The sequence below is a fragment of the Malus domestica genome, chromosome 15 (genome assembly GCF_042453785.1).
Source record: "Malus domestica chromosome 15, GDT2T_hap1".
Taxonomy (NCBI): domain Eukaryota; kingdom Viridiplantae; phylum Streptophyta; class Magnoliopsida; order Rosales; family Rosaceae; genus Malus; species Malus domestica.
In genome coordinates this window covers 38,785,585-38,857,673 of record NC_091675.1, presented here as the reverse complement: position 1 = coordinate 38,857,673, position 72,089 = coordinate 38,785,585, and the positions used below count along the sequence as shown (strand labels likewise).

The 72,089-nt window shown below is 37.5% G+C and overlaps 1 protein-coding gene and 1 non-coding gene across 5 annotated transcripts; one reads left to right on the top strand and one right to left on the bottom strand.

Moving 5' to 3' along the window:
• Positions 1 to 10,325: 10,325 nt before the first annotated feature.
• On the top strand, positions 10,326 to 13,986 carry LOC103425229 (uncharacterized). 4 transcript variants are annotated; one of them, XM_017329536.3, is made up of 3 exons: positions 10,326 to 10,455; positions 10,909 to 12,160; positions 13,616 to 13,986. In XM_017329536.3, exons 2-3 carry the CDS (start codon positions 10,989 to 10,991, stop codon positions 13,728 to 13,730), a joined length of 1,287 nt encoding a protein of 428 aa, XP_017185025.2. In that variant the 5' UTR covers positions 10,326 to 10,455; positions 10,909 to 10,988; the 3' UTR covers positions 13,731 to 13,986. The 4 variants fall into 4 exon arrangements, with proteins under 4 accessions (XP_017185025.2, XP_008361533.2, XP_028949807.1 ...); XM_008363311.4 differs by having other exon boundaries at positions 10,876 to 12,160; XM_029093974.2 differs by having other exon boundaries at positions 10,445 to 10,691; positions 10,876 to 12,160.
• A 27,231-nt stretch (positions 13,987 to 41,217) lies between these two features.
• LOC103401815 (uncharacterized) lies at positions 41,218 to 52,263 on the bottom strand. The gene is made up of 3 exons (XR_011575933.1): positions 51,761 to 52,263; positions 47,715 to 49,308; positions 41,218 to 41,722 (listed from the first exon to the last, which is right to left on the bottom strand). It is a non-coding gene; the product is annotated as an uncharacterized protein (transcript).
• Positions 52,264 to 72,089: the final 19,826 nt, after the last annotated feature.

Sequence of the window (72,089 nt, the reverse complement as noted above, 5' to 3'; positions counted from 1 at the left end):
GATTGATATAATCCAATTATATCATGAAATATATCATTATAGATTTCCATCCCATGTATATAGACTATATCTCCCATATACATTCTATCTTCATATAATGTTTTAAAGTCATAACTTTAACGAAGAAGAATTCTTTTCATTTCCAAAATTAATATATCAAATATATATATTTAAATTTTAGGAACATGATTAACTCCCACTAATCTTTTGTAAACCTAGTAAACAAAAGATTCATTTACATCTTTATGAGAAATCAAACGTTTTGATCTTTCTCTCATAAGACGTTTACAGCTCCCACTAGCTTTCTAAGATCCATGATGGTTGGATCTCTACAACTTACATGTCTTGTGATTCATAGTTTTAGACATATATTATTAAGACCATCTTAATAATGGTTTCGGAAACCCATATTATGTCCCAACATTGAATCACCCTTTAGTTGTAGCTAGCTATCTTCGAATTAATTGAAACCAAGACTACGTCAAAGATGGTTTCTTCAAAGTCAACCATTCTTTTTTATTGTAGTTACCTTAAGCTACCAATTAGCTTATGAAGGTTTCATTATTTCGGGTCAAATGGTACTTTACCATTTCCTTGAGTATATATCATATATACACTCAATGTAGTCATAAAGATTTTCATTCTTATTTCTTTCGAATTAAGAGGTGTAACTCTATGACATAGTCATAAAGTTCAAACCATTCAACTGAGACGATTTATAAATCCTTCTCGACTACCTTGGAGTTTGTGGTATAGGAACTAGGTTGTTATATTTGTTGATCACTATCTTGTTTCTTAAAGAACCATTCTTTGAGTTCTATCCCTCGTTCATTTGCTCTATCTTGGGCAAATCATATTGTAGGATTACAATGAACTACCCAACAAAACAACATTTGTTAGTTGCTTTATAGAAGCGATATCCAAAAGTTAATTTAAGGATATCCCACAAGATTGTTATCAAACAAATATTGCTTATTAGCACACAACCCCAAATCTTAACATGATTAAGATTTGTCTTTCTTTCCAACTACATCCTATGGAGTCATGAAATTTTTTGGAAGATCTTCTAATTGACAATCATATTGTCTTAGAAGTATATATCCTATATATGGGTAATTGATAATATCCAATGAACTAAATCTTATTCAAGTTCGTTCTTCTCCTTATGGAGAAATCCATTATCATATGATGTTTCTTTCCTTGATATCTTTCAAGGAAACTGTTCTAAAGTGTTACCTTTCCTTGGATCAAATCTAAGGAGGCAAATACTTTAGATGTCTTACTCATCAACTTACATTTCTTGAATTCTTTGAAAACTTTTGCAAAGTATTCAGACTTGTGTTTATTCAAAATAAACTATAGTCCAACCGAGAGTGATCTTCGGTGAATGTCATACAACATGAGTAGTATTATGTTTGTGGACAAGTGCCACTAACATCTAAGTGAATTAACCTCAACAACTTTGTGATTCTTTCTTCTTTCCAAAAGAATAAAGATTCAAACATTTTGCCTCTATACAATTTTAACAAGAAGGTATTAGATCCGGATCTAACGATCCAGAGCATCCATCTATGACCAACTCGTAATTTATGTTTTTAGAGGTATCACAACTCAGTTGGGATTAGTCACTATCTTGCAACCTTTTGGGTTTTAAGCATCATTGTATTCTAAACAGTTAACACTACCATATCATCTCTACTATAGAGACAATCAATTAGATTACTATAATCCAATCATTGATTAATAAAGAACAATGTTTTGTCAAACAAAACATTCATCCATCTCTACTATAGTGACGGAATTAAGTTCCTTAAAATTGGAATGTAAAGACAATCTTTGGTTTTTCCAATTTCTTTGGTAGTTCATATGAGGAAGTAAGTACTATCTGCTTTCGCAGAGATCTATATTTTATTCACGTTCCGAATGTGAAGCACCTTTTCTTCTCTCATATATCTTCTACTTATTATTAGTCACACTTTTGCAACGATTGTAAAACATAGTTACTAATACGGAATCAAGCATTCAAGTAGAAGAACCAACTATTTTGAACTATTCAAGAACAATTTACAACACCTTCGAAAGGTGTGTTCTTGACACTTGCAAGACATTTCTTGCAAATACCCCTTCCAATGTCCATCCTTTCATAAAGAAAGTTTGTTCCCTTGGAGTTAATTTTATCTTCTTTATTTGACTTCTCCTTTGACTACAATAGTCATGGTCCCTAAACTCCCACTATCTCTCTTGAAACTTATTTCAATTATGTTATACACATCAAACGATTTGGAGAGCATGTGGTTATTGTTCACTATATAGTTTACAATAAACTTAGTGAACCATTTGGATAGGGATACAAAGGTGAAGTCCTTGCCTAGTTTCCGTTTCTAGAAGTGGTTTAACACTTCAACACTCAATGATTCAAAATCATCATAAGTCCATGTTGATGGACTATTTTTGTCAACCAACCATTATGCTCTAAACATAATTACAAACTTTCAAGAGTTGTCCAAGGCAACTCTCATTTCTTCATACAACAATTTGTAAGTGAAGAATCATGGCACATAAAGTGTCCATGCCATTGTGCTTTCTTCTTAAGTTCTTTGTTCATTTAACAAAGAAACAAGCACTAGTGTTTGCATTGACTAAGGGTTGTTCAAAGCAACTCTTATTTCTTCATACAACAATTTGTAATTGAAGAATTATGACATTAAAAGTGTTGTCCTCCTTATGATAGACTTATCTAACATTTTCTTCCAATGGTACATTATCAATAGGAAGATTGTGAGGATTAGACTACTTAGGTACATATATAATCCATTTAAGACAATCTTTGGGATTGTGGTACCAAGTCCGGAAACTAAAGCATTCGGCTTTTCTTTGTCAAGTTTTGGATAGCGTTTGCAAATATATTGGTAAATAAATACATAACGAATATAAATTGATTGATTTTAAGCCATTTGATCCGGGTCTTTAAATCAAATAGCACCACCCACTATTTTTTGCAAATTCCATATCCCTCATTGGAATTCGAGAGTTTTGGAGGAAACTCTTAGTAGGGTATGGGAAACTCACTACTACCAAGCCCACCTCACAATGATATGATGTTGGCTAGCATTAATAATAATGAGAGAGTACGCTTACTCATTCACAACAACCTCTTGTGATTACCCATCTTTTTGGCCTCTAGAAAATAATGCCTCACGATGATACGATGTTGGCACCATTTCTCTTAGTTAAGTTCTTTCCCACCATGCCGGTTTAGATAGGGGTTCAAGTATGACCTCACGATGATACGATGTTGGCCACACTCGTTGCCTACCTTAACCTCATCAAATGTTTTAAATAAACTCCTCCTGAGTATAAGCATGCACTTTGCACTCCCCCATGATAGGGTGAAGGCGGTGTACAAGTCATAAACGATTGGAGCCTACCACGGTGGAAGGCCACGAAAGAGTGTTCAAAGCACTCTCACGCTTATCAACTTAATAATGGTTTGGTTGAGGGTTTTAGGTCTCATCACATATAAATATTCATTTTAATCTTTATTAAAACAATTTTGGTCCTATTACAACTATTGGTCCATTTGATTGAATTTAGTTGTATATAATACTCCCACTATGCTTATAAAACGGTTTTTAAAGCAAGAGTATATGATACTACTAACATAAACTTTGCATTCATTTGATGGACTATATAGTTGCCTTAGGGCCTAAGGATGACTATGAACCTTTTAATTAGATCCAACACGAGCCTTGTGTTGAATCTCGGTCTAGGGATGGTGATTGATTTTAGTTACGCGTTTAATCATATTAAGGCGTGTTGTTCCTAGGGGCGTTGGACCCAACTACTCCAATTTCATGCATATCAAATAAAACAAGAAAAGGAGTACTTTAAAGTAAAGAAGAGTTTATGCTCTTTTACAACAATTGAATAAAACAAATTACTTTAAAGTAAAGAAGAGCTTATGCTCTTTTACAACATTTGATCAAATCAAATTACAACCAAAATCTAATATACACATTCCCATGGTTCAAACAAATTTGAAACGGCCTTTCACATAGCTCAATTATCGTAGGCTTAGGTTCATAATCACCCTTTAATTAATTAACGCTTTAACCAATTAAATTGAATGCAACATTTTTATTTGGTTTTTTGTATCCATAAAATTGATTTAAATGGAGCTAAATGAAATGAAAATCCAATTCTCATTTAAAGAGACAAAACAATTTTGTTCTCAACCTAATTTGGGCCAATATGCAATTACCACAACCTTTGGGCTATATTGCAAAAACATAAACTTTCAGGGTCACTTTGTAAAAACACAAAAATCCACTACTTCATGTAATTACAACTAGAACCCAAAATTTAAACAATGCAAAAACTTCATTAAAGGAGCAAAACAATTTGTCCTTTAGCGTTTTTGGACCTAAACATAAAAACGTAAACTTTTGGGCCAAAGTGCAAATATACAAAAGTATCAAAACTTTATGTAATTGCATAAAAGCCCCAAAAGTACTCCCATTGAGGGAGTGGCCGGTTTTGGAGAGGGAAATGAGTGATGTGTGTGTTGATTTGTGAGTTTTGACATAAAGCATGCAAGTGGTGCAAGTGGTGTAAGTGGTGGTTGTGAAAGGGAATTAATCCTTACACACCCACCAATAATTCTACCACCTTTCTAAACAAATATCTAATACATTTAAGCATTTGAAAAACATAAAACATAAACTTTATGAAATAAATCAAAACTTTGAATCAAAACACCAAACTTTTTGTTCTTGGCAAAAATGTCAAGAACAATGAAGAACACTCATGAAAAACTCAAAAAATTTCCATGAACATTTTTCACCCAAAAACATCCCAAAACCATTCAAACTTTAGGGAAATAACATATAACCAAACTAGGGTACATAGGGGTTCCAAAAGTTACTTGAAAACACTTTTAACAAGTCAAACAAGAACCCAAAAATCCACCCTTTGGATTTGGCCGAAAATTCCCAAAAACATGGCACCAAATTTTAGCTCCAATATTCATGCTCATATGAACTACATCTACAACTTTTGAGATGGCAAATTTTCTAACAAAATTTACATTCAAAGAAACAAGAATAAAGCTTGTAACATATTACAACATTTAAATCAAAACTATGAACTACAAAACCCAAAAGGATTCACCAACTACTAGACCTAGGCTCTGATACCACTTGAAGGATGATTTGTGAAAAACATGTTCATTTAAGCAACATCTATAAGCATGCAATTAACAATTAAAGGCGGAATCATGCTTGCATGCACTTAAAAACAAAACATTAACCTGAAATTCAAAGCCTAGTAGATTGGTGAACCAAGACTCAACTCAAATCAAAGTGAGTTGAGAAATTATACCTTTGTAGATTCCTCTTTGCATAAGCAAAGGATAATCACCCAAAGAGAGGGCCTTCATTCCTTGCATCTTAGATCTATGGATTTGGATGGATGAAATGGTTCTCCAAGTTCCCAAAATTGAGAACCTCTAAGTCTCCACACCAAGGTAAGATTGATGAAGAAATGAGTGACCTTGGAGGAGAAAGATTACTAGCTAATCCCTCCAAGGGGGCCGGCCTCTTTAGAGAGAAAGGGAGAGACATGTTCTCTCCAATTTTCTCCAAAAGAAACCCTAAATGAATTTTGGCTATAAAGTCATATTTATACCTTAATTCATTGGAGTGGCAAACTTGTAAAGAAGTCCAAAACCCACTCCATCTCTAAATGGCCGGCCTTAAGGGTTTCATTGGGCTTTTAAGGCCTTTGTGAATTATTAGTCATTAAGTTGTCATACAACTTAAGTCAATGGGCTTGACGTTCGAAGCCCATTGGGCCTTGAGGCCCATAACTAAACCCGTGGTCTTTAACGAACTTATTCGTTTGATTAATTAACATATTAATTAATCCTTGCCATAAATAATTAAACCATTTAATTATCCTTGCTCATCTCCTTTGTTTCTTCAATCTCCACCTTACACGGTGTACGATCCATTAGGTTCCTTTTAGCGAGGCAGTGGGCGATTAAAACCATTTCAAATCGATTGTGAATTGAAACTTACTTTCAATTCTCCCTTTAGTGATTATACACGTTTAGGGCTTCCACAAACCATGAGTGACACCTAGCAGCATATCATGGTTACCCAAGCTAATCAGAAGAGGTGGAGAACCTATTCAGTTTAGGATTACAAATGCAATACGGTCTTTCTCTAATGCAATACTCTTGACCACATTGTTTGGTTTGATAGTTTATTCATGTCTACTATCCAATGTGATTCGTGTGCTTATATGATTACCTTGAATGTGATTTGGAACGACTTCCTAAATCTCATTCATACTCTGGCCAGAGATTCTTAATCATATCATAGAGTATTCTCCCTCAAACAGTTTGAAGGTTAGAGATCCTTTGTTGCGCATTCACTTGCCTCCATGGCTAAGTGGCTTAACCCCAACTATGCCGTGGACACCCTCCTTTTGGAGTGACTTTTGACATAATCAAAGATCAAGGACTTAACCACAAGACAACTATGATGCCTCAGGTCAAATGACTACTTTGCATTATCCCAACCATGAGTTCTTATGTGACATGAATATGAGAACTCTTCGTTGATCATGTTCAGTGAACTCATTCTCTATTGAGCACCTACGTACTTGTCTTGATGTCACACACACCAATGACTCGAGACTAGTCACTCTCTCTGAGAGAAGACACAGCACGTACTGATCTTAACGGACTGTCAATGCCCAATTGGCAATCCTATGATCAGGAACGTTTAGGATATGTATACGAAAGAATGGTCTCATGAATCTAACTTCTTTAGATTGCATTCTCCCAATCACATATTCCTTGGACTTATCGTTTAAGCATATAACATTTATATGAGACGGCTTAAAACAATAATCTTTGCCCTTTATATTTAAACTACATTAGTTTAACTTGTGAAATGTCCGTAAAGCATCATCATATGATTGGTTTTAGGGCACATTTCCAACAACGTATTGATCTTAACGGACTGTCAATGCCCAATTAGCAATCCTATGATCAGGAACGTTCAGGATATGTTTACGAAAGAGAATGGTTTCATGAATCTAACTTCTTTAGATCGCATTCTCCCAATTACATATTCCTTGGACTTATTGTTTAAGCATATAACATTTATATGAGACGACTTCAAACAATAATCTTTGCCCTTTAAATTAAACTATATTAGTTTAACATGTGAAATGTCCGTAAAGTATCATCATATGATTGGTTTTAGGGCACATTTCCAACACCAATATTGAGCCTCGCCTTGTAAAGTGGTGGCAAATATCTTGCACATAAAAGTATCGGTGTTCCGATAAAGGACCATTATGCTTCAATAGTGCTTCAAGTGTCTTTTCGGGTCTCCATCTTCTGTGAAGGATGTGAAATGTGGCATGCTAAACTTGCGTGGAAGCTTTGCTGGCTTGATCTCGTCTATGAAGGGTGACCTGCTTATATTGGTCATGCCTCGGCATAGCGCTTCATCGATGACCTTGTTGTGTTGGAAATTGCGCAATCACTCGATCAAGAGTCTCTCTATTTCTTCATAAATTTGCTTTTGTTGGGGTAGCATAGCTCTCGGCTGCCCCCAATCTTGACCTGCTAGTCTACGTTGCTCTTCTATGTGTTCGGCTTATCTATGCCATAGCTGCGGTACATATGGTACATTGAGCTGAATTGAGTGACTGTTTCTCTCTGTCCATCTTGCTGCCTACTCCGATGTAAGGTTGATGATGCTTCTTGTGGGTCTAGCCACGAATGAACACTTTGCCTGGAAGGTTGCTCATGTTGATTATTGGAGTGTGGTCCCAACTGTGAGTGTATGCTCATTCGTGGGCCTAACAAACAGTGCACAATATTTTGCGTGCTTAAACGAGAGTATACGTTATCTCAAGGGCCCAGTCAGGAGTGTACACTGTCGAAACACTCGGTTTGTGGCCGGTCAAGTGGCTGCTTTCCAGAACACTGCTGGAGAGGTTCTTCGTCTGCCTTTGTCCTACTTCGGGACACCTTGTCTGGGCACATTGCATTTCGATGCGCTGCAAGAGCTGATTCACCAGGTCGTATGTTGTGCGAGGGTGCTTGTCAACTCTATGACTTGTTGAAACAAGTGTTGTTCATCATTCGGGTTGGAAGAGCTTGGATGGAATGCGTCTCCTTGAGTAATGGAAGTGTAATGGACTCTGGGCGCGAGATTTGAGTTGGAAAATGTCAAATTTAAGGAGAAATGGGGTGAAAAGGCCCTCACTTCAATCATCGGTCTAGAAATCTGAAGTCGAGACAATTTAACCATTTTTGGACCGGTTTAGGCTGCTCCACGTGCAGCGCTTGTGCATGTTGGGCCTGGGCTCAGCTAAGGAGCTCGTTGGGCTCGCGCCGGGTCGTAGCTCGGGCTGGCTCACCTTAGGCTTGGGCATGTACAGTTTGGTGCAGCACGGGAAACTGGGTTGTCCTCGGCACGACTTGGGTTCAGCTTTGGCTCGAGCTGGCCTTAAGCCCGCGAGTGCTGGGCTGCTTCAATTGCTGCAGCTGCTTGGGCCTCAACTGCTAGTCCAGCACCGTGGGCTTGAATATGGGCTGGATGCCTTATGGCACGGGCTTTGGCCTGCTACTGCGAGGTAGCCTGCTCACTGTGGGTAGTGGGCTCGCCGAAAGTTGCTGCCGTGGTTATTACCATGGTGGTTGTCACGGTGGTGCCCCGTGGAGGTGGTGCCGCTCCACTCATCATTGTGTTGAGCTTCGTAGATCGCCGTGGTCCAAATTCTTGAACGTTGGAAGTTCTGTTCGTTGTGGTTTCCGAATTTCTAGTCATTGTACTTTTCTTTTACGTTTTATCAAAGAATTTTTATAAACAAAAATTCCAAGAATAAGAATGTACAAATAAGCAAGAAAACGAAAAATCTTGAATGTGAGAGTCGTCTTTAATCATGTGAATCAAGACTCTCAATGAAAGCACCAATTTGTGAATGCAAATTTCCGCCTTCTTCTTCTTGGACGAAAATGCACCTGCAAAACAATTAACACATAAGATCAAAGCCAAGAGCACGCGTCTACGTTGAATAGGGGGCTTTGGCCGAAAAATCTCCGATGCCAAAGTTAGAATTTGAGGGAAAAACATTTAGAAAAATTTAGAGAATTTTAGAAGAGAATTGGACTTAGGTTTTTGGAGAGAATGAGGCTATATATAGGGTGTGGCCGACCCTATTTGGAGAAATGGGGATTGGCCACTTGTGGTGATTTTTTGTTCTAATTGCAAGATATTATGTCAAATAATATTTTGAGAATCAATTAGGAAATTAATCAATTAATTTTGGTAATTAATCCCAATTTGAAAAGTATAAATGGGAGTTACCTTGTGGGTGAGGATTTGATGAAGAGTGATGAGAGGGTTTAAAAGAATACCATTTTGATCACTTTTGACATTGATTGAGTCGTCATTATCTGCTGCTTGTGCATGAGATTCTCAGTGTGCTTCAAGAGAAATTTTGTTTTTTTACCGAAAAGTCCACGTGTCGCCTTCATATTTTTCTTGATTATTTTTTACTCCACAACAAGAACAGAAGATTGCAACTCATTCAACATAATTGAACTAAAAATTTAGCATAATTCTAAGTAATTCCTATCATGCTAATTAGTATTAAAAAAAAAACTAAATCGCACAATGCACGTCTTACAATTAAAAAAAAAAAACATGCTAAGAGTTGACATTCCAAATTTAAATTAAGAACAGTAAGCAATTCAAATAAAATAATTTACAACTACCTTTATGTGCCTTTGCAATTCTAATGAAATGCATTTTTAATTTACTCTCGTAGTCTATTTCTTGATAACCACAAGACTATAGTGGTTTTTGTTCTCAAAATTCGAACTAAAAATATCTCACTTAAATATGAAAGAGAATACCATTAGAGTGTAGAATTAAGTGACATTAAAACAATATATTAAGGTAAGACTAGTCACTTAGTACTACGGTTTAGTGATATTCTTCTGCACTTATAAGTTAGAGATCTTTGGTTCTATTTTCGTCAAAGACGAATTTAAACCACATTATTGCTAGTCCATTATAAGGCTTAACTTACTCCCACATCCCTTAGTGTAGATAATATAGTTGGTTAAAAAAAAAAAAAAAAAGTAAAACTAGTTATCAAAAAGCATAATATCGCTCTCAAAGGGTAAAATTGGATGTTTGCTATCAGTGTTGTTCGAATAAAACATAATTTGGCCGGGTCGAACAACAGTCTAGTTCAGGCTCAAATTTTGGAATTTTGGACTTGAGCCGTGGCCCATTTTACCGCTTCGTCCGATTTAGACGTTTTCTAAAATATAGCCCAACAAAAAAATTGGAAATATACACGAGACCGGAGCAACATCCTCTTCTTCGTCCTCCTCCTCTTCCTGCGTACTTGTTCTCCCATGTATGTCTCCTTCTCTTTGATCGTGTTCTCTTGTTTCTCTTCGTAATTTCTATGATTTTTTCATTACTCTTCTGTTTTATCTCATCAATTTGTTAGGGTTTTGTATTCCTCTCTGAATCTACGGATTAGGGTTTTAATTTTTATTATCGCCGAACTAGGGCTTTTTTTCCAGTTTAAATCGATTATCTTCAACCGAAATTATCACTGCTTAAGCGTTGCTTGCTGTCGAAATTCAGGTTTTTCTGTTTCAATTTCCATTTTTTCCTTGGAATTCATGTATTGTGCATCTATGTATTTGGGTGATGTTGCTTTACTGTATTTCCCTCTGAATTTTGCTTAATTTTCATTAGTCTCTTAATTGTTCGTAAAATTTTCAAATTTTTTGGGCTAAAATTTTGTCTTTTTTCTTTCTCTTACCAGTTTGTAATCGAGATTAAAAAATTTGCTTGGTAGGAGTTGAAAGAGCGAAGGATATAGAGTTGTTCTGCTGGTACGTTGAGTCTTTTATGCCCGGGTGTGTATAAAGTGCAAAAATGTCGGTAACAGCAGGTGTAAGCGATACAGTTATTGCAGTAAGGGATAAGCTCAGAGGTAAAATTGGGCAAACTAAGGTTAAAAGGTATTGGCCTGGAAAAGCTCCCGAGTGGGCAGATGATGCCGACGAAGATGGGGAGTTTAAGATGTCCAAGGCAGCTGCTTTTCCCACTCACGATTCTGACGTTGTTAGGAAAGATGATCCTAGACTGCGTCGTTTGGCTGAGAGCAGGATAGATAATCGTGAGGATGTTAGAGCTGACCATAGGCGTATTCGGCAAGCTGAGATTGTTTCAACAATTGAAGAGGAGGCCAGGAGGCAGGAAGGGTTGGAAGCAGAGGAAGAGGACGCAGATGCCCAGGAAGAAAGAAGAAGAAAGATTAGGGAGAGGTTGCTTCAGAGGGAGCAAGAAGAAGAAGAACTACTTCCCTCAGAAGATGAGGAAGAGGTACAGGAAGAGGAGGAAGAGGAATCTGAGTACGATACTGACTCGGACGAAGAGCTTACTGGTATGGTGATGCTAAAGCCTGTCTTTGTCCCCAAGTCGGAGAGAGATACTATTGCTGAGCGTGAGCGACTTGAGGCCGAAGAACGGGCCCTTGAGGAATCAAGGAAGAAGAAATTGGAGGAAAGGAAGAGAGAGACAAAGCAGATTGTGGTTGAGGAGATTCGGAAGGATGAAGAGATTCAGAAGGGTTTGGAATTGGAAGCAAATATTGAAGATATTGATACTGATGATGAACTAAACGAGGCAGAGGAGTATGAAGCTTGGAAGGCAAGAGAGATTGCCCGAATCAAAAGGGATAGGGAGGATAGGGAAGCAATGTTAAAGGAAAAGGAAGAGATTGAAAGGGTCAGAAACATGACAGAGGAAGAGAGGAGGGAGTGGGAGAGAAAGAATCCAAGACCTGCACCACGACCAAAGCAGAAGTGGAGGTTCATGCAGAAATATTACCACAAAGGTGCTTTCTTCCAGTCAGAAGCTGATGACTATGCGGCAACGGCTGGAACAGATGGAATTTACGCACGTGATGTCTCTTCCCCTACTGGAGAAGACAAGATGGACAAAACAATATTGCCCAAGGTCATGCAGGTCAAACATTTTGGTCGTAGTGGAAGGACGAAATGGACCCATCTTGTCAATGAGGATACCACTGACTGGAACAATCCGTAAGTTCAATTTCCTTCCTGAATTTTCCATGTTTTTTAACCACTTTCTTATATGCACTAACTTCATTGGATACGGCAAGAACTACTGTATTACTTGTTTTCTAATGGTAGCACCTTAAGCACTGTTATGTTTTTTGTTTTCTTAAGGACGTGTTATGTTTGTATCATCTCCCCTACACTTTATTTGAAATGAATTAAGGACTGAAGGGCTGAATTGTCAATAAACCCTTTAGATATCATGGGTTAGAGAGTAGAATAGTAAAATATGAATGTATACATGGGGAGCTTCATGAGCTTTAGTCTTGTATATCGGCTCAGATAGTTAGATATAATCATCAACTAATCAGTAATTTCTTCGAATAGAATAATATATGCATGTAACGCATTAGGATATCAAAAAGAATATTAGCTCTGGTAGTATTCCAGAACATATTAATTTGACTCTTCCATAGTTCTCTGAAAATAACAACTTTGTAAGATTTTAAAATTGGTCAAGATTGCAAAGAATACAAGCTTTGTATGATTGTTTCCTGCTCATATGTGAAGCTTGAGTGAACTTGGAATGAGTCTGAGAAACCCTTAGTTGACATGTTTAGGGGTGCTGTAGTACTGCAAATTTATCAAATCTTTCCCTTGGAATGATCCTCGGAATTTTAGTAGTGATCTTATGATCTAGATCTCTGTTTACTTCCTTTCCCTTCCTCTTGTGTCCTGCATAATTATATGTGCATCTCTTACAACTCCATGACTCCAAATATGCATTGAGTGAGCAAGCATCCTTAAGCTGTAAATGGAATAACGGAAAGGTAAAATAGATTGGATTATGTTGAAGTCAAATATTTAGGATATTTAAGCTAAGTTTTTTACATGGTATATAAAAACTAGGTTGATACTGTTATGGTCATATAGATACTTTAAAGTTTTGACCCAAAACATTTGATGCTTTGCCTTTAAAAAAGTTACATTTTCTGCATGTAGTCCAATGTCCTAGTGAATAAGGGTGTTGGGTTTCCACCCATGCGTCCCGGTTTCAAAACATCCCCTCTCCTAAATTATTGTAATAGTTTCGAACCCTACCCCATCCCCTTAATAATAATAATTTTAAATAAAAAAAATCGTTATGGTCATATGGTGGTTGTTACTTAAGATGGGTGCATGTTAGTAGTAGTATTCTTTTATTTTTGGTGGTTGTCACCTGGGTTTCTTTGTATTTGAAGTTTCACTGAGGGGAACTGTCAGTTGTTATGCATCAATTGAATTGGTTTTTTTCTTTTCTTTATTTTTTGAGGGAGAACAAAAGTTGAGATGTAAGCGAGCACAGTCTCATGCATTTTCTATATATTTTCTGTATTATCACAAATGCTGGTCCTGCTGCTTGTTTTATTTTACTGTCGACAAAAAATTCACTAAATTGCTTCCTTATCAAGCACCTTTGTACTGCTTTCTGTATTTCAGGTGGACATACAACGATCCTCTTCGGGCAAAGTATAATGCTAAAATGGCAGGAATGAATGCACCTATTTCAAAACCCAAAGGAAGCAAGAAATTGAAGGACTGGGAGTGTCGTTGATTTCTAACTGCTCTGAGTCATGTGCAAGAAACTAGGTTATCTGTTTCATCCCATGTTTTCATGGACGGCAAGTTTGTGGGAGAATATTACGCTCTCAAATGTATTCGTAAGTTTTTAGAAGGCCATTTTAAAGGGAATACATTTCTTTGTCTGCTGTCTGCTGTCTGCTGTCTGCTAGAGATTCTGTTTTAATAGTACGGTTATAGATTTATGCCGTCTCCTTTTGTCCTCCGCTATGAATGATCATTTCATCCAACTGCTGTCCCAGAACGACGGCGTCTTTGGGTGCCGCACATTCTTTTGTCCCAACTCAGTTGTCATAGGCATCACCTGCAATTGCAATTGTAAATTCTACTCCATTCATTTTGTTTACTGTCTACAAATTTAGTCTAGCATTACTCCTTGAGTAGACTATTTCCGACTACCTGCAAAAGAGCAAACACCTACGATTAACCTTGGGTACCAGTGGGCCACCCTGCCAAATGCTTTCTGACGGTCAAATTAGTAAGTAGCGATAGTGGGCAGGAGAATAATGTATTTGTACAAAAGGGTTACCAGAATTATGGCCTTGTTGCATACCCTTTCCGCGAACCATTAACCCTTTTATTCTTGTTTGATGCAAATTTGTAGGGTTTATAGGTGGTATGCCAAGAGTCCAACTGAACCCCAATAAACCTATGTGTGCTAAAATTACCAAGTGGGACGGGAAAAATTTTCCTTTTCCAATTTAGTTTCCTATTCTTATTTTAATTTAATTCTCCTAATCGTATTTAATTTAAATATTAAATAATATAGGAATACTTTAGTTAATTTTCTTGTGTTCATGCAAAACAAGATAACCTAGGTTAACCAAAGTCCTTGTGTTCATGCAAAACAAGATAACCTAGGTTAACCAAAGTGCTTGTGTTTATGCAAAACAATTTTAAGAACACATGGATAAATTTAAACTAAGTTTAGAGTTCCAACATTTAGATTTCATATGAGTATGTATCCGTTGTTGAGGTCCCCAAGTGTTAACCCTCTACTAGTTTCCACACGAATAAACCTCTGGTTGGTGAAGCAGGAAGACAACGAACAGCTAGGACCTTCTCCTCCAATAGGTGCGGCGATAAGGAGTATAGGATGTGGCGTTTTGCTTTTTACTTTCTCTAAATTGGAAAACCTAATTCCCTTTTCTTTAATTTTTTGATTTCACATGGTATAAAATCCACACTATATATAAAAGCCCTTTAGGCTTACATAGAGAAAATTCCATAAGCCAATAGTATTACAATTAAACCCTCCACCACACATGTGAGCCGCATGCCCTAGGAGACACTTCCTTTGGGCTTGCCGCACACCCTTTGTCGTTGGGCTATAGTCCGGTTCGTTCCTATTTTATATTTAATTAATCTGGTTTTTACCAGAATAGGCATCCTTATTTTATTTTACATCAAATGAACAGTAAATAGAAAGCCCAAACCCATTTGTCAAAAACAAAAAACATTTAATATAAACACTTTATATTAAATCTAACCTTCACCAATTTTATCCTATTGGATTGGATAAAATACAATTCTTGAATGAGGTATTCAACTCCAGGTATGAATAAAAAAAGAAATCTTTATTGGGTTGTAACTCCAATTTTTTTTTATGAAGAGAATGAATCTTTTTACCAAAAGATTAGAAAAAAATGGGTCTAGACTTCCTGCAGGAATGATTTGGAAGATTCAAAATAAAAAATAATGGTATTTGCTAGCAACAACATAATGGAGGCAGTCAATCCATATGGATTGATTCGAAACTTTAGCATGGGCTCATGAATGCAGGCAATCAACATAACAGAAAGATAAATCAGTGGCTCTTTCCATTGTGCAAGCAAGATTGGTTGGATTAGCCCACTTTTTTGTTGGGTATATATTTACTTGTACAGCTTTCTTGATTGCCTGTACATCGGGCAATTTGGAACAATTTATATTAAATCAACCTTCACCAATTTTATCCTTTGACATCATTCTGTTGTGTGTGATCTTGTAGGTTCCAACTAAAGATGGCAGTGGATAACTTGACTAATCTAATTAATCTAATTTTACACAATTAGAAATAATTATAATTCTATTTTTTAGAAATATCCACAAACCGAATAGTAACATCTAGCAATGGCTTTCAGCTACCCATATTAGTTATAATATGTTTGAATTCATATAACAAATATTTAGAACCATAGTTATGGTTTCAATGCAATTCAGTTCCTGTGTCTACAATATTGCGATCATAGATTTTAAACCATGGAACATTTGTCAAACTCTAAACATGAATATGATTGCCTTGATATAACATAGTTAGGACTTAAGATTTGTAAAGTATGCATATCAAGATTGGAACATCTTTGCAATCCCCTCCCTATAACTTAAGTTATTCTTCAGACCATTCTAATCAATAACAAACCGTCCTAATACGTTATTAGGTCACATGATGGATTGACGAATATTCTCACTTGTCATTTTGTTGTCGATGACTCGACATTGGGTTGCCACGAATAACCAATTACATGTTGCCATGTCAATTTCTTTTCGAGCATACTCCAACAATCTCCCACTTGCATGAAATGTGATTGGCACGCACGACAATCCTACTATTACGAACATTGTTCCAGCTATATGCATCAATCACTCATTGAACAATGGAATTCCACTATGCTCATTTTAATTATCACCTCTGAGGAATGCTTATGCTCATATCTCATTTAGATATGAACTAGAAGATAGTAGGAAAAACTTCATGAAACCTATAAGTTCTTATGGCTTGACCTATCGCCGCATTAAGTTTGCAGTTAAAGAAAACACTCTTGATTGGTTAAGAATTTCAAATTCAACAATTGAATTTTGAAACCTGCTTAATCACACGCCTAATTTTTAAATGGAAGAGGGAATATTGAGGCCGCTGGAGTGTTTTTGGGTGCAGTGATGTGCAGCTGGGTGGAGTGGGGGTGGGAGTCGAAGATCACGGACGTGGACACGATGGTTATGGAGGAAAGACAAAGGAGGTGGGGTATGGATTCGAGGTAGAAAGGGGGAAGGGAGGAAAAGGAGGAAAAAATGAGCAGTTGCTAAAGGGAAAAGGATACTCAGGGGAAGGGGGTTCGAAGATGAATAGTGGGAGTGGGGGCCCACTATGTTGAAAAAACAAAAGAGGATTGGGAACGGAGAAAGAGGGTGGGTTTTCAGACGACACGTGGCGACACTTGATACGACCACATTTTTGCAAAATACCAAAAACACATTAAAAATTCATAATAATTAGTTTACAAGTTTGAGAAATATTAAAAATTGCAAGCACTCATAATTGCTTCCACTACACTTTGACAATTGACATATCATCATTTGAATTTAAAAACCCTTCAAACTATCATGAATATTATTTTTTATTTAATAAAAAAACTCATAATAATTAACACAGAAATGGAAAAAAATATATATAAAAAAAATGATGCCAACATTTGGAATCACATACATTATGTTTTGACGAAAGTTAGATCGTCATTTGGATTTTTGTAACCCTCCAAACTGTCCTGGATAGCATTTTTTCCAATGACTTAAAAAAATAGTGATAATTAATTTACAAGTGTGAAAAATAGAAATGCTAATAATGACAAGTCTTACAACTTTCGTAGTGTAGTCAACTTCGAAACTCGATACCCTAATCCATAAATGTCAGTGACCAACACTAATCGTCTAGTATTTGTTTACGTCTACACTTCATTTTTCATCACCAAAAGCTGTTTTTTAGAGTTTACATTTTGAAAATGTAATCTTATAATCGATTGAAAAAAAATAACGGGAATGTGACACGTTCCGGTTTTTAAGGTTAGCGTTTTGTCCGTAAGATTGGTTTCTACAACTATTAATCTTTTATTTTAAGAACAACTCCCTGGTCTTCTCAATGATTGACTAACAAAAAAAGTGGGTGGGTCCTAGAATGAAAAAGTGATAATGTTAATCCTGGTGGGGTGACAGGCATACACTTGGATAAATTAGATATTATTAATATTACGTTGATATTATTCCTATACAGAAACCTACACTCTCAGTTACTGTTCACGGACAGTGGAGTGGCGAAAATGCCCTCCAAATATTTGTCTCAGATCGGTTTCTCTCGGCTTTTGTATAGTGGAAGGGCAGTTTTGCCCTTTCGATTCCACGCGTCCATCATCTTGCACTTGGTCTCCACGTGTCGTCGTCGTTGGTAAGGAAGACCCTTCCAGCGTCTTCCATTTGTTCCAACACTTTTCTGCTTCTCTTCGCCCCTATTTCTTTCGCTCTCTCTCTGCCTCAAATTCAATATGATCATCTAAAAACTTAGCTCCTCTGTTTTTTTTTCGCCGTTTTCCAGAAACCGTTCAAAGCATTTCAGGGGCTATTCTTCATTTACTTCTTGATCTTCTATTTGGTTAAGAAAAAAGTTTCCAAATTGTTTCAGGTATTTTGATTTGTTTTTTTGGTGTTTTGTGTGTGGTTGTTTGATCTGATTTTGTTTTTGACACGTGTTGGTAAGGGAAGGAGGTTGAATTTACGTGTGTTCGTCTAGGAAAGAAAGAAAGGTGGAAAAGTGGAGCTTTTCCATTTGCTTCCACAAATTTCTCGAGCTCTCTTTCAAGCTTGGAACCCTGGCCTCTCTGCAAGCAAATCAGGTTCATCTCTCGCTCTCTTTCTCTCACCTTTTGTTTCGATTGAATTTCAATCAACGTTGGAGCTTATGCTTCCACTCTTTTCCATTTTTCTTTTCCTTTCACTTCTCTCTCTCACTTTCTATAACGATTCTCACCTTCTATCGTTGTCCAAGCTAGCTTTCTTTCGCTCTCAAACATCATTCGTTGTTGCTATCTGACCTCCCCATAGCCATCGAAGCAATATAAGCTTCTTCAAAACTTCAGTTTAATTCGAAGAAAATGTTACCCTCAAAAGCTAGGGTTTCCTGGTGAGTCTTCTCTCGATAGTATACTTTCTCTCGATCTAATTTTAAGTGGTTGAAAATTGGATATGGTGATTCTTTGATTTTTATTTTTTATATTTATATTTGTAGCTGTTAATGGCCTTATACAACTTTTTTGTAGGTTTTTGTTGCTACTTCGAGCCATGAAGCACGCAGTGTGGAGCCATTTGTTGCTACTACGGTGCTTAGAGAAATCATTCTGGAGTAGATTCATGAGACTAGTGGGTACTTTTCTTAACCCTTCTTTTTGTTTGATAAGTTTTGTGTGACAACCCATCCCAAATTTTATGATTTTATAAATTTTAAAATGTGAATTCACGAGAATACCCTAGAGACAAGGGTATTGACTTTCGTGGACCAACGTATAGTGAGACGTACAAAATATTTCTATAGTGTATATCTAAAGTTCTCGGTAAAATTTTTGTATATATATATATATATATATATATATATTGCTATTTTATATCTTGGCATAAAAGATATTATTATTATTAGGAGGGTGTTGAGATTAGAGAGGAAAAAAGAAATGGGAGAACTAGAGGGGAAGAGGAAGGGCAGAACTGCCCAGAGAGACTAGCTGAATCAGGAGGGGAGAGAGGAAGGGCTGGCCAATTAGAAAGCAGAAAGGAAGGAAATGAGAAAGAGGGAGAAACGAGGGAAAGGGAGAAACAGGTTCCCCAACTCGCGTGACCCGTGCACCCATCTCTCCATATTTTCCGATGGTTTTCCATCAGATTTCTCACGAATTAGATCAAGGCACCACTCCCAATCATCACCTAGTCCTTTCCTCTTCCATTTCCATCCAAAATTGGAAGGGATTTGATTGTAATTTGGTGAATAACACATGTAGGTGCCGCGGGGAACCATGTGTTAAATCCATCAATTGTGAAACCATTTCCTTCAATTACCACCACTAGAACACTCCCCTAGAACCCAGGAACAAAGCCCAAGCAGTGGTGAAGACGTTGGAACACCGAGGATGTCGAATTGAAGAACACCCATTCTAGGGTTTCCGACAGGTTTTAGCAAAATTGGGGCTCTTCCAGGCCAAATTGGACTTGGCCACAAGTATAAAGTTTATTCTACTCATTGAGATATTCATTCCTATAAATTTTGATAATTTTTGGAAATAGTTGGATTTTCCGGCGAGAAGGGGCCGCCGACCGCCAACCGCGGCGGCACATGGCCAGGGGACCGTCGATGTTATTCTTAGGCTAAATTAAATGTCTTGAGTTCAGTTTTGGTGATTGTATATTGTAGGTCGGTCGTTTGGACCTAAATTCATTAAGATACGTTACTTGGTAAAGATGTGAATCGACGATCCGACTGTTGGATCATCACCAAACTTTAATACATTATAGCACATAATATTTAAGGAACATAAAACTTACGGATCGGGAATCCGACGCACGGGTTTTCCCGAATTGGATTTGTAAGTTCATAAAATAAAATGTTGTCCGTTGGATCGTAATGAAATTTTAGGATGTTGTTCTAGAAGCATAACGTGAGTCTTTGGATGTAACAGATCAGAAATCCGTAATGCGGATCTTCTGGATCAAATCTTAGGGGTCTGTTTATGTAAATTATGTATTTTTATTGGTCAGAACTCTGAGATGTGATTTGATAATTGGTCATAGGCGACAATGGTTCGTGATGTCTCGATATGCATGCTAAGGAGTCATAGCGCGGACCTCAAGTGAGTAGATCTTTTCCTTTCCATTGTATATTTTATATATATATATATGATTGATAATTCCATAAACGTTTATAAATTGATTATGGCTTACGATTACTGTGAATGCTTTGAAGTAATTATTGTGAACTACGAATAGCTTGATCCCTATTTAGGGTACGTAGGCAGTCTATTGATACGTTAGATGCAGGCATACAATAAATGAGACTAAATAATTGAGACAATAACCTTGTTTAGGGAATTGAGTAATGTGAGGCACATTGGTGGAAAATATAAGATTTAACCTTATGATTTGGTGGTTAAATATTGGTCATAAATCAATTTGTGAAGAATTAGGAATTTGAAGTAAGGAAGCGTAAGTAATGATAGTTAATTAAACTAGTATCTAGTTGGGCTTATCATCGATAATTATTTCCAAAAATAAGTAGTTTGGGAGTAGGGCGTTACGGATTATGCAATTTATGCCATATTATATATATATATTTAGGAATACTATGTTATGGTTGAATTTTGATTGCATCATGGCATATTCATATGTATATTACCTGCACATAATCATTGTAAATGCTTGGAAGCACGAAGGTGAACTCAGGACACCTAGGTAAGTTCATGTGAGTTTATGGTATTAGTTGACATGATGGGGTTATGGCATGACTATATTATGTCTTATGCAACCCCGACACTATCGTACGGGTCGCTCATGAATCATACATGTGACATGCATTGAGAGCTCATAAACCTGCACCCCGGTGTTAGAGCTCCCGCCCGTGGCCATGGCATAGTCCTTCACATGATGTTCACCTCCCGCACCTTACGCTCACCTTGGAACTAAGGTAGGTGCATAGTTCTGTCGTACATACCACTATAGGTAGTTCCGACTCGTAGGTGACCTGCGATTATTCGCACAATCTTCACGTGATCGTAGCACTTGAGTGTATTTATTTACACCCAGTCATGTCGTACAGACCACTTTAGGTGGTTCCGACTCGTGTGCAGGTATACTTATTGAGCTATGGATAAGTCGTATAGGTCATTAGCATATGTGATGAGATATGTGATAAGCTAGCATATGTGATGAATATGTGATGAACTAGCTTATATGATGAAATATGTGATAAGCTAGCATATGTGATGAATATGTGATGAGCTAGCATATGTGATGAGATATTTGAGCTAGCATATGTGATGAGATATGTGATAAGCTAGCATATGTGAGGAAATATGTGATGAACTAGTATATGTGATGAGATATGGGTAAGTCGTACAGGTCACCATAGGTGACTCCAACTTGCGTACTAGTATGAGTTATTAATCACATGATTATTTGATATTGCTCACGAGATGCTGTGTTGTGGTATATTTATGATTTTTCTAGGAATTATACAGGTGTTGTAGCGAGGGGTTATAATGTTTATGATTTCTATTAAAATTTTATTTACAGGGCCACTCACCATTGTCTTGTCTTCACCCTTCAGGTTTTATTAACTGAGCTTCCTTATCGTCGAAGATTCATGGTGATTCTTAGGATTGGAGATTATTTCGAGGGTACTAATCTTAATTCACTCTTATGTACTTACTTATACTCTAACATCACGTGTGAAGTGGGTTCATTCCCGCTCACCAGTGCACTCTGGTATTTAGGCACTCTTAGGTTTAAATTTATTCACATTTTTCCACATCATCACATTTTATGGCTTCGTCACCTTCCAGGTGTCGGCCAACACAGCTCGATTTGGAGTCCTAGTGGACATTCTGGGTCGGGGTGTGTCAGTTTTGTATCAAGCATAAGTTGGGCAGTATTGTGTTCATCACACGCGTGATGTGAGCATTCTTGGTTTTCGAGTCTAATGTTTGAATCTTGCCGCCTCATCGAATACGAAAAATATGCTAGTTATTCCTAAGTTTTGGGCAAAATTGATGACTTGTCAATATTTAGAAGATCATTTGGGCGAGTGTCTCTAGATTATAATCAATGAACTTTTCTGCCAAGGAAGGTGTGGAATTGAGACTAGTTGATGGCCCTAACATGGGGTTAATGTATCATTATTGGTATCAAAAATAGTTTTGATTCCTCGACGGTATCCGGGAGAATACCACCATTTCATTTTTCGTACTACATTAGTTTTCTTGAATCTTTTTGCTCGAATCCTATTTCAAATTGGTGGCCTATGTAACAACCTTTTTAAACTCAGAGTTTTCACATGAAGCATGTTAAATCCATAGTAGTCTTATCAATGTATGGAACCATTTGGAATGAACTATTTTATCGGTGATTTGAAGTTAACAATTATCGTCTTTGCTTGGAAATTGAATGATAATTCTTTATGGAAAACGTGTCTAAAATCTTTATCAACCCTAGAACTTCTTAAATACACTTACTCTTTGGAAAGGACTAAGTTCTAACAGTGCTCTTGAATACTTTCAGTTGTCCTATTCTATTTTAGTTGGAAAATACGAGTGTCGATATGGAGTTACTGTTAACCATCAAGAAATAATTTGAATGATTATAATCATTTTGTTATTCGAATGGAGTTGGAAAGTATCATTATACCCTCTCAGTTCGAGGTATTTTGTATGTGTAGAAAATGTGAAAATCAATAATCGTGATGCTGAACCAATGTTACACTTACGTGGTGTTCCAATTGGTAGTAGTTTTACTTAAGTACAAAGCAGTATTATTCCAGCCTCAAAACTTATATTATTGGCGATGATTTATTTTCTTAAAATGGGCGTTGAAGTTTCAACAACGAGACACTTGTGAAAACAACTGAGATAGAAGTGGGATGTTGTTAACTTACCCATGGGACGTGATCTAAAAGTCCTCGTTTGTGACATGATCAAATGTGAAAATAAAACAGAAATTAAAATTGAGACTCCACATGAGGTGATGGAGGAGAATTTTCAGTCTAGGCGTCTTGCCTTAGGTTAGAGCGGAAGGATGTTGAGGAAAGAAGGTCCAAACAAACTGAATAACCACAGTTTCTTTTTGTTTACTTTTGGAGGATGATGGAATTATGAGAAAGTTGCTTCTAGATCTTTATACAAGTTCAGGCAATCAGAAACCTAACAAGATTATCATCTTGGTGTAATTATACTGCATCGTGTTACGTGTTTCATTTCTTATCAAATAATTCTATCATTATTCTTCCGCCGTTAATATTGATCCTTTTGAGATTGGAAATTTTAGCTAGTTTTGATTTCTTGGTAGTATCTATTAGAATATCATCTATTAGAATTCCTGCGAAATTATTTTTGACAAAACTCTAGAACTATCTTGCGCAACAATGGTTCTAAAGTGGTAGCAATTGACAGAAGAACATTTTGGGGAAATTGTTTTTGATCCATGGTAGTTTTAATAATTCGTGATGTTATTTCTCAATTATCAAGAAACCTTGTTAGTTCATTCTTGAATTCGACCTTTCTACTTCTTGGTCTAAGGCAATAACGGAATTGTTTAGTATTCCAGCGTAATTCATCATATTTTTTTTTTTATATTATACTATTTTGAAATTATTCGACTCTTTGATATTTTAATCTGCGTCAGTTATGGTTGTACTCTCAGTCTTACCTTATGTTGTTAAAGGTAATTGGGTTGACTTTGAGTCACTAGTATATTCCTCATGTTATTTAGGAGTTTGGTAAGCTTTCCTCATGTTATTTAGGAGGTTGGTAAGCTATCCAGGAGGACCGTTTAAATATTGACATTGCAGAATTAATTCAGATACAGTATGCTCTAGATTTCTTAAACTTGTCTTAATGCTCAAATTCTTGGGTGTCCTGTTAGCCTTATCGACATGATTTCACGGTTGATTAGTGAGGAATTCATAAAAGATCGATTTGGTGGACGCGTACGTCAGTGATCAAAACCCCATGAGTGAGCAGCAACCTTTCCAGACAAGTGCAACAATTATTTATCTGTTTTATGAAAGAGAGATTTGGACTTACGAATCTGTTGAGCCTTGTTTGGTATGTTGGTTACTTCAGTTTCCCGAAAGTAACACCATAGGGCCCATGAAAGCAATGTCTTGTGTGTCGATTATTTTTTAGGAAAATTATTTTTACCAACTATTATATAGCATTATTATACCTATAAAGAGAAGGAAGGCTTAAGCTTGAAAGCATGAAAGGGGAATAATTATATTCCGACCGCGACGGAATCTCATTTTCTCCGTGTCACATACGTTCTAACTTGATTTCTGCTTTATGTATATATATACATTTTAGACTCCTATCTTCGAGTATAGTATAGTAATGATTTTAAATTTCGGGGACGAAATTCTTTAAGGTGGGTAGATTCTGACAACCCATCCCAAATTTTATGATTTTATAAATTTTAAAATGTGAATTCACAAGAATACCCTAGAGACGAGGGTATTGACTTTCGTGGACCAATGTATAGTGAGACGTACAAAATATTTCTATAGTGTATTCCTAAAGTTCTCGATAAAATTTTTGTGTATATATATATTGCTATTTTATATCTTGGCATAAAAGATATTATTATTATTATTAGGAGGATGTTTAGATTAGAGAGGAAAAAAGAAATGGGAGAACCGGAGGGGAGGAGAAAGGGCAGAACTGCCCAACCGGTGAGAGAGAAAGAGACTAGCTGAATCAGGAGGGGAGAGAGGAAGGACTGGCCAATCAGAAAGCAGAAATGAGGGAAAGGAGAAAGAGGGAGAAACGGGGGAAAGGGAGAAACGGGTTCCCCAACCCGCGTGACCCGTGCACCCATCTTTCCATATTTTTCGGTGGTTTTCCACCAGATTTCTCACGAATTGGATCAAGGCACCACCCCCAATCATCACCTAGTCCTTTCCTCTTCCATTTCCATCCAAATTTGGAAGGGATTTTATTGTAATTTGGTGAAAAACACCCGTGGGTGCCGCGGGGAACCCTGTGTTAAATCCATCAATTGTGAAACCATTTCCTTCAATTACCACTACTAGAACACTCTCCTAGAACCCAGGAACAAAGCCCATGTAGTGGTGAAGACGTTGGAACACCGAGGATGTCGAATTGAAGAACGCCCATTCTAAGGTTTCCGACGGGTTTTAGAAAAATTGGGGCTCTTCCAGGCTAAATTGGAATTGGCCACAGGTATAAAGTTTATTCTACTCATTGAGATCTTCATTCTTGTAAATTTTGATAATTTTTTTAAATAGTTGGATTTTTCGGCAAGTCGAGGCAGCCGACCGCCACCCGTGGCAGCGCATGGCCAGGGGACTGTCGATGTTATTCTTAGGCTAAATTAGATGTGTTGAGTTCAGTTTTGATGATTGACACACCCCGACTTGGGATGTCCACTAGTTCATCACATATCTCATCACATATGCTAGCTCATCACATATGTCATCACATATGCTAGCTCATCACATATTTCATCACATATGCTAGCTCATCACATATTCATCACATATGCTAGCTTATAAGTCGGAGTCACCTCTAGTGACCTGTATAACTTATCCATAGCTCAATAAGTATACCTGCACACGAGTCGGAACCAGGTAAAGTGGTATGTACGATATGACTGGGTGTAAATAAATAAGCTTAAGTGTTACGATCACGTGAAAACTATGCGAATAATCGCGGGTCACCTATGAGTCGGAACCATCTAAAGTCGTTTGTACGACAGGACTGTGCACCTACCTTAGATCCAAGGCGAACGTAAGGTGTGGGAGGTGAACATCACGTGAAGGACTGTGCCCTGGCCACGGGCGGGAGCACTAACACCGGGGTGCAGGTTTATGAGCTCTCAATACATCTCAACATAACATGTATTACTCATGAGAAATCCGTACGACAGTGTCAGAGTTGCTTAAAATATAATATAGTCATGCCATCACTCGATTGTTCTAAATAAAATGTAATCACAATTATGCATCCCACATTTCACAACATATACTCACCTGAACTTATCTATGCATCCCACGTTCACCTTCGTACCTTAAAGCGTTCATAATAATTATGCGTAATAATATACTTATGGACATGCCTTGATGCTATTCAAAACTTAACCATATCGTAGTGCTGCCAAATATATATATATCAATAATGTGGCATAAAATGCACAATCTATAATGCTCTATTCCCGAACTATAAATTTTTTGGAATAATTATTGGTGACAAGCTCAACTAAACACTAGTTTAACTAACTATCAATATTTACAATTCTTTACTTCGAATTCTCGATCCTTCACACAATGATTTATGACCAACATCCAATCACTAAATCATAAGGTTAAATCTCACATTTTCTACCAATGTCCCTCACCTTGCACAATTTCCCAAACAAGGCTATTGTCTCAATTATTTAATCTCATTTATGTTATGGCTGCATCTAACGTTTCCTTAGACTGCCTACGTACCCTAAATAGGGATCAAGCCATTCGTAGTTCGCACTAATTATAAGCAATAATCAATTTATAAATGTTTATGGAATTATCAATCATATACATAATATATATACAATAGAAAGGAAAAAGACCTGCTCACCTAAGGTCCGCGCTACGACTTCCTAGCATGCATATCGAGACATCATGAACCATCGTCGCCTAGAACAATTATCAAATCACATCTCAGAGTTCTTACCGATATAATATATAATTTACATGAAACACATCCCTACGTAATTCAATTCGAAAGATCTGCATCACGGATTTTTGGTCCGTTACTTCCAAAGATACACATTATAATTCTAGAACAACATCCTAAAGTTCCATTACGATCCAACGATCGTATCTCCGCCAATTGCCAAAACTAATGGCAGTTAACCTTTTATTTTATGAACTTACAAATCCAATTCGGGAAGATCCGTATATCGGATTCCCGATCCGTAAGTTCCTATGATCTTTAAATATTATGTATTATAACGTATTAAAGTTTGGTGACAATCCAACGGTTTAATCGTCGATTCATATTTTTACCAAGTAACATATCTTAATGAATTTAGGTCCAAAGGATCAACCTACTTTATACAATTACCAAAACTGAACTCAAGGCATCTAATTTAGCCTAAGAATAACATTGACGGTCCCCTGGCCACGCGCCGCCTCGGGTGGCAGTCGGCCTCCCCAACTCGCCGGAAAATTCAATATTTCCAAAAATTCTAAAAATTATAGAAATGAAGGTCTCAATGAGTAGGGCAACTTTCATACTTGTGATCAAGGCCAAATTGATCAGGAAAAGCCCCAATTTAGCTAAAATCCGTCGGAACCCTAAGTGTGGGTGTGCTTCGATTCTTCCTCCTCGATGATCTGTCGCCCCTACAACTGATTGGGCATTGTTCCATACCTCAAGGGAAGTCTAATGGTGGTAGAGATGGGTGTGATTAGTTTCAGATTTAGGTAAATTGAACCCAAACCCGCCGCTCCCCTCCGTGCGGTTTCTCCCAATTTCAAAGCCAAAACCCTTGATTTTTGAGGTGTAATAGGAAGAGGGAAGGTCATGGAGGGGTTTACAAGGGTTGGTTTGATGCGATTCATCGGAAAAATGGGCCAAAACCCGTCGGAAATGGCAAAAACTCCTACCAAGTCGAGTTACCAGTTTGCGGGTCGTGATTCCCTATTTCTCCCTTCTCTCCTTTCTCCTTCTTTCTTCTCTTCCTGATTGGTCAGACTCTCCTCCCTCTTCTCCTGGTTGGTCCACCCACCCTCCCAGCTCTCCTTCCTCCTTTCCCTTTTTCCGGATTGGGCAGCAGCCATTTTCCTCTCTCTTTTCCTTCACAGCCACTCACGTGGTTCCCAAAAAAAAAAAACAAGTCACAAAAATATTTCCCAATTATGAATTTATCTAATTGTCTTTAGTACTCAAAATCTCATAAAATTTTATCCATAGTTCTGTTTTCGATTCCGCTTACGCCTACGCGTTCGTATAATTGAGTACTTCGAGAGTATGACAAATAATAACACGTACGAGTTACTAAAAGATGGTCAACTAAAGTCAATGATCTCGCTTCTAGGGTATTTTCGTCAATTCCCTCGATTAAAATAAATAGAAAACGAAATTTTTGGGATGGGTTGTCACAGTGATTGTATATCGTAGGTTGATCATTTGGACCTATATTCATTAAGATACATTACTTGGTAAAGATGTGAATTGATGATCCGACTATTGGATCATCACCAAACTTTAATACATTATAGCACATAATATTTAAGGAACATAGAAACTTACGGATTGGGAATCTGACTTACGGATCTTCCCGAATTGAATTTGTAAGTTCATAAAATAAAATGTTGACCGCCACTTGGTTTTTTGCAATTGGCGGAGATCCGACCGTTGGATCGTAATGAAATTTTAGGATGTTGTTCTAGAAGCATAATGTGTATCTTTGGAAGTAACAGATCGGAAATCCGTAATGCAGATCTTCCGGATCAAATCTTAGGGCTGTGTTTTATGTAAATTATGTATTTTTATCGGTCAGAACTCTAAGATATAATTTCATAATTGGTCATAGGCGACAATGGTTCGTGATGTCTCGATATGCGTGCTAGGGAGTTGTAGGGCAGACCTCAAGTGAGTGGGTTTTTTCCTTTCCATCGTATATTATATATATATATATATATATATATATATATATATGATTGATAATTCCATAAACATTTATAAATTGATTATGGTTTACGATTACTGTGAATGCTTTGAAGTAATTATTGTGAACTACGAATGGCTTGATCCCTATTTAGGGTACGTAGGCAGTCTAATGAGATGTTAGATGTAGCCATGCAATAAATGAGACTAAATAATTGAGACAATAACCTTGTTTAGGGAGTTGAGTAATGTGAGGGACATTGGTGGAACATATAAGATTTAACCTTATGGTTTGGTGGTTAAATATTGGTCATAAATCAATGTGTGAAGAATCAGGAATTTGAAGTAAGGAAGCATAATTAATGATAGTTAATTAAACTAGTATCTAGTTGGGCTTATCGTCGATAATTATTTCCAAAAATAAGTAGTTCGGGAGTAGAGCGTTACGGATTATGCATTTTATGCCATATCATATATATATATATATATATATATATATTTAGGAATACTATGTTATGGTTGAATTTTGATTGCATCATGGCATATTGATATGTATATTACCTGCACATAATCATTGTAAATGCTTGGAGACGCGACGATGAACTCAGAACACCTAGGTAAGTTCAGGTGAGTTTATGGTATTAGTTGACATGATGGGGTTATGGCATGACTATATTATGTCTTAAGCAACCCTGACACTATCATACGGGTTGCTCATGAATCATACATGTTATGTTGAGATGCCTTGAGAGCTCGTAAACCTGCACCCCGGTGTTAGTGCTCCCGCCCATGGCCAAGGCACAGTCCTTCACGTGATGTTCACCTCCTGCACCTTACGCTCACCTTGGATCCAAGGTAAGTGCACAGTCCTATTGTACAGACCATTATAGATGGTTCCGACTTGTAGGTGACCTGCGATTATTCGCGCAGTCTTCACGTGATCGTAGCACTTGAGCGTATTTATTTACACTCAGTTATGTCGTACAGACCACTTTAGGTGGTTCCGACTCATGTGCAGGTATACTTATTGAGCTATGGATAAGTCGTACAGGTCACTAGAGGTGACTCTGACTTATGAGCTAGCATATGTGATGAATATGTGATGAGCTAGCATATGTGATGAGATATGTGATAAGCTAGCATATGTGATGAGATATGTGATGAGCTAGCATATGTGATGAATATGTTATGAGCTAGCATATATGATGAAATATGTGATAAGCTATCATATGTGATGAATATGTGATAAGCTAGCATGTGTGGTGAATATGTGATAAGCTAGCATGTGTGGTGAATATGTGATAAGCTAGCATATGTGATGAGATATGTGATAAGCTAGCATATGTGATGAATATGTGATGAGCTAGCATATGTGATGAGATATGTGATAAGCTAGCATATGTGATAAAATATGTGATGAGATATGTGATGAGATATGGGTAAGTCGTACAGGTCACCATAGGTGACTCCGACTTGTGTACTAGTATGAGTTATTAATCGCATGATTATTTGATATTGCTGACGAGATGTTGTGTTGTGGTATATTTATGATTTTTCTGGGAATTATACAGGTGTTGTAGCAAAGGGTTATAATGTTTTATATGGTTTCTATTAAAATTTTATTTGCAGGGCCACTCACCCTTGTCTTGTCTTCACCCTCCAGGTTTTATCAACTGAGCTTCCTTATCGTTGAAGATTCGTGGCAATTCTTAGTATTGGAGATTAGTTCTAGGGTACGAATCTTAATTCACCCTTCTGTACTTGCGTATGCTCTAACATCACGTGTGAAATGGGTTCATTCCCACTCACCGATGCACTCTCATATTTAGGCACTCTTAGATTTAAATTTATTCATATTTTTCCACATCATCACACTTTATGGCTTTGTCACCTTCCAAGCGTCGGCCAGCACAGCTCGATTCGGAGTCCTAGTGGACATTCCGAGTCGGAGTGTGTCATTTTGTGTGTTTATAAAATATGATAGAAGTGGCTGTAAGAATATTGATTTTTTGGGATTTTTTGTCAATGTCGTTTGAATTAACTGCAGGGAATTCTTTGCCATTGAGTTGTATATTTCACCAATGTAAGTTTTTAATTTAGGCGAGTTGGTGATGTTAAATTATATCTTGGGTAAATGATTTAGTTCGTTATTTTTGTTGTTTAAATTAGTTCATGTGAATATTGATTTCGATTCAACATTGAATTATATCTTAGATAAGTAGCAGGTATATATTTGTCAAGAGTACTAATTAACTGCTCACCGATTTGTTAAATACATTCAAGTGTTTTTAATTTTTTTTTATAATTAAATTACAAATAAGTATTAATGGCCCTCATTAGGTAGCAATCAATCAACTAAGAGATAAGTTGTTTGAATGTTTGATTTTACTTAAATTAGAGTCTCCAATTAGGAGAAAGAGAAGGATCAGAATGGGAGCAAACCACAACATGGAACAAACGAGCGCATGAGAATTTTATGTTCAGGGGATTTGGGGAGAGGGTGACCAATCATCTAAAAAAACTCAGGTATATGGTTGTTCCTCTTCGGATTACATGAACATGGCTGTATATTTATTTCTTTTGTGTCAATTATTAGAAAGAATGCACTGGACCTGGACATTCTTTGGATTTACAAATGGGGTTTCTATTAAATTTTGTTTTTGTTTTTAATTTATAGCCTCCGATTGTGTATGTGGGTGTTTGGTTTTGATTTTGCTTTTGGGGTCTTTTTGTTGAACCGCTCTCTACTTAGGCCCTATGATAGCATTGGTGAGCTTCCCATTCAAAAAAAAAAATTCTTTTCACTATTTAGGATTTATGAAATGCTTAATTTGGGTTTGGGGTTGCTTTTTTCTCATGATAAAAATTGGTGTGTGCCATCCGAAACAGTTATTGGGTATTGTGTTGCAGTAAAGGGTTTAAGGTTTTTTGGTGTTTGGGCTTTTGAAAGTTGGCTTATTTTGGAATTAATGATTTTTTGCGTCATTAAGTTAGTTTTTTCCATTGTTTTAGAAAGTTTTTGTTCTTGGTTTTTCTCTATTGTTATGTATTGGTTTTACATTCTGGATTGATTTAACTAATAGGATTTCTTTTCATTTCAGATTAATTTGGTTCTTACTGGATCAATCAGGGAGGTTAGAAGGGTGCAACCAATGGCTTTTGAAAAAAGTTGGTTGTTTGATTTTCCAATTTTATCTTTATGGTTGTTTGAATGGACCTTCGTATAATCTAAATACAGTTGAATTGAATGACTATTTTTGTGACGACCCATCCCTAATCTTATGTTTTTACAAAATTTAAAAGTGTGATTTTACGAAAATGCCCTCAGAGGCGAGGGTTTTGACTTCCGTTGACCAACGTATAGCGAGGTGTATGAATTAATCCATTAGCGTTTTCTTGAAGTACTCGACATTACGGAACTGGAAACCCGAGAAGTACTTTTGGTTTAGTCACTATTTATATATTTTTTTATATATTTTTCTAATATATATATATTTTATTTATGATTTAGTGATTTTGGGGGGGGGAGAATTTGAAAAATAGGAGAGAAAGAAGAAGAGGGAACGGGAGAGGGAAGAGAGATGGGCTGCTGCCCAATCGCAGGAGAGGAAGAGAGGGAACTGATCAACCAGAGAGAAAGGAAAGGAAGGAAAGGAGGGAAGAAAGAAAGAGGGGGAAGAAATCGGGTCACCACCTTAACTCGTTTTTTTGTCTCGACCCGATCAAAAATAATGGAATCCTTAGGTTTCGCTGGCCAAATTACGTTGGTTTAAGTTGAACCACCATTTGAAATGTACTCCACGACCCTCTACTTATCATTTCCACCCCAAATTCGAAGAAATTGGGCTCGAAATCACGAAGAATGGCACCGATGAGTGCGGCGGGTCACATAGGCAATCGGCCAATTCTGAAGGTAATCACATCAATCTCCACCACCATTAGGCTCCCCTAGAACCCAGGAACAAAGCCCAGGCAGTGGTGGAGGCGTTGGAGCAAGTTTGGAGGTCGAATCGAGCACACCTAAATATAGGGTTTTCGACATGTTTTAAAATGGAAGCTTTTCCCAGCCTATTTGGCCTTGGTCATAGGTATAAAAGTTACTCTACTCATTGAGATCTTCATTCCTATAATTTTTGGTAATTTTTTGAAATAGTTGGATTTTCCGGCGAGTCGGGGCGGCCGACCGCCACCCACGGTAGCACATGCGGCTGCGCGTGGCCAAGAGGCCGTCAATGTCATTCTTAGGATAAATTAGATACCTTGAGTTCAGTTTTGGTAATTTTATAACGTAGGTTGATCGTTTGAAACTAAATTCCTTACGATATGTTACTTGGTAAAAATGTGAATTGACGATCCGACCGTTGGATCGTCACCAAACTTTAATATGTTATAGTACATAATATTTAAGGACCATAGAAACTTACAAATACAGAATCTGACGTATGGATCTCCCTGAATTGAATTTGTAATTTCATAAAATAAAATGTTAACCATCACTTGGTTTTGGCAATTGGCTGAGATCTGACCGTTGGATCGTAATGGAACTTTAGGATGTTGTTCGAGAAGCATAATGTGGATCTTTAGAAGTAATGGATCAGAAATCCATAATGTGGATTTTTCAGATCGAATCTTAGGGGTGTGTTTTATGTAAATTATGTATTCTATCGATAAGAATTCTGAGATGTGATTTGATAATTGTTCTAGGCGCCGATCGTTCATGACGCCTCTTTGTGTGTGCTAGGAAGTTGTAGCGTAAACTCCAAGTGAGTGAGTCTTTTCCTTCCTATCGTATACATATACATATGTATGTATATATATATATATATATATATGATTGATAATTTCACAAACGATTATAAATTGATTATTGCATATAATTACTGTGAATGCTTAGAATTACTGATGTGAACTACGAATGACTTGATCCCTGTTTGGGGTACGTAGGCAGTCTAACGAGACGTTAGATGCAGCCATACTATAAATGAGACTAAATAATTGAGACAATAGCCTTGTTTGGGAATTGAGCAATGTGAAGGAAATTGGTGAAAATATGAGATTTAAACTTATGTTTTTAGTGATTGAATATTGGTCATAAATCAATGTGGAAGGAATCAAAAAATTGAAATAAGGAAACGTAAGTAACGATAGTTAATTAAACTAGTGTTTAGTTGGACTTATCCTCGATAATTATTTCCGAAAATAAATAATTCGGGCATAGGGCGTTATAATTGTGCATTTTACGCCACATTTTATATATATATATATATATGTATATATTAGAAAAATACTATGATATGGTTAAGTTTTAGATTTGCATTATGGCATATCCATATGTATATTTTCCTGCACATAATTATTGTGAATGCTTTGAAGTGTGAAGGTGAACGCGGAATACACAGGTAAGTTCACGTTGAAATGATTGGGTTATGGCATGATCACATTTATGTTTTAGGCAACTCTAACATTGTCGTACAGGTTGCCTATGAGTTGTATATGTCATATGAGATTGCTTTAGTTATGCGAGATATGATAAGATGAATCTAGAGCTCATAAACCTGCACCCCGGTGCTAGTGCTCCCGCCAGTGGCCAGGGCACAGTCCTTCACATGATGTTCACCTCCTGCACCTTATGCCTACCTTGGATCCAAGGTAGGTGCACAGTCCTGTCGTACAAACCACTTTAGGTGGTTCCAACTCGTAGGTGACCCGCGATTATTCGCACAATCTTCATGTGATCGTAGCACTTAAGCGTATTTATTTACACCCAGTCCTGTCGTACAAACCACTTTAGGTGGTTCCGACTCGTGTGCAAGAATACTTATTGAGCTATGGATAAGTCGTACAGGTCACTAGAGGTGACTTCGACTTATGAGCTAACATATATGATGAAATATGTGATGAGCTAGCATGTATGATGACTTATGAGCTAGCATATATGATGAGATATGTGATGAGCTAGCATATGTGATGAAATATGTGATGAGCTAGCATATATGATGAAATATGTGATGAGTTACCATATATGATGAGATATGTGATGAGCTAGCATATATGATGAAATATGTGATGAGCTAGCATATATGATGAGATATGTGATGAGCTAGCATATGTGATGACATATGTGATGAGCTAGCATATGTGATGACATATGTGATGAGATATGTGATGAGCTAGCATATGTGATGAGATATGGATAAGTCGTACAGGTCACTAGAGGTGATTCCGACTTATGAGTTAACCTTGATTGATGAGATATGAGTGCAGTCGTACAGGTCACCATAGGTGACTTCGACTTGCATGCTAGTATGAGTTATTAATCACATGATTATTGATATTACTAATGAAATGTTGTGTTGTGGTATATTTATGATATTTCTGGAAAACTATACAGGTGTTGTAGCGAGGGTTGTAATGTTTTATATGGTTTCTATTAAAATTGTATTTCCAGGGCCACTCACCCTTGTTTGGTTTTCACCCTCCATGTTTTATTAGTTGAGCTTCTTATCGTCGAGGATTCATGGCAAGTCTTGGTATCGGAGATTACCTTTGATGGTATGATTCTTAATTCATTCTACTGTACTTACTTATGCTCTAACGTCACGTGTGAAAGGGGTTCATTTCCACTCACCAGCGCACCCTGGTATTTAGGCACTCTTAAGTTTAAATTTATTCACATTTTTCCACATCATCACACTTTATGGCTTCGTCACCTTCCAGATGTCGACCAACATAACTCGATTCGGAGTCCTAATGGACATTACGGGTCAGGGTGTGTCAATTTTTCTACATTGTATTTTCTTTCTTAAATTGATTCATTTTTTGTTGATAAAGGTAATTTGGTTTTGTAGGTCAAGGTTTTTCGGCAAGAAATTTAAGCTGAAAATTCAATTGAGCTATGAATGCTTGGACTTATTTAAATTAGTTCGTATGAATATTTATTTCACTTCAACATTGAATTATATCTTGGATAAGCAGCAGGTATATATTTGTCAATAGTACTAATTAATAACATATTGTTGCTCACCAATTGTTAAATTCATTCAAGCGTTTTTAATATTTTTGTTAAATAAATTACCAAGGAGTATTAATGGCCTTCATTTGGTACCAATCAACCAAGTGAAAGATAAGTTGTTTGAATGTTTGATTTTACTTGAATCAAAGTCTCCAACTAGGAGAAAGAGAAGGACCCGAATAGGAGCAAGCCACAACATGGAACAAACGAGCGCATGAGAATTTTATGTTCAGGGGATTTGGGGAGAGGGTGATCCATCAACTGAAAAAACTCAGGTATATGGTTGTTCCTCTTCAAATTACATGAAATGGCTGTATATTTATTTCTATTGTGTCAATTATTAGAAAGAATACATTGGATATGGACATTCTTTTAGACATAATTAACAGGAACATTAAAATGGTTAATTCTACTCTGCCCTCAGCTATATTTTTCACCTCACAATGTTCCTTTCCCTTCTCTTGATAAGGTAATTTGGAATGGTAGTGCATGATAGTAATAGTTATATATATGATTTATCACGTGGAAATCTGGTAATTATTTGGCCAAACGATCGCGAGGTAAGACTAAAATGAGTTCGGTTATGTGTTCATTCAACATTGAGTTCATGCCATTTAATTTTTCTTTTGCTATTTTCTTAGTTTCTCATCCACTGCATATGGAGTGTTCAAGATGGACCATTTTTCTGTATGTAAGTACTATGCTAACCGTTATACCAATTTTTTTTACTTTCTTATGTGTCAGTCGATCAGAGAAAATGTTGGGTACATTTGCTTCTGACGAAGAACCATATGTCAACACTTTGGAAGATGTAGCAAAACTTAAGGTGCGTGGTAGTTACTTGGGTGAATGATCGCAAGGTAAGACTCAAATGGGTTCGGTTATGTGTCGATTCAGCATAGAGTTCATGCCATTTAATTGTTCTTTTGCTACTTTCTTAGTTTCTCATCCATTGCATATGGAGTGTTCGAGATGGACCCTTTTCTCTATGCAAGTACTATATTTCTTTCAATCCAAAATTTCAATGGTCATATAAACTCGCTCATCGTAGCACTTATTTGTCATTCTCATTTCTTGGTTCAAAATACTTTGGAGAAATGTCATCAGTTTCTTCAAACTATATGCCATTAGGTATAAAATTATAGTGATATGAACAGTACCAGTTTTTGAAGAATTTTTTTTCTCGCGAGGATGGAAATCCTTTTATTGTTGGTGTGTAATATGTTGTCAAATATTTGCCAAAGTTACCTATCAGTTTTTGAAGGATTTTTTTCTTACAACGATTTCAAGCTGACATATTCCCAAAAAGCATAAGCATTTTCACTATCATTATAATTTTCTAACAGGTAACTAAATAGAACAATATTTTTGTCATTTTTTGCATGTAAATAGGACAATGTTTATTAAATCTTTTGTATGCAAATACCACTGTCGATCCCAGGCCACAAGAACTACCTAGGTGGAATGTGTCAATCTAATCTTTTCAACAAAGTTGTCCACTTAACGTTTTCATTGTAAATTGGGTTAACTGCTGCAATTCTTTTACGTAAAGTATTGCTTTTTTATTGGTCTTTTATTTAATTAGGTTATGTGTGTGTAATTTTGTGTTTTGTCTTGGTTTTTAACTAATGTGTGATGGTGGATATGCAGGGAAACTTTTGGTGCTCCGTGGACAACTTTTGTCATATTTTATCAACGTAAATGAAACAATAATCTCTATTATTTTTTAAAGTAATGAGTTTTTTCAGTTGTGCTAATTTTTGAATAATTTATAATGCTATTTGTAAAATTTAGTTAAAAACTTTTTTTAAACTATGATATAGTTTGATTTCAATTCATAATTACTTATTTTGCTAAATTTAAGCTTGAATCTATTTGTAAATCTTTATACTTTATGTCCAAATACATATATAATGTTGTATGTATAGTTTTTATAATGTTGTTAAGCATTTTCAGTGTGTTCCTTTTGTGTGTAGAGGGTGAAAAGTGCGTTGTTCACAGAGGCAAAACACATCGTCTACTCATATGGGACGAGGAGATTAGTTTGATCATGATTGCTATTCTGATTTGGTTAAATTCGAAGTTAGTTGGCTTGCATCTAATTTAGTCATTTGCATTGTTTGCATATGTAGTTGTTTTGTAACTTGGTTGATTTGGGTTTGTATAGTTTTTTCCATACTATGCACATGCATATTCTTGTCATACTAAATGTAATGTTCACTCATATTCACCTATTCACCCGATATTTAACTATATTTTTTATCTTGCATTTTTTCCCACGTTGAATTGTCAAGCGACAAGCAATATAAACATGTGAATTTTGTTTCTTCATTGTCAATCTACTAATGCTAGGGATAATTTGAGCTTTTACATTCTTTTGAACATTTTTTATATTTGACTTGCAGGATCAGTAACATTGTACACCTTTCTGCAACTGTTTGTTCTGTCTATCTCCCTTCCTGTGTAATATTAGTCAAATTGAACTACTTTTTTTAACTTCAGATTTTACTCAAGTGCTAAGAACTTAGTTAAATGAAAGTTTACTTTGGTTTGATGACATTTAGGCGTTTGGTGTTGAGTCCATGATTATTAGGTCCACAATCATTGGATATATGATCTTTTATATGTTTTACCCAAGATATGTCATAAAATTTTCAATCTCGTAGCAACGCGTGGGTCACATTTCTTGCAGCAACGCACGGGTCACACTTCCTAGTTTGTACTAAACACAAACCTGTATGACCTATAAATCGACTCCTGGGACCGCCAGCACCAAGCATCCTAAACCTTGGCTCGGCCGCTTGAAAAATCAAATCCGTCTGACTCCCATCTGCAAATTCAAGTAGTCAAATATTCCAATGGCACTGCAGACTGCAGCAGTAGATCTTCTATGTATGTTTTACTGACTTGCTCTCGCTCTCAATCATTTAAACCATCTAGCTCTCCATCCTTGGGTCACTTGATTTCTTCAAGCTACCTAGTAATAGTATGCCATTAATTAACTTGTCCTTGTTATCGCCACCCGAGTCTAATAAAACAGTAGATCTTCTCGGGTCTTTGCTTCCATACATGGTCTCCCAAAGAAGTCCTGCCCATGATGCCGAATCCAGATAGCTAGAGACATTGTGGAATCAACCGTCCTATCAACATTCTCTGACTTGTGCTCGCTACTCTCGCCATTCTTATTGCTATACCATGAGTCAAGGATCCGCAAAAGGGAGCTATCTTGTTTGTTCACTCTGTCAGCACGTTGTCCTTCTGATTCAGTTATGGGCGACGTCTCTTCTTCTGAATCTGAAAAATCATATGAAGGGGACGGTTCATAATCAAAACCCGTTGATCCTATTGCCTTCCTCATTTACTCTACTTGCACTTCATTTTTGTTGGATGTGTTGGCAACAGGGCCCAGCTCTTCCTATGGTGAGTCGCTACCATCATCCTTGCTCGACGCGTTAAATGAATCACTGTCTGAATTAGCTGCGGTGCGACTGACAATATATTTTTGGATACTCGGAATGGTGATAGGAGCATATTTATGCGACTTAATTAGTTTGTTTTCTTGCATTTTCATAGTTAGTTTCTGTTTATTATAGTGATTTAAGCTATTTTCGTGTGTTTGTAGGTCCAAATGACAAAGTTGGCAAGAAAGTGTAATTTGGAGCAATTTGGAGCAGTTTTGGGCCAAGAATGGATAGCACATGCATAGAGCACTTTGGATGGACGTTTTTGAAGTTCAAAAGGCTAGGAATATACTGAAGAGATGAAGAAAATAAAGTCAAGACAAAGAAGATAAGGAATCAGCCAAAAAGAAGGAACATTATCCAAAACCTTATCCAACCTTATCTTATCCAAACTAACCTTATCTTATCATATCCTAATCTTATCCTACCTTATCTCCAGCTGCAAAAGGAGTCCTTATCCTATTCTAAATCCCTCCCATCTGAATTTAGGAGTCATAATCCATCTAAACACATTAATTCTTTTCCTCGCTGGAATCTGATGAGAAGTGTCCTATTTCCTTGATAATTTGGAGTCCTAATCCTCTTCTTTCACACCCTTGTCGTGCCTTCTCTCTTCCTACAAATATATTGTGCTGCAGCCCTCATAATTCATCCATCTCTCACCACAAATTCGCACCATCCATCATTCATACTCAGAAATCCCTTTTGTGCTGCAACTTTGCAAGGAGAAAGGAGAGGAGACCTTTTGCCGTGCCTTGTCATTCAAGATTGGATTGCTGGAGCATTCTTAGGTGTTTTCTATCTTTTATTTTCAATGTTTAATTCAAATTGTCTTTGTTTAATTGCAAACATGAGGAGCTAAACTCGTTTTAGCTAGGGAGAAATTCAAGGCCATGAACATATTTGCAATATGAATTGATTACTTCCAGTTGTGATTTCATGAATCATGAATGCAATTTACTTAACTGTTTGATTCAGAACTTATTCTTGTTTGTTGATTAAGGGTGCACACTTAGTTTGCATGCAGGGATTTGATGCTAAAATATAATGGAGTTTCACCTAATAGTTATGAACTTATATTTATAAGTAGTGGAGGTTGCTAGTCACAATCGTGTTAAGTGAATTCCTGGCAGCAGTATCATGTTGTTCATAGTTATGAATGTCTTGTCAATACTTATGATTTTCACAAAGCTTAATGATCTTTGATTGTATCTCTATTATGTTGTTCTTGTAGGGAACTATTGAAGAATAATTTGGTTGCCGATGCGTTGTCCATCCAATTCAATGACTTAAGGAAAATCTGATGGTTAATTAGTGCTGTTCACGATTAATCTGGAGCGTTGAGGTTCATGGTTTATTGGAAAAGCAACTGGAAATCGATTTGTATGCAAGTGTGTCATGTGTGGAGAAGAACCCTTTAGCTAGCCATTCACCCATTTAAATCACCAATTTCGTCCAAAGTTATTTAGAGTCTTACATCTGTTTAGTTTTACTTTAAATTCGTCAAAAACCCAATCCCCTTTACTTTGCCGTGTCAAGTTAGTTACAATATGTCCAATTTGTGTTTTTAAGTGTGTTTAAGTGTTTTGAGTCAAGTTAAAATCAATTTTCGTCCAATTCACCTTCTAGTTTCTAGTTTGAGTCTATTTGATTGTTTTATGTTGTTTTAAGTAGTTTGAGTCAGTTTTGAGTTATAAGAGTCTAGTTTTGTGTTTTTGAGTCTAGTTTAGTGTTTTAGAGTTTAATTTGTATAGATTAGCAACCCTTCTAATCCCTGGCCTAAAACGATCTCTACTTTCATATATTACAATCATAGGGTTTTAATTTGAGTGTTAGAATATTTCACATAAAACGGAGGTTTCCATATCAAACATTTTCTGAGCCTTCTGTTCCGAGCATGTGAGAGAAGGGGTTGCCAACTTTTGTTACCCAAGAATATACAAATCGAGGTGGTAGCTATACCTATCAAAGAACAATTTTCTGAATAAGCCCATGTTATATCCCGCTGGGTACTATTTCAGTATCTCATTTACAAGCTTTCGACAGTCGGCTAGTATCTCACTTCTAGACATGCTCCTGTGACTGCATGTCATGTTGCGATTGTTTACTCAAAAAAATGGATCCCAACTTATTTGAACCCTTAGACTAATCGAAAGACCTCTTTCCACCGCTATCAGCAAGTTTGAAAGGTGACATCTGGGAGGGGAATTCTTCGACCCGGTTCTTTTCTGGTATTAAAAAGTCAACCAAGTTAAGATCATCGTTGCGGAGAGATCTAAGAGACAAACGTCCTTCCTTTGGAAGGTTGAGTGCCATTTGTTCCCTGCGACAAGTGAATACACAAGGACACCATTAGTGAAGTGTAAGCATACAACATCAAGAACTGTATAAAATTAATTCAGTTTGAAAAAATACATTGAAAACAATTTGAGGGTAGAAAGACCCTATCTTTGGTTTCGCATAGTTCTCACAAACTTGAAATGGACTAATTAAGTCTTGTTCCTAAAATTAATTCCCATTCCACCTGATGTAGTCATTCAACTCTAAAACTTCAAATTTGCTGCCTCAAGGACATATTCATAAATTTCGGACGAAGAATTTGGATACTTTGTGTTTGTACCATACTTGACCAATCCCGAAACTACTGAGCACCGGTCAACGTTATACCGTCAAGGACCTAGAAGAGCTTCCCTTCAACCAAGAAGCCAATCACAGTGCAACACGTGTCAACATCAGAAGCCAATCACAACACGACACGTGTCAATGTCAGAACAAAACTAGAAACTCTCTTCTATAAATAGGGATTATTCTCCCACAATAATCTCTAATGCCATTTTGTACTAAACTATTCACTAGAACTCACAAAATGAGAGCTTGAACCTATGTATTTGTGTAAACCCTTCACAATTAATGAGAACTCCTCTACTCCGTAGACATAGCCAATCTGGGTGAACCACGTATATCTTGTGTTTGCTTCTCTGTCTCTATTCATTTACATACTTATCCTCACTAGTGACCGAAGCAACCAAGCGAAGGTCACAAAACCTGACACTTTCTGTTGTACCAAAATCCTCATTGATTTTGTGCATCAACACTTTGTTTCCTTCTTTATTATTTTTTACTTAAAGAAAGTATTTCAGTTACTGTCATCCGAAAAGAAATAGAAATCCAACACTTATATGTTGAAAACATAAAATGCCACAAATGTAACAAGAGAACACTACATGTACAAACATACATACATAACATATACGCAACACTTGGTTAAAAATTCTTATAAGTATAAACTTGCAAACCTAAGGACCTATAAAAGTTAGTCAACAAAAATTCAAGCAACAATCAAACGAATAAAAGAATTGTTCCTGTGAAGGGAAGAAAAACAAAAGTTTGAGATGGTTTACTCTAATCATAAGAGAAAGGATAAGATTAGGAATGAGGATATCCGGGGTAAAGTAGGAGTAGCCGAAATTGAAGGAAAGATGAGAGAAAATCGGTTACGGTGGTTTGGACATGTGCAAAGAAGGCCTACTGACGCTCCGATTAGAAGATGTGACTATGGGACAGAGGTTCAGGGCCGAAGGGGTAGAGGAAGACCTAGGAAAACTTTGGAAGAGACCCTAAGAAAAGACTTAGAATACTTGGATCTAACGGAGGACATGACACAGGACAGAACACAATGGCGTTCTAAGATTCATATAGCCGATCCCACTCAGTGACTTGGATTTTCCAAGTCTCCAACCGAGAAGTTTTCCTCACTTGGGAAATCAAGGGAACACTACCTTAACCTACATGCTCCACTCACAAAGCTTCAACATACAAGCTTCAACAAAAGAAAATTCAAAGAACTTAGCGAAGAAGACTTTGGTGTATTTAACACAATACGTTGAAATGAAGGAAAGCTTATTTTCCCCGATAAGTTACAAATATGTACATATACTTGAGTCAAAATAAACAAACAAGAGGGAGCATTCACAAAGGTTGCTTAGGAGAAGTCTCAGCAGTCGGTAGAGCACCAGAAAGAGAAGGCACCGGAGGGGGATCATTCGGAGCCTCAGTACTGGACAGAACCTTAGAAGGAGGAGGCATCAGAGGTTGATCATTTGGAGCTTCATTACGCGGTACTGCCCCAGAAGACGAAGGCAATAAATGCCTTTGGAACAAACCCACAAATCTCGGATGATCAAGTAAAACCTGACCATCAGATTCCTTCATCTGGTCAAGCTTCCTCTTCATGTTTGTAGCATAGTTATGTGCGAGCCGGTGCAACTGTTTATTCTCATGCTTGAGCCCTCTAATCTCCTGTTTGAGACTCATCACTTCAGCCGCCAATGATTCAACTTGGCGGGTTCGAGCAAATAGGCGTTGGGCCATATTAGACACAGAACCTGCACACTGAACACTGAGAGCCAGAGAATCCTTAACAGCCAACTCATCAGACCGTTTGGAAAGTAGTCTGTTATCTTGGGAGTGAGAAGGTTCCTGGCCACTACCGCAGCGGTCATATCATTCTTCATCACGGAATCCCCAACGGTAAGAGGACCAGTAGGGGAGACGAAGGATGGGCGCCATATGTTGTCTGGAGAAGGCGGGGCTGCCTCTTCAACAAGGTTCAAGTCAAAACGACGGTCGGAGGGGCCAGACATTTTCAAACGTGTTGAATAGAGAAGAGGTCGGACAAATCAAGATTTTAGAAGTGTAAGAATGAAGCTTCTACTGGTGGATATTCAAGTGTGCTTTGGAGCTTAATGTCAGACCCTATAAAAATCTGCACTCGACGAAGCTTCAGAAATCGAAGAGGCGCCTGCTCAGAAATCGAAGAGACGTTTGCTTTTTCAAAAGCTGGGCTGCTCAGAGACCACGAGGGTCGATCTCAGAAATCGAAGAAGCGTTTGCTTTCTCAAAAGCTGGGCTGCTCAAAGACCACGAAGGCCGATCTCAGAAATCGAAGAGGCTTGCTTTCTCAAAAGCTGGGCTGCTCAGAAACCATGATGGCCGATCTCAGAAATCGAAGAGGCACCTACTTTTCCAGCCTTGTCAGCACCTGTCACACGCACACTCAGCTTTACGGAAATTATGGGCATTCTGTCGAAGATTTCTGGTGAAGTAGAAAGCACATGAATTATACTGTTCAATCACTCACTTCCCACATGCAACAGTAGCTCATGGGTACCACAGATAACTTTGCCAAAGTTCTCTGACAAAGTTGAGACACGTGAAGCTTGCAGCTCCCACTACATCGCTCTGACCAAGAAGGGTAAAAGAATAGCAAAGAAACAACACTAACAAAGTTTAGACACATAAATTTTGAAGGTCTAGCTACTATATTATTACCCACAAGGGTAAAGGAACAGTACCACTGCTGGATAATTGGAAAGTCCCGGTGTGTCAACCTCTGTGCTTCGTGGCAAGGTAGACTAGCAAACATGCCCAACCTTTACTCACATTCGAGAAAACACTCCCAACAAGATTGCTTGCTCCAAAATCGAAGAGGCACCGCCCTCCGAATCTCGAGAGCCAGACTCCCAACATGATTACTTTCTCAAAAATCGAAGAGAGGGTAAAGGAACAGTACCACTGCTGGATAATTGGAAAGTCCCTGTGTGTCAACTTCTGTGCTTCGTGGCAAGGTAGACTAGCAAACATGCCCAACCTTTACTCACATTCGAGAAAACACTCCCAACAAGATTGCTTGCTCCAAAATCGAAGGGTACCGCCCTCCGAATCTCGAGAGCCAGACTCCCAACATGATTACTTTCTCAAAAATCGAAGAGAGGGTAAAGGAACAGTACCAATGCTGGATAATTGGAAAGTCCCTGTGTGTCAACCTCTGTGCTTCGTGGCAAGGTAGACTAGCAAACATGCCCAACCTTTACTCACATTCGAGAAAACACTCCCAACAAGATTGCTTGCTCCAAAATCGAAGAGGCGCCGCCCTCCGAATCTCGAGAGCCAGACTCCCAACATGATTACTTTCTCAAAAATCGAAGAGACACCGCTATCCGAATCTCGAGAGCCAGACCCCCAGCAGGATTGCTTTCTCAAAAATCGAAAAGGCATCGTTCTCCGAATCTCGAGAGCCAGATCCCCGACAAGATTGCTTGTTCGAAAACCGAAGAGCATTTTCCCAACTTCAAGAGCTGGATCTCCTTGGATAAAGCTTGTCTGTAATCTTCACACGCAACATCAGCTTTCCAGATACCACAGACCACTTTTTCAAAGTGCTCTGACAGAGTTAAAACATGTGAAGCTGGCAGCTCCCACTACTGTGCTATGACCAAGCAGGGTAAAGGAATAGCATTATTACTTGATGTTAGGGAGACTCCTATATATGTCGACCTCCATCCCCAACGGACAGACAGACCTGCAAAAATGCTCAACCCTTCTTCTTATCTGAGAGGGCACTCCCAACGAAGCCTTTCGAAATATTCAGCTTTCTTTCCCCCCGATAATACCTCTGTAAACAAGCTATACTAAAGCAAGAATATCTCGTATCATCAGGGTTAAAAACAAGAGTATCCCATATCATGCTTTTTCCCTGTCTTTTCCTTTGGCCTTGTTTTTACCTGCAAGACAAGGAGAAAGAGAGCAATCAGTCAGCACTTGGAATCAAGCTTCCAGTCAGGAACTGATTGCCTGGAACCCCTTACCTGATTACTTACCTGGCATTGCTCTCGAGTACTCATCTTCAACATCTTATGCTTCCAGGGAAGATACCGCATCTGCCTGAGGAACAGATAGGGCAAGTGAGAAGGATACAAGGAAGCATGTGGAGACAAGCGTAACAGCACACGTGCCGATACATCTACTACTCTGTCAAAAGCAAAAGTATCCCATATCAGCAGGGTCGAACGTACTCTAGATTTGATGGACTTGTTTTGACCCTCAAATTCTTCAGTCGGCCTTATACTCTGGAGGAAACCAGAAAACCCTCCAGTCCAGTTCAAGAATAAGCCTGTGGAAAGTTACTTCTTCAAAAGCAAAAGTATCCCATATCATCTCTTCTCATTTTTCTTCTATTTATCCTTCATGCTGCTTGCAAGATAGGGAGAATGTGAACAATCAGCCGGAGCTCTGATTGCTTACCTGGTTTGTCACCTCTTTCAGCAGATCCCCTAGCTCGGCGACTTGGGGGACTCCTACTACATGGTTTGTATTGCGCTTGACCAAGCCTGAAACTACAAGTAAGCTTCAAGTGAAATTGATACACTACCTTGTGCATCTCCACCAGTTACAGATACCACCCCTGGATGGAGGAAGAGTACTTCCAGAGAAGATGCCACATCTACCTATGAGACAGATAAGGCAAGTCAAGACGATACCACACTCCGGTACTTATAAGTTTCGTGGTTACGAGATCTTTCTCCCACAATATTTCCTAATGTCATTTGTACTAAATCATTCACTTGTACTCACTAGATGAGAGCTTGAACCTATATACTTGTGTAAACCCTTCACAATTAATGAGAACTCCTCTATTCTGTGGACGTAGCCAATCTGGGTGAACCACGTACATCTTGTGTTTGCTTTCCTATCTCTATCCATTTATATACTTATCCACACTAATGACCGGAGCAATCTAGTGAAGATCACAAAAAGTGACCGTTTTCGCTACCTAGGATCTATCTTGCAAGAGAACGGAGAATTAGATAGAGATCTCAACCATAGAATACAAGCTGGATGGATGAAGTGTAAGAGTGCATCCGGCGTGTTGTGTGACCGTCGTAGGTCACTGAAGCTCAAAGGAAAATTTTATAGGACGGCAATAAGGCCAGCGATGTTGTATAGCACAGAATGTTGGGCGGTGAAGCATCAACACGTACACAAAATGGGTGTAGCGGAGATGAGGATGCTTCGTGGGATGTATGGGCACACGAGAAATGATAAGATTGAGAATGAGGATATCCGAGGTAAAGTAGGAGTAGCCAAAATTGAAGGAAATATGAGAGAAAATCGGTTACGGTGGTTTGGACATGTGCAAAGAAGGCCTAGTGAGGCTCCGGTTCGAAAATGTGACTACGGGACAGAGGTTCAGGGCCGAAGGGGTAGAGGAAGACCTAGGAAAACTTTGGAAGAGACCCTAAGAAAAGACTTGAGTACTTGGATCTAACGGAGGACATGACACAAAACCGAGCGCAATGGCGTTCTAGGATTCATATAGCCGACCCCACTTAGTGGGAAAAGGCTTTGTTGTTGTTGTTGTTGTATACAGGGAAACGCAAACAAGAAACTGCAGCCATATATGTATGTGTACGTTGGTCTATATTAAGAGCACAAGATAAACAAATAAAAATAAAATAAACATGCAGTAATGCAACCTGGTATTTGATTTGAAGACATAACTGATCCTTTAGGTGTGTCCATAAAAGATTCCATGTCAGCCCAAAAGGAAACTCTTGAAAAGAGCTTGTGCACTTGAGAGTGATCGTTCATCAGGTTCAGCGTCACAGGATTGATCGCTCAATTTATCAGAGCATGGGCTACTTCTCCCGAATTTACACCAACTTATTATATGATCAAATATCCCTGGACTTGTTTCAGACTTACTACCGGACGCCAGATAAGTTGTTGCAGTTTTGTTGTCCTTAGCTGATTCATCATGGGATGATGAAGATGAAGCTGGAGGTGCTTGATCAACAACCTCACTTATTATTGATGCCACATGACTCTTTCTCATTTTTTTACCTTACAGCATTATCAACACAAGTATGCTGTTTCACCTGAGAGTCAGGGCCTTTGTTCTCAGTATCATCACCAGACGTGCAGAATTCTTCATGATCATTGTGACTTGTAGTCCCTGAAACATTATCTCTACCGCCAAACCAATTTCTCCAAATCCTCTTAAAATAGCCCACCTCAGATGGAGAATCTTGTGCAACTTCCGGAGGAAAATGCAGTCAACAACCTTTTCATCAATGGGTGCCCAAGTCTTCACATTCTTTGAGGAAGGAGGGAAAGCGAATTCTCATCAAGGGGAGAAGTTTGTTGTTGTTTGGTCAAACACTTTATATTCTCAGCGGAAGAAGGGGATATTGACTTCTCATCAAGGGGAGAAAGCTGTTGTGGCTTGGTTGAAGACTTCACATTCTCTGGGGAAAGAGGCAACTGTGACTTCCCATCTGAATCTCTAGTAAAAGAACCATTAGAAGGATGTTCTAATTTTTGACAAGGCTCTTCTTCCACATTTGGTTCATGGGATGTAGCTACAGACAGCTTCCTATTCACACTTACATTAATACATCTGTCCTCACAATCTAACTGTGAAGCTAAATTGAGATCCCGGTCTCCATTATCACTAACAGGTTCTGTAGATATGCCATGTACAAGAAAATTTCCATCACCTAACGATTTGAGCTTTAAAATATGTGGAATTGCTAAAAGAAAGCGGGAAAACTTTTTTTATCTGTAGAAATCTCTATCTATACAAATTAAATTTTGCAAGCTCCGAGCGAAGTTCTGTAATGGGCATTCCGTTGGGATGTGACCTCAATATCTTATTAATTTGCTTCATGACTGCAAAAGGAATTGGACGAGGCTTAGAATCTGAACCAGAGGCACGGACAACTTTTCAGCCTGTGACAGTGCCTGCTGCTCAATAATTGAGTACGGAGCCTTGTAATAGCCATACCAAGAACCATAGGGACCATAGGGTGGTTGGTTATAATACTTCCCAGCAAGGGTTTCACCTGTAAGCAGAGCATGCCATGGCCACATAATACTTGCAGCACTGCAGAGTACACCAGGAGCATTTTCTGGACTTGCTAGCAATATAGTTGTTCATTCTTAACCGGTGTAAAACGCAAGCAAAATCCCTGTCACCAGAAATTAAAAAAAGGTGTGCTGGTGGGGGATTTTGAGAAACCCAATACATAAGATCTACAAGAAGAGACCTATCAGCACTGTTTTTTACACCTGCAGTAGCAAAAACATTTGCAATATAATCTTGTCATGATACAATATATTTGAATGTGTGTAGGCAGATGCATGCAACACCACATGTTGAACGCAATTGAGATTGAAAATTTATTTCAAACAGAAAAATCAGTAGTTATGAACTGTACTACAGAAGGTAGATTAAGATGCACAATACATAAACCAATTATAACAAATACGGCATTTACAACCAATAGGAAATAACTCACTCCAACCCAACAAATAAAAGTAGAATGAACAAAATACATAGCACAGAAAACACTGAGTGAAAAACTTATATGTTTTGCATAAGAATTTTTGTCATTGGATATGAATGGAAAAGTACTGGTAACCTGTATTAAGCATCTGGAATTTATTTGAAATCCGGCATATTTTTAATTATTGATATTGGAAGTGGCAACCATCAAGAACTGAAATCTCTAAGTGTAAGTACAATCACCTTTGGTACAATTCCCAATTCCATTGTTTACCATTTCACAGTCACTTTATGTGAATGTGCTCCTGTGCTCCATCCTTCGTTTAACAATCACCGAAATCGAACATTCAATGTAATTCTAATAAGGACACTATCATTCACTTTCTGGAACCGTCATACTTTTTGAAAACCATCTAATATCAAGACACTTTTTGGACAGAAAGCTACCGAGTGCAAACCAGATGACTTTAGAAAAACTAATTTCATGTGTAGGTGGGTGTTAAGAAACATCGGCACGGGTGCAACAGTGGGTGTGATTAATAGCTTGAGTTGATGGGGGCTCAGCACAGCTTAACTTACAGACCAAATGGCTGGTTTAAACAATCCCGACAAGAATGCTCGAATTGGTCCAAAGTGAAAACCAATTCAAAAAATTAGATATTTAAAACCCGATTCAAAGTGGAAAATTTTGCAATGAGTTGAAGATTGAATCAAATTTTTAAGGCATGAAATTTCCCTAGCAATTTATAACTAAACATTTTCAATTAATAACAATTTAAAAATTGTCAAAAAAAAACTCAAAATGAGGAACATCTCTCTTTCAGGAAATAATTTATTCAATAAGACAATTTTAGATGGTAGGTGCCAGGACTAGGAAAGCATATTGGCAATTTATGAAGTGCAAGAAGTATATAAGGACATGGATACTGCTGTGCTTTTCTTCAATTAAGAAGTACATAGGAATGAAGTGCAGGATGGTGCAATTGAAGAATTAAAAGAATGCTCCAACAATAAAGGTCTCTATCAAACTGATTTTAGATTGAGTTTAGGGTTTTCAGGCCTGCAGTGTAAGTATCGGTTAAAGTCACTTCTAGGACTGTAGGATTACGTGGAATCCAGTTAAACACATTAAGAAATGTGAATATAAGGTTTAACAAATGTGTGTGAACGTGTCAAGTTCAAAGTTGTTAGAAATTCTAAATAGCTTAGAAAAATGGAATGTTAACCTTCATAATCAATTGAGTGTGTACAGAATTGATTGAGCCTAGGTGAACCAATGTTTGTTCGCCTCTATATAGATACAATCAACATAGAACAAAAGTTACACGTCTTTGTGAGACATTCAGTTCTATTAAATTTCCACATTGTAGTTAACAATCTCATAGAACTCAGAATGTGACACCTAATTATAAGTGGATTAAGTTTAATGTGACTAAATATCCCCATTTGAATGTAAAAGGATTTTAGAGAGAACCCTTGAGAAAACAAGCATAGGACGCTTCATGCATACAAACAGAAGGCCAACATCTATTTACTTAATTAAGTATCCCCTGCTGTGAGCATAAAAAACAAAGCAAGTTACTACTCCGGTTTGTCTAGCAAAGCCAAGTTACCCCCACATCTGTGCATTGTTAGGCTCATAATAATATCTAAATCTTTGTTTCTTTTGCTCTTTAATGTTCTTCTGATTTCATAACCTTTAGAGTCTCCTAGCCGTTTTGGTTTTTGCATTAAGGGTGGTTCTATTTGTTGCACTAAGGTTGCCTTTCTTTCCCCTTCTTGAATAGAAGTGATTAAAGCAAAATATTGAAAGAAGTTCCCATCATAAGACACGTCAGGCAACTGTTACATACACCTTGCGTTACTGAATCTATATATATATATATATATATATATATTTCGAGGGATTGAACTAATGAGCGAGTCTTGTTTCATGACTATCTTCATCTACCTACCTTTTGTTAATTTCACTTAATCCAATGTAATCGTAATCATACCCCTCAAACTTGATTATCTCAGTTCTGTTAGCCAGCCCCTAGACTCTAAAATCTTCACACGTATAGTCCTACTTAATCAACTTAACCAAGTTGATCACCATCCCATATCAAACCAATTTCGTTCACGAGGTAAAGCTACAGATTTACAGCATTTCACGTTCATAAATCTATGAGGATTAGCATCCATACAATTGTATCTATGCAATTAAACACATAAAAAGAAAAGAGCAAGGCAAACCGTGACGAACGTGCGTCAGATTGACCCGGTGGACGACAATGCCTCCTGGTTGAACCTTGATAGCTGCAACATGTCCCCGAAAGCCGTATTCTTGATAGGACCTTTGATCCCATTGGCCCTGATCGCCGCAGTGATTGCATTCGCTACCTTGAAGACGTTTACACCAGCCGGCAAATTGCAGTTTTCAAAGTCCCACCAAACCGAAACCCTGACGTCCCGAACCTCCTCGTCATGGCGTCCGAAGGAAGAGTGAGCGTGCGAATGATGGGATGGTGAAGAGGTTGAGAGGTGAGAAATCTGAAGGAGAAAAGGAGGAGCGGATGGCGAAGAGGAGGATAGGCGGTAGAGGGTTTTTGGAGAAATGGGTCTCATGGTGGTTGGGCTGAGAATTAGGGAAGGTTTTTGGGAAGGAAATGAGAAATGGGTTCTGTCATTTCATTGTTTGCATTTTGGAGTTGGAAGAAGAAAATTTAAGGTTGGTGGTTCCTGTGTCCGTGAGTGACAGAGTGAGGGTTTTAGGATGAAAGGGAGAAGAAGGGATGTAAGACCTCCAGGCGAGCGGTGCACATGGGGTTGGGCTCCGAAAGTGTGGGGGTTAGAGCAAGTCCAGGGGGGGTTAGAGCAAGTCCAGCCCGTGCATTTTGGTCGGTCAAATGGGCAATTATTGCCCAAAATATGGAAAAAAAACTAGGGATGGGCAAATGGGTATAGAACCCGTGGGGCGGGGCGGGTAATCTCAATTCAGGGCAGGTTTGATGCGGGGCCAAAATTTGGTAGAGAAAAAATGGGGTGGGGCAGGCCGGGGTGGGTAAAGGGTATTTATTGAGACGAGGTGGTTCCATAGCTTAGAATCACGGTGCCTCAGACCAACCCATTTCTACCATACGTGGTATCGTTCTGTTGTTCAATCCACTCCCCCATTCCCAGTCTCCCCCACTTTCTCCGTTTCTCAACTTTCTCATTCTCTTTCTCACTCCCACCCCTCAAATTGACTACTTCAACATCACAATAGCCACCATATGAGTTACGACATCACGAAGATGGCTTGTTGTAGATTGAAGAAGATGAGGGTGGCTTGTTGCTGATTGGAGAAGACAAAGATGCCTTGTTGCAAATCGAAGAAGACAGTGGGTGCGAGGCTCCAACTCTACTGATGATCACCCAATCTGGTCCGACTTGGCTGATTCCAAGCGCTCTTGACTCAATTGACGATCTCATCGCCAAGATCCAAGGTTAGACTCCCATGGTCGACGACAAGTTCGTCGGCATCGTGTGTCCTAAGGTTCTTATGTAGGAGGCTGTGTTCTAGCTCAAAGATGAGTTTAGACGTTGAGGAAGAGGTCGGCCCATGACTCTTATCTGTGCCTGCCCACCAAAAAAAAAAATTGTAATTGGACCCATGGTTCGGTTTCAAATTTAGAAATCTTAGAACCCGGCTTGGCCTACCCTATTTCATTTTTAACTGGTTCCAGTCCTGTTCTTTCAAATTTGGGTCAGGCTCGACCTTTTTTTTAGTGTCATCTGACATCTTGGCGTGAGCCATGTGATCAAACCTCGTTCTCGTCACTGATGGACTCCTTCTTACTCATATTCCCGCTCAGGCTTGACACCATGTTGTTCAATGACAAAACTAACCCATAAATTTCCCAACATAACCACCTCTCCGATTTTCTCATGCAATTTCTTGACATCCAAACACATTGAAACGAAACCAAAAGCAGAAAAATAAGTGAGGGAAAAAGAGAAAATCTAAAGTCCAATAGCGAATCCAATTGCAATGTCGCACAAATTAGCCCCAGAGGATCCTTGCAAAACCCACTTATGGCTTTGACGAACGAATTGAATTAGAGATAAGAGGCGGTCAAGGCTAGAGAGGTCTTAGAGCTCATTCTTGATACGTCAAGAGAGAGGTTTCGAGAGGGGTCGTGATACAGTAAAGAAAGGTTTCGAGAGGGGTCGTGATGCAGTAAAAACTAACACACAAATTAAACCCTATATATTATGCAATCGTAGTATGAGTAAGTAGAGATCATTCTATTCCGGGGATTAGAAGGGATGCTAATCAACACAAATTAAATTTATAAAACTGAAAACTAAGTCAAAACTAACATCAAAACAATGACTGGGGGGATTTTGGATGAATTAAGTAAATGGCAGAAAGTAAATTAAGTTGTGAATGAAATATGGATGAAATGATAGCTAAAGGATTATTCTCCACACATGAATCATATGCATACAAATCGATTTTCAGTTATTCTTCCTATAAACCATGAATGACAATGCCCCAAATTAATTGTGAACAACACTAATTAACTCTCAGATTTTCCTAAGTTTATTGAATTAGACTCAGCGACGCAACCAAATTATTCTTCTCAAGTTCCCTAACTATGAAAGGCATGATAGAGATACATCTCAAAGATCATTAAGTTCTGTGAAAATCATAAGCATTGACAAAACATTATTAACTATGAAAAGCATGATACTCCTGCCAAGAATTTACTTAACTCAATCATGACTAGTGACTTTTACTACTTGCAAATATAAGTTCATAACGATTAGGTAAAATTCTCTTATATTTTAGCATCAAATCTCTGCATGCAAACTAAGTGTGCACCCTTAATAAACATAGAAAAATAAGTTATCTATAAAGCAGATAAGTAAATCACATTCATGTTTTAAGAAACAATAACTGGATGTAATCAATTTATATAAAACATAAGATCATGGCCTCAAATTCACCTCTAGCTAAAAACGAAACTTAGTTACACATGTTCATCATAACTGAAAAACAATCCAAGATAAAGATTGAAACTTAAAACAAAGATAGAAAGAACTCTGAAAATTAATTTCATATATATAGGGAGGGAACGGCTGAATCCAATGAGGAAGGGGTTTTGACATTTTGAATTATTTTAGGACTCTAAGAATCATGTAGAAAGTGTTGGAATGTGATTTAGGATTCCTCCTTACAGCTGGAGATAAGATAAGATAAGGTTGGTTAAGATAGGATAAGATAATGTTCCTCTCCAACTAGGATTCCTCTTTCTTGTGTAATTTCTTGCCTTCCAAGCCTCAACTTTAATTTCTCCAGATTTTAGCACATGTCTAACACCATTTAAACACCAAAAATGTCCAGGCCATATGCAATCGACGCATGCTATCCAATCCAAATCCAAAACTGCTCCAAATTGCTCTATTTTGTCATTTATTGTCATCTTTACGAACTGGACCTTCAATAATACGAAAATAACTTAAATTACCAAAATAAATGGAAATTAACTAAGTAAATGCAAAGAAATAAGATAACAAAGTCGTATAAATATGTTCCTATCAGGTCGAGAGAGAGAGAGAGAGAGAGAGAGGGGAAGGCAGAGTGGATGGAGAAGAGGGATAGAGAAAACGAGGGTTTCCAAAGAGGGAGAGGTTTAAAAAAATGTTATTTTAATAATAAAATAATATTAAACTTTTTATTAATTTAAAAAAAAATAGTTTTTAATACTAATTGTTCGAGCAATTCATTTTACAAGGTGGATACACTCGGGCAATTAATATTCACTAAGATAATAATTGCCTATTGCCCATTGGCCTGGACAATTATTGCTCTAAACTAACTCCTATGGTTGAGTTACAACCCAAAATTTAAGTTTAAACTCGCCCAAAACTTCTCCAATCATTGGACGAAAAAAGGTTTTGGTACAAAACTTATTTTTGGGCCAAATTTAACCCAGACGTTGTCGGCCACTTGTGGAAAGACCAATGATTATTATTATTTTTTTAGATGGTCCTTCTGGTTGGACTGTTGGTTGAACCAACTATCCAAATTCAATTTAAAAAAAAAAAATCAAAGCAATACATTAAATCCAACGGTTGAGATCGAATATAATCAAATCTAATGGTGGAAAAAAAAATCCAAGGACCCAAAATTAAATCTAACAGCTAAAACAATTAAAAGAATCAAAATTCACCCCAAAACTTTGTATATACCTATGTATTTGTTCAAACATTCAACATAAATTCACTTTTGTCAAACAAATTCTTCCATTTTTTCTTTCTTTCTGCCCAACTATGTATCTGTGTTTAAGAGTGGGGGTGGGTTGAGTGGTTTTTCATGTTCTTTCATGTGGTGCATATGTGTAAGAATGAGGTAGGTTTAGTGATTTTTCATTATTTATCGGAATTTAAATATTTTTAGATTAAAATGTTTATAAAAATAAATTAGGGTAATCTACATGAAGTTTATTTCTAAAAAAGTTACCTGAAAAAAGTTATGCTAAAATTTTAATCCAAAACCATTGGAAGAAAAAAACTGTTTCTAGACTAAGAGTGGAGTTGCTCGTATTGAGCCCTTGTTCTTATATTGGTTCTTTGTTCTTTGAGACAGACAAACTTCAGGTCCATTTTAAGTGATGGACTTTTATGGAACGGGACATCACTGTAATGATAAACATATTTCATGTAAGTTGTTCTCCATCTGTAAATTGAAAGACGCCATTTGAATAAAGCTTGTTCTTGTAAAGCTCATGATTCCTTCATTAAACCTATTGGTGAGTCGTGAAATGAGGCTCTGTTTGGTGGATCAGACATGATATTTTTAATTAAGTTTGACATGTAACTCAACCCACGTTTGGTGAGCAAATTCTAACATATACTGGATTGGCAACAAATTAAAATTAGAGAAAATAGGACAGGTTATGTAACCCATCCTCACATACGGGTTACAAGTCCCATCTCCCGACCATTCTTCTTCGTCTGCGCCTTCTTCTTCTTCTTCTTCATTTGCCGGCGAGCTCGGCTTCGATTTGGGTCATACAACGGGGGTGGGTGTGAGTTTTGCGCGGTCGTCGAAGTAGCATCGAGGGTCGTTACAAGCATCTGATTTCCCTCTTTTTTGCAATTTTTATGCAATTTCCTCCTGTTTGTTCAAGATAAGTCTCTCTTCTCCCTTCCCTCTTCGAATTTGAAACATGGGTACATTGATTTTTTTGAATCTAGGGATTTAACCGAAAAGTTGTCTAAAGTTAGCCTAAAATATGCTTGTTTGAGTATTAAGTTTGTTAATTATTATTGGATATTTATTTTTTATTTTGTACGTTCTATACTTTTCCAATTCAATGTTGGTACAAAAGATGGTGCTTTAGAAATTTTTGGGGATTTCATGAATTGTTGGACATGGGCTGGGCAGTGAGAAACCTCGATTGCAATCCTGTTCTTCCTGTTGTGTTCATAGGTGGAAAATATGTCGACGCGTCGAAATATATCATATTCTACCATTTGGATGGATCTCCGAAACAAATGCTAAAAATGCACAAGCCATCTAGTAGCTAAATATTATCACACAAGAAGCTTAAGCTTGCTATGCTAATGTTCTATTAATTGGTTCTAGTAGTAAACACAGAAAAGAATTGCAATACCATGCTTAAAGAAAATGAGTATTGAGGTTTAATTTTCCTTCGTCTACTTTTAAGTAATTTAACTTGTCTGGTTACATTCTATATGTATGAACATTTGACTTTTGTTTCTATTACTATCCAAATGTCCCACCAGGTTTATTGATTCTTCTTAGTTGTTCATCTTTTGAACTTTGATATACAACATTTAGTGATTGTTTGGGAGGCAAGTTATAGTTTGAAATCAGTTTTGTGGATGTGTCACTAAAAGAGCATTTAGAAAGTCCCATAACTGTTAATGCGTGCATTTCTCTTAGGTTTTGTTCATTCCTAGGTTGGTACATTACAATAGATACCTAGAGATAGATACCTAAACTACACGTATATCTTATGACATTAATATACATTATTTTGGATTATATGCTTGAGGTTAATATTACTTCCCTTAATAGCATATTAGACTTTCTATGAAGTCTAGATTTATTGTTTGGCTTCCCTTGTCAAATATTGTAAATTCTACCACCATGCTCTAGTTAGTTTTAGGGTTAAAATGCTACATTGGAATCTTGATCCTGGAAATATCATTTTAATAGCTTAACTTCTCATATCAAATGTTTATTTATTCACATGCATTTCACGCTATTATTTTCAATTCATTCTGTCTAGTTGTTTTGTCTCGTCAAAACTTCTCAATGCTTTCACGCATGTTGGGCACACACTTTAAGACAACCCACATGGGCCCATTTGACAGCTTTTTTCCGAAAATGGTTTTTCAACCCTAGATCTTTCCAGATTGTTTTGTACTTGACACGTGGCTTTTTGGTACTCCTTTTTTCCGAAAATGGTTTTTCAAGCCCTCTGTAAATTGTCCATCTAGGGTTCATTTGTTCTTTGGGACTGAGATTTGAATATTTTGAGAGCTTTACTTTTTCTTCTCTATCTCAGATCCCCTAGGAGTATCAAGCATATTTTATGGGCAAATGTTTTTCATCTAATATTTTTTACATTGCTTGCTTAAATCTTGTTTATATGCTCATTTGTTTTGGCTAGGATATTTACACTTTTAAAAAAAAAAATTGTTTTAGCCTGGAGCTACCTCTTATGTTCTTACTCGAAAACCCTAGCCACAAAATCACACTCATGCACCAAATACCCACATCATTGCAGATTAGGGGTAGCATTGTTTTTATGATTTTGATTTATGTTTTAGGTCAAGTTTTTCAAGTTTCAAATCGTTGAACTTACCTCTTTTTGGATTCGCGTCAGTTTCAGCTTTCAAGTATTTAACTGGTGAAACTGACTAGACATTTAAATCCAGATCTGCATACCATTGCCATATCATCATATGCATAGTTTGTGTGTTGGTCTCAATGCCACAAGGTGAAGAGTTCAGGAGGAGCTGATATCTTGTGAAGATTGGAGACAAAATTATTTTGGTGCCACAAGGTGAAGAGCTCAGGAGGAGCTACCACTTCGTGAAGACCGAAGGAATTCGTCTCGTGTAAGGCAAGGTAGCACAAAGGTAAAGCTTTTCCGTATACTAGGTCTAGGAATTAAGTTTTGCGTGATACTTTGTAAGAATCTTGTTTACACTAGTGGATTGGACTCAGTGGAGAGTCCTCGGTTTTTTAACCCAGAGGTGGGTTTTTCCAGCCGAAAACTTCTTTCATTCTTTGTCTCTTAAACTTGTCCACATATCTTATTTACTTGCATATGTTTTATGCATCCTATGAATTGTTATTTGATATGTTTTAGAGACTAAGTTTACATTGCATATTATGAGTAATGAACTGAATTGTTGTTGACTAGGATAACTTGTAGTGAACCAAGTTTGATTCGTAGATTTGTGTTTGATTAACTAACGAATTTTTACTTAGTTGACTGGTGAGCTTGACTAGTCAGTCTAGCATACTTTAATTCATAATTGCTTTATCTATTTGCATAATGTACTGATATGAAAACGTGTTCAAGTTTAGGAATTATTGTAGTGAAACTAATATGGCAAACTCTAATTACTTGAACATATTGGTCAGTAAGGATTTGTTCTTGCAACTGCACTTTATATCTCTGACTAACTTGTAACTAGTTGACTAACTCATTTGACTAGTCTACTGTGCAAAGTTAAATTTTTAATTACAGAATATTCCACCAAGTACCCAATTTCACTTTCTTACACTTATAAGCTATATTTAGTGGCCCAAAGCTAGCTTTCTTGTTAATTTATAGTTTGGTTTCTCTACTGTATCCTTTTTTAGCTCTTGTGATCCTTTTTGTGCTTTCGGATTTTGCTGAATTGTTTTTTGGATGCTCTTATATTAGTCGAATATTGATTCACTTATCAATGTACATGGTGTTGGGAGTATTGGGAGTATTATGTCTACTAATAGTTTAACAGAACATCACATTTAATAGAAGTTCCACTGAGTTCCCTATGGTATGAGATAAAGGAATGGCTTTGTATGTTTTCCCTCTTTAGATAATGTAAATTCTAATTAGTATGGGGAAAAAGTAAGATGCTTTGTGCTGCCCTGATACAGGCTGGGCTAAATATTGAGGTCTCTATGTATTGATAGTGTATCTTTCTTGACTTTAAAGTTGTATTATCGTCCACCTACATCCCATCTGCCCTCATGATTCATAACATATAAGAGCAACTCCAGCCATCCTTGTTGCTCGGGGGACAGGCTCCAGGAAAGGGCCTGAGGGCCGGTGGGAGGAGGTCCAGTGGTGAAGGGCCCGAGTGAGGGTGGGAGCCCGAGTTGCAGGCCCGTGGAAAATTGACAGGCCTGGTCCCCGAGCCTTGTGACGTCACGCTGACGCCAGGGCTGGGTCCGACCTTTTTTTTTATTTTTTTTGTGTCAGGCGCATGCCCCTCACTCGCGAGTGGGGGCGCGTTGCCCGACAGGATTTCAGGGGGGAGGGCCCGCGCGCTCAGACATCCCAACTACCGTTGGGAAGCCACGTGGCTTCCCACAGTCCGTTCGATCTCAACGGTTCTTTAATAAGAACCGTTCGATTTGCAACGGTAATAAAAAAAAAAGCTGATTTTATATCAACCGTTTGATCTGAGATCAACGGTTGATATTAATCTGCTTTATAAATTTAAAAAAAAAAGAAAAAATAGTTTTAAAATTAAGAAAAGTTACCGTTGTGACACGTGGCACAATCTGGAGTGTTGGAATTCAAATTTTTTAAAATCCAACGGCAGAGATTAATTTTTTGAATAAAAATTAAAAAAAAATTGTAAAAAATCCGAAAAAATTGTAAAAAATCTGAAAAAAATTTGTAAAAAAATTGTTTTTACTTTTCTATAAATACCACTTCTTCTCCATCTACCTTATACCACAATTTCATATTTTCTCAACTACTTTCAATCAAATTCCTATCTTTCTCTCAAAGTGTACAAAGATTCGAATGCTTCGCAAAACCTCATCAGGGCCTCAAGAATGGTTGATTTCCCCATCCTCGTTATCTCATCCACTTGGTCTGCAGATGCTTTATACGCAAGCATCCGCAATGCAGCAGTGATTTTTTGCTCAGGCAGGAGACCCATAACACTACAAGCATCCTTCTTTTGCACAAAGTAAGAATCATGGTTGCAAACATCAGTCATGATTCTGTTGAACAAATGTCGTTCCATTCTAAAACGACGTCTGAAGTACGTATCAGGAAATGCACTGTTATGGACAAAGTAATCGTCCAACAGCTCTTCACCCCGTCGTTGCCTGCTTCTGTCAAGGTTTCTTGAACGGTTAGGCCTGCATATCTGAGCAACAGTCTGGATGACTCGACGGGAATGTGAGGCTCTGACCATTCTTGTTTCGTCATCTCTCATTCTACGCTCATCATCCTCTTCCATCTCATTTTTGGCTATCTGAAGGTTGAACATTCTTTCAGATTGGTTAAACAATTCTTCCTCTTGCTGATCGATTTCCCACATTATCCTTGATGAAGAAGAAGACATTGTAATGATGGATGGTGAAGAAGAAGCAGAAACTATGAATAATGAGATAGAGATGTTGAGAAAATTGGTGTGAGATTTGTAAGGATGGATGGTGGATTATATGAACGATTCAGAAATGATTGGATTGTAGATAAGGCCACGTGGCATGCCGTCATTCGTTAAAAATCTGATCGAAATCTATCCTTAAAGATTTTGAAAAGATAATGACACGTGGCACGATCGTATTGGATAAAAATCTTATCGAAATCGATCTCCAATAATTATCTTTTCGGATAATGACACGTGGCGTAATTTTGAACGAGTTAAAATCTGATCGAAATCTATCGTCAAAGATTCTCAAAAGATAACGACACGTGGCACGATGACATTGGATAAAAATCTTATCGAAATCCATCACTAAATAATTGTTTTTTTATAAAATGACACGTGGCGCAACGAGAACGATTTAAAAAATCTTATCCGAAATTACAAATAATTTTATATTGTATTATTTAAACAAACAAAAAAAAAACTAATATTTTATTGCCTATTGCCAGGGGGAGGACTCCAAGGGTGGAGATGCAAATGGCAATTACTGTTCATTAGTGGTTGTTACTATTCATTAAAGGCAGTTACTATTCAAAAGGGTGGATTCAATAGTGGATTGCCAGGGGGAAGGGCTCCATGGGTGGAGTTGCTCTAACATCGTATGCAAAAATCAAATGTTGAATATGTTTGGTTTTTGGAACCATGGATGGCTCGAAACCGAAAACTCACGAATTACGGCTGCTAGCTCGTTGGAAATACTGTACTAGGATCAAGGTACATCATTTTGTCAACGTCTTGGCTGTGGAATGACAAAAAGATTGTTGATTTGGTTAGATGGTGATAATATCCAAGTGGGATTTTTTTGGGGTTTGAAAATTCTCAATGTTAGTAGCTTTTCATGTGCAGATTGAACATGACAAGCAGGGGTAAGCGTAACGCTAATATTAAGGCTCCCAAGTATAATTAGGAAAGTTATGAGGGGGATGCATTGTTGAATATCCCTGAAGATATGGTTGCAACTGGAAATCGTTGGATTTTGTTATATTTTCTAGTTGGATTTTTAAGAATTTTAACTGCTGAGGTTGGAATTTAATTTTGGACCTTGTTATATTCTAAAAATCATACTTTTCTAAATGACTATATGGATGCATTTTCATATCATTTTCTTATTATCAAATTTGGCCACACATTGTTTAATACACGCCATGAAATTTTTATATTAAATAACTTATATGTCTTTTCGTAAAATGATTATTTAAGCCTAATAAGATTTAAAAAGAGAAAATCTGCTAACATTAAGAAACATCATCACGAGGCAGTCCAACAACATCAATCCTAGAAAGTAACGATTATTGAATTGTCCATATAACTCGTAGATGAAACTAAAGAAGCCAATATGGTGGATGAGAAACCTAATGTTCCGCACCTAATGACACTTCTGTAATCATCTAATAGACTCAACCCAATTGATCGAAAGACGAAGGAACTCTTGCAATCATCCTATTTCCAACTATTTTGCTGACAATGTGAGTGAAAAGGATCTGTAAATTCAAGGTATTATGCAACTACGCAACAAGAAAGGAAAGTGATGCCTAATTGACAGAAAACCCCAAAATCTATAGAAAACGAAACCCTAATTCGATAATTGACAAAAGAAATATGGGGTGTGAGGGTGTACTAAGATAAATGACAAAAGTAAGTTGAGTGTGTTAATATAAATTTTAATTTAAAAAGTAGATGGGGGTGTATTAAGCATGTGGGGTGTGGTCAACAAAATGTGGGGTGTATAAAACAACCCTTTATATTTATTAATTAAATTTTTTATTCACAAGTTGGAAAGATGCATCCACGTCACTAAAAATGTGGACCCCAAATTTGTCACGTCATTACTTAACAATCAATTTAACAGTTTATGTAATGGAGGTTTGATATTGCAATGAATTTGTAAGTTGATATGTGACATTGTAATGTTCGAAAGATGAAGATGATTTGTTACGTAACCCAAAATTGAGATGGTAAATTGCAATTTTACCTTAATTTGAATTTGCAATAAGCAACATAGAGAAGGTCAAAAGAATTTGTAGACATGTAAATTTCGTTGCATACAAATGATGCATTACAAAGCTCCACGTGGCATATGACCCATCACAAATGGACAAGTTATCAATGACATGTGGCATAAATCAAGCAAGGGAAGTACAAAACATTCCCAAAATTCAGCTCAAGGGAGAAAACTCCCTTAAATTTGGCAAAAAGGCCTAAAGTGATCCTAAAATCGGAAAGAAAGCTAAGGCATCTTCATAAGACAAGCAAGAATTAAAGATTGTTCACAAAATAGGCAATAAAGCCTCTAAATTTCGGCCAAGGGAGTAAAGATGGCTGAAATTAAGACACAAAATATGCCTAAATTTATACAATGGACAAATCAAAGCTAAATCCATCCAAAGGCAAGCTTTGAAAAGTCTATAAATACAAGTTCCTCCCACAAGCATGAGGTCGAAAATTCTACATTGAGAAGAACTTATACACTAATATTTGAAGATTAATACGCTGCCAAAGCTCTCTTTGAAGAACGTTCAACCAAAGCCGTAGCTTTCTTTCGACCAAAGCCGAAGCACTCCCTTGAAGAATCAACAAGCACTCGTGCCGATTCCTTCAAGATTTTGTTGCAAGCTTAAAACTTGTAACGACGTTCGTTTCAAGATCAAGTCACCAAGACCCTTGAATAAACAAAATCCTGCATCAACATCACCCTTTGCCCCAACTTTGAGGTGAAGACCATCCACACACCGTTTCAAGCTCAAAACTTGAAGCAATCGTTCAATCGTTCGTCCGAGATCAAGTCATCACGACCCTTGGATCAACAACCTATGCATCTACATCAAATTTGAAGATTGAATCAAAGAAAATTGTAAACAAAGATTGTAACCTACAAATTCAAATCAATACAAATTTACTTTGTACACATTTTCTCATTTCCTTCGTTATAGAATTTTTGTATTTACAAATTTGGCACGCCCAGTGGGACCTCTCTACCTCTCATCTTTGTCTTCAAACCCGCAAAAAGCACAAATGGCAGCAAGAAAGGATGTAGCTATTCCCGCTACCAACACGAAGAATAAGGGCATCCTTGCCACAAGTGGTGGCACTTTGGGCGTCACAGCCTGAAGCAAGGCAAGAATTCTCTCTGTTGTGCCTTCCACCCCTCCATCAACTCTGCTGAATGAGCAAGAGCACCTGAAGCACGAACCTGTGATCACCCTAGCCTCTTTAAGGGCGCCAAGGGAAGAAGGTCTGAGGAGGTACTCTGAGTCTTTGACTTTGACTTCTGACACAGATTCAAGCAACTCGTGTCCCGTAGCCATGCAAGTCATGACTATTGGCGAAACTTCCATCGAGGAGTAGCTGGCTCAAATAAGTGAAGTAATTACAAGGCTGACAAGGACCGTGGAGGAGAATAACTTGCAAATTGCTACACTCGTCAATTGTCTAGAGGTGCATCATGACGACAAAGCTGACCCGAAGGTTGATTCACCAAAGGAGGAAACCAATGAAAAGGAAGAGCCTCTGGTGGAGAAAGCAGAGGAGAAGTTGGACCAAGCAACAACGCTCATGAGATCTCTCTCTATCCAGCAGCTACATGAGATGATCACTAGCACCATCAAGGCACAGTACCAAGGAAGCTCGCATGACTTCGTGTTGTACTCAAAGCCCTACTCCAAGAAGATTGACACCTTGAGGATGCCAAGGGGTTATCAGCCACCAAAGTTCATGCAATTCGATGGAAGGGGCAATCCTAAACAACATATTGCCCATTTCATCAAAACTTGCAGCAATGTTGGGACAGAGGGAGACTACCTTGTCAAGCAGTTCATGCACTCGCTGAAAAGTAATGCCTTTGACTGGTACACCGATCTTGAACCTGAATCCATCAACAAATGGGATCAGCTTGAAAGGGAATTCCTTAACCACTTCTACAACACTTGCCGCACTGTAAGCATGTTGAAGTTGACAAGTACGAAGCAATGGAAGGATGAACTTGTCGTCGACTACATCAACATATGGCGTTCATTAAGTCTGGATTGCAAAGATTAGCTTTCTGAAACCTCCGCCATTGAGATGTGTGTTTAAGGCATGCATTGGGGGCTACATTACATCATCTAAGGCATAAAGCCAAGAACATTTGAGGAACTGGCAACCTGGTATGGTAGAAACTAACATACAAATTAAACCCTATAAATTATGCAATTGTAGTATGAGTAAGTAGGGATCGTTATATTCCGAGGATTAGAAGGGATGCTAATCAACACAAATTAAACTTATAAAATTGAAAACTAAGTTAAACTAACAAAAAAACAATGGCTGTGGGATTTTGGACGAATTTAATTAAAACAAAAGTAAAGTGCAGCAAGTAAATTAAGTTGTGAATGAAATATGGATGAAAGGATAGCTAAAGGATTCTTCTCCACACATGAAAGATATGTATACAAATTGATTTCCAGTTATTCTTCCTATAAATGATAACTCATATATTTCATAGATTTATACCATCCATTCCTAGTCTCTTTATGAAAATTTTGAGTTAAATTGGTTGCGTTTTACTCTCTTTTGTGTTAATGTGCAGTTAATTGTATTTTAGAGCCATTTGAGGGTAAATACGGCAAAATGGTGCTGAAAGAGGAGAATTTAATAAGGATTATGATGTAGAGAGAGATTCAAAATGTACAATTGAATATGGTGATGAATATGGCCCTTTTAAAAGACCAATAATAGCAAAAAACGTCTGAAATAAATGCTCTATTACTGGGATGTCTTAGCATTCTATAACAGCCTCTTTAACCTCATAAAACAGAGAGTTTTGGCCACTTTTACACAAGCTTCCCCTTGGGGTCGCCTAGAGAACTCTCTCTTCTCTTTCCTTGGCCTTTCTTCCAAAAATAAAATCCTTTCTCCATTCATCATCCGCAGCCACCAAAGAAACCTCGTAGCCACACTGTTATTGGAGAAGTTCAACATCAGAATTGCTTCAAGGGGGTTTCTTCTGAACTTCAATTTCACTCATGTTGTTCTTGAAATTTATATATTCAGTAATTATGTTGTGTAATTAAGTTCATAGCTGGGAATTTCAATGTAGCCTTGCAAACCTACTCTATGTTATTAAGTTAAAGTATTGAAATTACCAATCTGTGTTCTTGTTTTATTCACTGATTTTATAGTATAATTTGTTTGTTAATCTTAATGTTTGATCACCATTAGGGCTGCTTATGAATTATTTGATCAAGGTTATAGTACACATCATGCTTAATCTTGGTGGACATGTGAATGAATGAAGAAACTGCTATGCATACATCCTGCCATGTGATTTCTTTGGTTCTTTGAAGTTTTCTTGTTCTTAATGGATTCTTATTTGGTAATCTAAGTTGAACATCACAACTAGGTTGTAGATTAGGAGTACTTAATCACAACCACACATCAAATGGATGATCATAAATAAGTAAAACGAACCTTAGTTGCAGATTGGAGAGTTGAATACGTTTTGACTTAATTTTCATTGAATTGGCTTGTAATGGTGAAATCGATATTCCTAGTTCCATTCCCATCGTTTCTAAATCAATCTATCATTCATCTTTATCTTGTCTTGCATTTTAAGTTACCTTAGCTTTCAAAACAAAAATCTAAATTCAATTTTCATTTGCATTTTCTTTAGGGTTCACATAAAGCTAGTAATTGTAGAGGTCTAATTAGTCTTTTTGGTTCAACACCCTTACTTGTGCCATTATACTATCCTTATATTTGCACTTGAAAGGAACACAACAAAATTTTGGCGCCGTTGCCAGGGATTGATTTCAGTCCCCTATAATTCCTTGCTTTATAAACTCTATTTGTTTTTATTTTCTTAGTTTAGATTTTTCATTTACAATTTAGTTTGTTTTGATTTCAGATTGTATAAAAAGATGTATGGTGTATGTCCATTATGTGCCAAGACTGGTCATCATTTCCAGTTGTGTCCTAGGAGAGATGAATTTCCTACATTTGTCTGAGAGCATTCACACCTCATAAGTTTCTCCAACCAAAGGCCAATGCATCCATTGTCAAATGCATATAGCCCTATTTGGAGGAACCCTAATCATGAGTCTTGGAGCTACATGGAAACTCCAAATCAAGCATTTGCACCTCCCTCAAAGAAGACCCCCTTTGACAATTCATTGGAGGACACTTTGGAGCTACTTGCTCAAAGCACTTCACAATTTCAACAATCAACGAGTAGCATGATTCAAGAACACTCCATTGCACTTACCAAGTTGGAAATTCAATTGGGGCATATTGTCCAAGCGTTAAATGAATAACCATGTGGTGATGGTCAAGATGTGAACGGTGAACAATCAATGGAATCTAGTTGTGCTGATATACATAGAAAAGTTCTTGAATTTGAAGCTCTTTCCCAATCTTTTAATTTGCTTGAATTTTTTTCGAAAGTTATGTTGGATTCTCCCTATTGTTTTACATCTTTACAGATGCCATCTTCGGAGTCTTTTGGAGATGATTTGCTACCATATCAAAAGAAAAACAAATTGAAGTTGGATGATGAATAATTGTTGCCCATTCACCATAAGAAAAAAGATTCGGAGCTAGACGATGAGATTGTTGCCTTGAACGAATTTCATTCATCCATTGAAATCATTGCTCCAGCCACATCTTCAACAATTTTCGAGGATATGCTTCTTCACAAAGAGAGATGAAAATACCATCATAATCAAGTCCTTGTGGAAATTCAACGCACTATATTCAAAGTCCCTCGAAAGAAACCACTTCTTCCGACCAAGGTTCGGAGGTACCTTGACTTCTTGCTACCCTAGGTGTTCATCTATCATGGTACCGCTTCTTGCCTAGATGTGAAATAGAGCGCTTGCTAGGAGGCAACCTAGCTGGGTTTGTGTTCTTTCCTTTTATTTTGTGTCTTTTACTTTTTGTCTTATTTCATTCCGTGCATACTCTACCTTGCTGCATTGCATGCATTCCATTCATTTTTAAGCATCAAAGACAATGCTTAGTTTGGGTTTGGGGGTGAGGGATTGAAAATTTTCGTTTATTTTTAGTTTTGGTTAAGTTTGCTTTTGCTTGCTAATGTGAATGTATAAGGCTATGTTTACAAACAAAACTATAGTGTTGTCATGAAAAAGTTTTGTATCTTATTTTCTTTTACAAAGTTGTTACTCTTGGAATTATGATGGTTAAGGTACCATGCTCAAATTATAGAAGAATAGTGGAGACTACCCTAGTGAGCTATTTTGAGCCTATTTGCATCTTCAAGAGGGTTTAAAGTGTTTTTGTTCCTATCTTTTTCTTTCAAATTCACTTAAAATTATCTCATTATTTCTTGTTGATTGAATGCTAAGAATAATTCTCTGTTGCATATACCATGCGCTTGTTATCACTTATGAATCAACCCATTGAGACGATGTTACGCTATGCATGTTTTAACCACCAAATGGCTTTATTCCCAACCCTTTGTATGTTCCATTCATCTTTTTTGCAGCCAAACACTTTTAACCTGATTCTTTCGTCACCTACACCAAACTCTACCCATCTTAGCCCATTACAGCCATACCTTATAGTTTGGGGAATACCAAAGTGATGAAGACAGATAGATTGAGCTCTAGATCAAGAATGTGTCGTGTACCGTGGTAACATGTGCTTGAATTGCAAAACAAGAAAAAAAAAAGTTTGAAAAAAAAAAAGAAAAAGGAAAAAAATGAATAAAGAAGATGCAATTTCCAAATCCTTCACTATCGCACGTGTGTCCTGGACGCTAAGAACAAACAATGAAGATCAATTCAAGAGGAGAGCTTCCTGGTTTCACAACAAAGACACTTTGGTATGTCACAGGCTCTAGTATTTCCTATCCATTCTTTCGTAGCTCCTAGTCTAAGCCTTACATTACAACCTTATGAAAGACCTAGCTGATCTTTATGGATATATTCATGGGTGTTGGTAAGTATGTGTGCTATCCATATTCTTAGTGTTTGATTCCTTTCATGAGATATATTAAGAAATTGTGCTTTTATTTCATGTTTCATATGTGAGAATTTTGATTCCCTTTTACATAACTTTACTCACATATGTTTGTCGAGAGACTACACCTTAGGATATGAGTGAAAATTTGAGTGACAGTCTGTGAGAATTAGAGTTGAGGCAAATTCTATCTTCAGTCTTTGAGTATGGTGCTTTTGAAGTCATGAATCATGGAGCAATATTTTTACACTACACATATAATATGATTCTTTGAAGTGGCAGACTTTTCGTTTGAATGTATGACTAAGCTTTCATTGGTTCTTATTAGTTTGTTTCAAGTATGCTTTAACCAATTTATTTGTTGAATTTGTAGATGTTTGTGGGCGTCATTGCTGTAAACCCTCAGGAGACGCAACTCCTCCTACTAGGGACACCTAGAGGTTTAAAGGCTTGTTGCACATGCTCAGTGCAATCATTTAGCCAGCGAAAGTGGTCTAGTTAGATTTTTCTTTGTTTTATTTGTTTTAGTTTTAGTTATGCTCGAGGACTAGCAAAAACCAGGTTTGGTTCGACACCCTTACTTGTGCCGTTATACTATCCTTATATTTGCACTTGAAAGGAACACAACAGTAAACCATGAATGACAATGCCCCAAATTAATTGTGAACAACACTAATTAACTCTCAGATTTTCCTAAGTTCATTGAGTTGGACTCAACGATGCAACCAAATTATTCTTCTCAAGTTCCTCAACTATGAAAAGCATGATAGAGATACATCTCAAAGATCATTAAGTTCTGTGAAAATCATAAGCATTGACAAAGCATTCGTAACTATGAAAAGTATGATACTCCTGCCAAGAATTTACTTAACTCAATCATGACTAGCATCAAATCCCTGCATGCAAACTAAGTATGCATCCTTAATAAATATACAAGAATAAGTTCTCTACAATCACATTCATGTTTTATGGAATAATAACTGGATGTAATCAATTTATATAAAACATATGATCATGGCTTCGAATTCACCTCTAACTAAAAAGAAACTTAGTTACACCTATTCATCATAACTGAAAAGCAATCTAAAATAAACATTGAAACCTAAAACAAAGATAGAAAGAACTCTGAAAATTCTAGCAACTTCAATGGATGAATGGTAGGCATGGCAAACTCTAAATCTCTGCAGGAATTTCATATATATAGGGGAAAATGGCTGAATCCAAGGAGGAAATGGTTTTGCCATTTTTGAGTTATTTTAGGACTCTAAAAATTAGGTAGAAAGTGTTGAAATGTGATTATGATTCCTCCATGCAGTTGGAGATAAGATAAGATAATGTTGGATAAGATAGGATAAGATAAGAAACGTAAAAGTTGCTAAGCCAACGTACGCTGGGGAACCTATTGAGCAAGAACCATGCATTCCTATCTCTTTGCACAAGTACTTCTTGAAGGATTTCTTCCAACAGTGCCCTACCACTGCCTGTCATATGGTTGAAATGGAGATAGAAGAGCCTTTAAAAGGAAAAGCTGTCACCGTCGAGGAAGAAAAAACTCATACGCCTGAAGAAAGCCTAGCATCATACTTAAGCATCAAGGAGGTGCTGCGATTGCCTAAAGAGATGCAAAGAGCACTAATAGCGGTCTTGGCGAGTCTTGAGGACCACGAAATGCAACAAAGAAAGGGCAAAGGCCTGGAGCTTCGACCACATGAATACGCCACATGCTGTGTCGCCCATGATGCAATCACCTTTACTAACGAAGACTTGCTGCTAGGGTCAAAGCCTCACAACCGTCCTATCTTCATCTCTGGGTATGTGAGGGAGCACAAAGTCAACCGTATGCTTGTGGATGGAGGTTCGACCATAAACATCATTTCAAAGTCAACAATGACTACAATAGACATCAAGGTAATGAACTATCTCGAAGCCATCTTTTAATCCAAGGTTTTAATCAAGGAGGATAAAGAGCGATGAACATGGTCCAAGTTGAAATGACCATTGGCGAACTCAAGTCAAGCACGTTATTCCACATGATTGACGCGAGAACTTCCTACAACTTTCTCTTGGGAAGGCTTTGGATCCATGAGAATAGAGTGGTGCCGGCCACCCTCCACCAATGCCTAAAGTTCTACCAAGAAGGGGTGAAGGTGATACAAGGTGACACCAAGCCATTCATCGAAGCCGAATCACACTTTGCAGACACCAAGTTCTACATGGATGAAGAAATGGTGCCTGAAGCTCTTCCAAAAGAGATCAAGTCCACAAACAAAGCCGCACCCAAAAAGAAGGAATGGCAAGCTATGCCCAAAGAGCAAGAAGGGGAATCCGTACTATCTTCAAGCAAAGACGACGATAAGCCTACTAAGCTCACAACAACCAAAGGGAGTGTGACGCCCTCAAAAGGATCAAACACACCCGTCTTTCGATACATCCTGATGTTGTGAAGAAAGAATGGGCAATCCCTATTCGAAATTGGTGCAAGCAAGCTGACACATAGCTGCACAAAGACGGCGTAAAGCTACTCAAGACATATGCAGTGTTTCCTCTGACACAGCTAGGCGATGCTAAAGTTTTAAAACCACCATAAGGTTTCGTAAAATCCCTGCCAAAGGGGGTGGAACCAAGCTCTCTTCCAACCAAGAGGACCAAAGAAGGTTTTGACCTAAACACCTTCAAACTTATGTTAAAGGCTGGGTACGATTTTGCCTCTTCTTCAAATCTTGGAAAGAAGAACGCAAACACCGTTAACGACAAAGAACTTGACCTCATTGAGACTCAAAAGAAGTTAAAGAAGCATGGTTACGAAGTAGACAACAATAAAGCTGGACTTGGCTTTACACCAAATACACCCGTGAAGATCTCAAGAAAAGCGAAGAACGCTAGCGCTCAACACATCAGCATGAGCATTGAACAAAATCAAGAGGAGCCTAAACCTGCC

Excerpts from the sequence above, each read along its gene's own strand:
- LOC103425229 (XM_017329536.3), top strand. The coding sequence starts at position 10,989 with ATGTCGGTAACAGCAGGTGTAAGCGATACAGTTATTGCAGTAAGGGAT. Across the intron at positions 12,161-13,615 it reads ACCACTGACTGGAACAATCC|GTGGACATACAACGATCCTC; the intron begins GTAAGTTCAATT and ends TCTGTATTTCAG.